The 72089-nt window shown below is 39.9% G+C and overlaps 1 protein-coding gene across 1 annotated transcript; it reads left to right on the top strand.

Moving 5' to 3' along the window:
* Positions 1–18908: 18908 nt before the first annotated feature.
* LOC134391766 (prostaglandin E synthase 3-like) lies at positions 18909–66820 on the top strand. The gene is made up of 2 exons (XM_063115713.1): positions 18909–19076; positions 65404–66820. The coding sequence occupies exons 1-2, from the start codon at positions 18909–18911 to the stop codon at positions 65938–65940; spliced, it is 705 nt and encodes a 234-aa protein (XP_062971783.1). The 3' UTR covers positions 65941–66820.
* Positions 66821–72089: the final 5269 nt, after the last annotated feature.

Raw genomic sequence — 72089 nt, 5'->3', positions numbered from 1 at the left:
CAGGGGCTATATCATATAGGGCCTTGTAGTGCATTATTTCAAAACTGCATTTTATTCTACTATATACAATAGGAAGGAGAGTGACACCTGATTTTTATTTTCAAGACCACTTTGATTGCAATGGAGAATTGCTTGTAAGTACAGAAGAACAGAACATTCAGGAGAAAACGTGGAAAGCTATTGACGTTGTCCAGGCAAAAAGATTATGCTGGATTTGACTGTTGCCCAGGTCAAAATAGGAAAGAAGGTTCGTTGGTGGTAGAAGTGACAAGACTTGCTGATGGTTAGGATATGAGAAGGTGCACACATGAGCATAGAGCTCAGGGAAGATGTCAGAGCTAAAGATATAAATGTGGGAGTCATCAGCATATTTTTAAAGCAATTAAACTAGATATGATTACATGGGGAGTGTAACTAGAGGAGAGTCAAGAGCCTAGAACCAAGCTTGTGGCCATTCCAGCTGTTACAGATAAATTTGAGGAACACTGAACTACTGTGGCAAAGGGAGGGCAAATAACTAAGGAAAGGAAAATCCAAGTCAAGGAGAAAAGCAGGATTGTTCAGGTTACCCAGCTGGGGCAATCTTCCTCATGTGGGTATTTGTTCATAAAGGTTATTTATAAGTCAAGTGGTGATGTCCACTATTAGATGCTCTTCTCAATGTTTTTTTCTTTTTAAATCAAAATAGGTCCTGCTCTTAAGCAACAATTTTTTTTTTTTCTAAAAATCAATGCCAGAAGCATTTACACCAGCAGTTATAGTTTTGTGAACTACCAATCCTATGGATGAAGGGGTTCTCCCTGCCTTGGGGAAAAAAGAAAGCACTGTTCCCTTCCTGAATGACCTGACTCTAAAAATGCATAAATATCAAAGGGCCTTACTGTTCCATCTTGGCGAGGGAAGGTGAAAGATAAGGTCCTGGGGAAGGGCAAGAAGACAGAAAAAGTGGAGTAATCAAAATGATGCTTCAAAGGAGTTACTGAAAGCACAAATATGAGAAAGGTCAAAAAAATGAGTGACTAGATTACAGGAAGGACCAGCCTGAAAAGGCTGCTTTAAGAGTAGAAGTCTGAAATAAAGTTTGGCACTGAAGAAGACTATTATTTTGACACACAGCATTTTGGGTTTATTCTCAAATGTTCTTTTTTATTTTTTTTTTTAATGAATAGTAAATCACTGATAATTTCTATTCTTAGTTAAGGAAGGATTTGCTGTTGCATTAAATTACAAGTTACATATCATTTTATCATTCGGGCTCCCTAAAAGTTCTGAGTGTGGTGAGCACAATCAGAGTTAGGGAAGAATTCCACCTGTCTTTGTTGGGTAAGAATATAGGCGCCACAGAAAGTAAAAACAAACAAACCAACAAAAAATGGAACAGGAGGTTGGCTATTTAGTCTATTCTGGGTATAAACGTAGTTCTTCTATAGTAGGTCATTCACTTAACCTCTCTTGATTTCAATTTTTTCTTCTATCAAAGGAATGTTGAGGACTTCTGCTTCTGAGAAAATGGAGAACACATTTTCCCCTATTCTTCCCACAAAGCACAACTGAAACCCCTCTACATCATATAAAAACACATATAATAACACACCAAAAGGAGAAGAAAAGAATGCAGATCAGCTAGAAACTTTAGGACCTAAAGAAAATCACAATGATGAGTTTCCTGGGCTTTCAACTTGCCTCATATATTCCAGACTTGGAGCTGGCAACCTTGAAACACCAATAGATGCAGACAAAATAAGTTCCAACAAAAGTCTGCTCTCTCTAGCCAAAGGGGCAGGATGGGGGCAGGCAAGCAAGATATGAAACTTTAAGACAATACTGCTCAGCTATAACCAGACACCACAGAAAAAGCTGTAGCTACCTCCCACCCATACCAGTTAAGGCCAAGAGGAAAGCCTAGCGTTCCACCATTACCAGGCTGTAATGAGGCACCCCAATATCCCCACCAGAATGGTGTCAGAGAAGGCCAAGTAGAGACCCAATACTTTCATCTATGCTAGGAAGTAGCAGATTACCCCCTTGTGTCGGTGGAAACTACATCAGGAGCCTGAACTTCTTTCCCACCTGGCAGTAGTAATAAAGTGGCAACTCTTCTCCTTCCCCTGCGAGAACAGTATCAAAGAAAGCCAGCTAAAACAGAATGTTAAAATAAGATTCAGAGTCTTATAACATAACAGATTTTCAATTGAAAATCACTTGTCATACCAAGAACCAAGAAGATCTCAAATGAACGAAAGAGGAAAATCAATAGTTGCCAATTGATTACAGAGATACTAAAATAATCTGACAAAGATTTTAAAGCAGCCATCATAAAAGTATTCCAATGGGCAACTACAAATATATTTGAAACAAATTTTAAAAATTGTAATCCTCCACAAAGAAATAGAAAGTCTCAGTAAAGAAATAGAAGGCATAAGGAAGAGCCAAATAGACATTTTACAAATAAAAAATACAATAACCAAAACTAAAATTTCAGTAGATGGACTCAAAAATAGAATGGAGGGTACAGAGAAAAGAATCAGTGAACTTGAAAATAAAACAGAAATTATCCAATATGAACAAAAGATAAAAAAAATAGACTAAAAAAATGAACAGAGTCTCAGGGACTGTGAGACAATAACAAAAGATCTAACATTTCTACCACTGGAGTCCTAGAAGGAAAGGGGAAAGAGGGTGGGACTAAAGAAGTATGTGAAGAAATTTGGCTGAAACCTTCTCAAATTGGACAAAAGATAAAAACCTAAATATTAAAGAAGTGGAATAAACCTCAAACAGGATATATTCAAAGAAATCCATATGAAGACACATTACAGTCAAGACTGTGAAAATTAAATACAGGGAAGAAATCTTGAAAATAGCTAAAGAAAAATAACACCTTAACTCTAGGGGAAATACAATTCAAAAGATGGTGAATTTCTCATCAAAATTATAGAGGCCAGAAACAAAATGGCACTTTTCTCAAATATTGAAAAAAAAAATTTGTAAATCTAGAATCCTATATCCAGCAAAAATTTCTTTCAGCAATGAAGGGAGAATCAAGACATTCTCAGGTAAAGGAAAACTAAGGGAATTTGCTGTACCCTAAAAGAATGACCAACTTGGATCCCTATATAGGGATGGCCAGTTGGCTCACTTCAGAGAGTGTGGTGCTGACGACACCAAGTCAAGGGTTAAGATCCCCTTACTGGTCATCTTTTTTTAAAAAAGAATGACCAAAAGAAGTTCTCTAAACAGAAATAAAATTATTAAAAATATAAACCTGGGAACATCAAGAAAAAAGAAAACTACAGAAAGAAAAAATGGGTAATTACAATAAACTTTTTCTTTTGCATTTTGAAAATTGTTTGATGGTTGAATCAAAAATTACAGTATTGCCTGAAGCAGTTCTGAATACATGTAGAGAAAATACTTAGAAATTTATATTATAAGTGAAGGAGGGAAGAAGAACATAAAGGGAAGTAGGTTTCTATACTCTACTCAAACTGATAATGTGATGATATCAGTAGACTGCGGTAAGTTATGCATGTACAAAGAAATACACTAAACAACGTTACAAATAAATCAAGCTGAAATCCTAAAAAATTTTAAGTAACTGACAGGAAGGCAGAAAAAACGAAACAGAAAAATAAACAGAGAGACAAATAGTAAACGAAAAAACGAAATGCCAGACATGCACTAATTTATCAATAAGTATATTAAGTATAAAAGAAGCAGAGAGAGATATTAAGCAATGGTAAGAGCAACAATCTACCAAAAAGACGTAGTAATCCTAAATGCGTATGCACCAAACAACAGAACAGGAAAATGTTTTGAGCAAAAACTGATAGAACTTAAAAGAGAAATAAACGAATCCACAATTATATTTGGAGACTTCAACAACCCTCTCTCAATAATTGATAGAACAATTACACAGAAACTCAGCAAATATATACAAGAACTCAACAACATCAAACAACAAAATCAACCAACTTTTATAGAACCCTCCACCCAACAACAGCAGAATGTATATTATTTTCTGGTGCCCATGGAACATATACTAAGATAAAACAAATCCTGGGCAATAAAACAAACTTCAACAGATCAGAGTGTATTCTCCAACCACAATGGAATAAAACTAGAAATCAATAACAGAAAGATAAAAGGGAAATTTCTAAACACTTAGAACCCAAAAAACAAACTTCTAAATAATACATCAGTCAAACAGAAAATCTCAAGAGAATTTTAAAAATATATTAAACTGAATGAAAATGAAAATTACCAAAATTTCTGAGACACAGCTAAAGCAGTACTGAGAAAGAAAATTATAGCACTAAATTTACATGTTGGAACAGAGGAAATTCTCAAATCAATAATCTAAGCTCCTACATCAAGAATCTAGAAAATGAAGAGCAAAATAAAGTTAAAGCAAGTAGAAAGAATGAAATAATAAAGGTAAGAACAGAAATCAGTGAAATTGAAAATAGAAAAACAATAGAGAAAATCAATGAAAAAAAGAGTTGTTTTTTGAAAAATCAGTAAAATAAAATTGGCAAACCTCTAGCAAGATTGACAAAGAAAAAAAGAGAGAAGACATAAATTATCAGCATCAGGAATGAAACAGAGAATATTACTCCAGACATCAAAAAGTTATAAGAGAATACTACACACAAATTTGACAACTTAGATGAAATGGACCAATTCCTGAGGTGGGGTGGGGCAAAAACTAACACAAGTCACACAAGATAAAATAAAAAATGTAAATAGACCTATAACAATTAAGAAAATTAAACTCACAATTTGAAAGACTCCCAAAAAAGAAATCTCTAGGCTCAGACAGGTTCACTCAAGAATTTTACCAATCATCTAAAGAAGAATTAAAATCAATTCTACACACTCTATTCCAAAAATAAAAAAGAAGGGAACACTTCCCAATTCATTTTATGAAGCTAGTATTAGCCTGATACCAGAACAATAAAAAGATAATTTTAAAAAAGACTGAAGACCAATACCCCTCATGAATATAGACAAAAATCCTTAACAAAAATATTACCAAATGGAGTGGAGCATTATATAAAAGGAATTATGCATCATTATCAAGGAGGGTTTATTCCAGGGATGCAAGACTGGTTCAATATTTGAAAATAAGTAAATGTAATTCACCAATTAGGCAAAAGAAGAAAAATCACATGACATATCAATCAATGCAGAAAAAGCATTTCACAAAATGTAACACCCATTCATAACAAAAACTCTCAAAAATATAGAATAGAGAGAATCTTCTTAAATTAATAATCTGCTTTTCATTTACAAAAAAGCTTCAACTAACATTACAGTTAATGGTGAAAGACTGAATTCTTTATGCCTAAGATCAAGAACAAGGCAAGGAGGCCTACTCTTGCTGCTCTTATGCAGCATGATGCTTGACGATTTAGCCAGTGCAGTAAGGCAAGAAAAAGAAATAAAAGGCATACAGAACACAGATCAAAAAGGAAGAAATAAAACTGTCCCTATTTTCAGATTACATAATTGTGTACATAGAAAATTCCAAGTAATTTACCAAAAAAAAATCTAAAATTAATAAGTGAATTCAGCAAGTAACAGGATATAAGATAAACATATGAAATTCTACTATATTTATGTATACTAACAATGAACACATGGACATCAAAATTAAAAATTCATTATCATTTACAATTTTTTTAAAAGAAAAGAAATACTTAGGTGGATATCTAACAAAACATGTGCAAGAATTGTGTGCTGAAATTCAAAAAACACTGATGAAATAAATCAAAGACCTCAATAAATGGAGAGTCATATCGTGTTTCCGAACTGAAAGACTTAATGTAGTAAAAATGTTAATTCTCTCCAAATTAATATACAAGTTTAACACAATTTCTATCAAAATTTCAGCAAGATTTTTTTGTAGGTATAAGCAAGATATTCTAAAATGTATATGGAAAGGCAGAGAAACTAGAATAGTATAAAAATTTTGGAAAGGAAGAATAAAGTAGGAGAAATCAGTTAATCTCATTTCAATATTTATTATATAGATACAATTATCAAAATGGAAACCCAGATGTCCTTCAACATATAAATGGTTAAACAAACTGTTCTAATCCATACAATGGAATACTACTCAGCAATAAAAAGGAACAGACTATTGATGTACATAATTCTCCAGAGAATTATGCTGAGTGAAAAACGCCAATCCCAAAAGTTACATACGGTATGATTCCATTTATGTAACATTCTTGAAATGACAAAATTATAGCAATGGAGAGCAGATGAGCGGTTCACAAGGATTAAGGAGGTGATGGGACAGGAGGAAAATAAGTGTGTTCATAAAAGGCGAACATGAAGGATCTAGTGATGATGCAAATGTTCAGTCTCTTGATCGTATTGATGTCATATTACCCCATCCTGGCTGTCATATTGCACTATTGCTTTGCAAGATGCTACCGTTATGGGAAATTAGGTGCACACAGGATTTCTCTGTATTATTTCCTGTGAATACAGAATTATCTTAAAATAAAAAGTTTAATTTCAGAAATAGAGAAGTCAGGCATTTGATCTCTTATGGGCCTTCTGAATCTGACATTTTAATTGTCACCATAATATATGTGGATGTCTCTATGGTAGTATTTTCCAGAACATGATCTATGAAATATGGATGTGCTTCAAGATGCTAGAAAGTGGTCTATTGTTAAAAGGGTTGGTTCTATGGTCAAATAAGTGTGGAATGAGTATTAACATAGTAAATGAAACAAAATAAATTTAAAACCTAATTAACTTTAATCCATCATTTCTAAAACATTGCACAGAGCCCTTTTCCTTCCCTTTTCTTTCCTTTCCCTATTTTTTTTTTCCTTTTCTTTTCTTTCCTTCCATTTCTTTTTCTTTTCTTGGGAACACCTATTAACATCTGTCCTAGTCTGTTTGGGCTTCTGTAACAAAATACTATAGACTGGGTAGCAGATAAACAACAAAAATTTATTGCTCACAGTTCCAGAGGCTGAAAAGACCAAAATCAAGGTGCTGGCAGATTCCATGTGTGACAAGGATCCATTTTGTGCTTCACTGATGGAGTCTTCTTGCTGTATCCTCGTGTAGCTGAAGGAGTGAGAGATCTCTGCTGGCCTCTCTGATAAGGGCACTAATCCCTTTCATGAAGCCTCCTCTCGGGCCGGCCTGTGGCTCACTTGGGAGAGTGTGGTGCTGGGAACACCAAGGCCCCGGGTTCGGATCCCATATAGGGATGGCCGGTTCGCTCACTGGCTGAGCGTGGTGCTCACAACACCAAGTCAAGGGTTAAGATCCCCTTACCGGTCATCTTTTTAAAAAAAAAAAAAAAAAAAAATGAAGCCTCCTCTCTCATGACCTAATCACCTCCCCAAGGCCCCATTTCCTAATACTTAGACCATCACCTAGGGGATTAGGATTTCAACCATACGAATTGTGGGGAAACAGAAAAAGTCAGCTCATAGCAGCATCTAATGGAACACTGGCACTTCACAGACTCAGTTTAAGATATGATGTTGTTATAAACAGTTGACTCCTTTAACATATGGTGCAATTTTAAGTTTTCATTTTCAGTCCTCTCTCAATTCCTCTCTTGCTGTATCCCTGTATCTCTGCAATTCCACATGTCTTTCCTTTGTATTCTTGGTCCTTTCTCCTACACTGAATTCAAAGCTCCCTGAGAGCAAGAACCTTGTCTTCTTCCTTCAAGTCAACCAAGCACTTGCTTTGTACCAACTTCTTTGTACAATCTCCATAGTGGCTCTTTGGAGTGTCCAGAAGGTCCTGTTCACAGTTATTTCTCTGAAGTGAACCCCTGTTGTTTCTGCCTTCCACCAGCATTCCTTCTTCCTTTGGGGAACTGATGCTCCCCCATTTGAATCATGTCATTCTGGTGGCTACCCATCACAGACTGTCACCTCTCTGACATGAGTCACAACGTGGTCAATGACAGTACCCCATTCTCCTGGCCAAAGTGATCGGTCCAGGGTCAGCATAAAACCCCAACCAGGCCAAAGCCTATTCTTGGAATTTTCCAATTTGGAGTTGGAAGAGGAGTCTTAACTCTTGAGTCATAGAAGTTGGAAAGATATAAATCTGAGGCCATATCGCTAATTTTGGGAAAGCCTGTCTATGGTAAGCAAGGATAAAGGCACCCAGAGACAAGCCAGTTAAGGAACAGAAAGAGTTCTGATGCTAGTTGTTGACTCTCTGGCATCCCTTGGATAGCTCCACTCCTGGACTCCCCACTTTAGCTAATGCATTTCCTTTTTTGCGTAGGTGAGTTCAGGTTGGATTTCCATCACTGCAACTAAAAACTGATTTCTAACTAATACACTTCCATTCAGCATCAGTCTAATAAGCAGTAAATATTGAAGCTTGTCGTGTAGTCATTTAACCCATTTAGGTGCATTGAATACATTTTTACATTTTGGTTTAAACCTGATTACCTGTCCAGGCCGCTACTGGGCTCCTCATGAATGGGATAAAGAATAGATGTGTTTTGATGAAAAGGAGCCAGGAAAGGTATGAAGTGTGAAGAGATGTCATGTAAGGACACAAGGCAGCCAGTGAGGAGAATGAAGACTGTAGAGAAAAAAAGAGATCAAAAGAGCTATAGGAGAGGGTGACCCCTAAAATAAATGTTAGCTCTTTCAAAATGCTGTCTAGGAATAAGCCTGCAACAGTCAACCAGAGGTCTACAATAGCAGGGAAGGGATAAGGAGGGGGGTGATGGGCACAGAAATTGAGGAAGAAATGGACGGGATTAACTTTCATTCAGTGTCTAATACGTGCCAGACTCTGTGCTGCCTACTTTGTGTATGTTATCTCTTACAAACACACTGCAGGCTCAAAAATATTAAATAATTATTAGCCCAAGGTGGCGGTGGGTTCCAAATTCAAACATAAGTCTGTTTGCCTCCAAAGCCAGTACTTTTTACAGTGTAATATGGGCCTGCCACCGGATTCCAGGATCTGGAGGGTAGGCGAGAAAGGCTGGAGCTTCAGGTGACAGCAGCAGAACCAGGTCAGCTTCAGAGTGACTTTGCTGCCTCGACCCGCACATAGGGCTGTCTCTCTCCTCTCTGGAACAGGGAAAGCCCCGGCAGTCTCCCCATGGGTTACTGGAGCCTGGGGCATTTGAGCACCTGATTGAAGGGGAAGAAAATATTTCTATGAAGCTAGGTTGTCAAAAACTGGGGAAGTGTTCAAGAAAGGTACTACTGTAAGTAGAGATGGATGTGATCTTCATCTTTTCTCTTTGTCTCCAGCTAAGACAACTGAACCTAGGCTGTTTGCAGTGAAGGGAAAAGTAAAAAGGACTAACAAATTTCATAAAGACTGGTTGACTCCGGAAGTAGGAATCTGGTTCCATATTACATAATCTAAAAATGCCCCCACCACCTACCCCCACCCCCACGCACAGAGAAGGAAAAGGAAAAAATCCTCCCAGAAATCACACAGTCAAGGCAAATGCAGCGAAATGGCTCATTGGTTACTGTGGCAACCGACTCTTCCCTGCTCGGGCTGCTTATCCCACGATCCCTCTGTCACCCTATTTTTAGATTGGAGACAACGAATGAAAACGGCTTTAAAATATTTTTTTTCTTTTCTGTGTGTTTAAGACATGTATAACCTTTTGAAAAAGACTCAGAAACCAGAGCTCTGGTGTAGGCACCAGTCCCCTCGTCTGGCTGGGAGGTGACCCTCATTTCTCGGAGACCTAGACCACCGAGTGAGGAAAGTGCTGGGTTTGCTCTGAGTTAAGTGGCCACAGGAACGGAGGAGAGATTGGACCTCGGTATAAGTAGCACAGCCACACATGCAAAGTATGGTGGAGAACCAAAGTCATTAAAAATAAATAAAGTAACAGTTTTTGAGGAATAAGAGAAGTTTTGAATTACCTGGTAAGAGTGACTATGTAACTCACCTCACCTTCTTCAGGTTTACATTGCCTCATCTATAAAATAAACAGGATGAGGGTCTTTCAGAATTTCGATGACTTGCAAGACTCTTTAAAGCTCTAAAATCTCTGATCATATCACTTTTTTGCTTTTACCAACCTTACAAAGGAGCCGAATGGTAAGAATCTGGTAGAGTTTTCCGAGAAACAGCCGCAAATACTGTTAGAATTTTTTTTCAGTTGTGATATTTGGGATATGTTATCATGGAGTCTCCTTGTCTTTTATTCTAAAGGAAAGGTACTGATTTTTCACAACTTTCTCTGCTGATGAAGATGAGAAACAAAAAAAAACCTATCTTCTCGTATAAAACATTGAATGAGTGTAACAAACACTTAAGATGTTTTCAAGAGAAAGGTGACCTTCTGCAATACAATGGCAAATAAATTTTCAACTGAAATGCAAAGCACACGGCTTGCTATGTGGCAGAAAATAGAACAGAGTTGGAGGCAGGGAAAAGTTGGAGAAAAATCTAAACCAGATATAAGCCACCTGTTTTTTTTAGCTGATTCAGCACAGTGGTGGAAAGGGGGCCCATGTGTCCAGATGGGTAGAAAGGCTCAGTCCTAAGGGGTCTCCCCAATCTGGCCCAGTTCACCAGACTGAGTGAGAGAGCAGAGGGGCAGCAGTCTTCCTCATGGGTGACAGATGGGGAGATTGAAGTACATTTTGGGTCAGCTGAGGTCCCAGAGGAGGGGTTCTCAAAGTCCAGCATGCAGAAGCATTGCCGAAGTGCTTGTTAAAATGCAGATTCTCATACAAATTCTCATGTAATAATCTGGTCTTTATGCTCTTCACCTAGCTAATATCTATTTGCTATTTAGCGTAGATGTCCCTTCTGCAAGGAGGCCTTTCCAACCACGACCCCCACCCCTACCTCACATGGTTTAGGTCTCTTCTCATGTGATACTGTCTCATCCAGTGTTTCCTCTTATGTAATTTTTATTATACTTGCAACCATTTGTTTAATATCTGTCTTCTATACTGGACTATAAGGACTATACGCTTCTTATAGGACATGTATCACATGCAACTGTCCTATTTGTCACTCTATCTCTAATTGCTAACACAGGGTCTAGCACTCAAAAAATATCTGTTGAGTGAATGAACACTATAAAACATAGCTGTACTAGGTTGAGTAACCTACTCCAGCTATGTTTTATAGTGTTCATTCACTCAACAGCGTATCCAAAAAATTTATGTCCACTCAGAACCTCAGATGTCACCTCATTTGGAAATAGGGTCTTTGAAGATATAATTAGTTAAGATGAAGTCATACCAGATCAGGAAATGTCCTACATCCAATGACTGGTGTCCTTATTAAATGAAAGCCACATGAAGACACACAAGGAAGAAGCCCGTGTAAATGACAGAGATATAGATTGGAGTGATACATATATGAGAGGTCTTCAAACAGTTCATGGAAAGATTTGCATTATCTTTTAATTCTATTTTTCCATGAACTTTTTGAAGTACCCTTGAACTGGCAAAGGAATTCCAAATATTGCTGACAACCACCAAAAGCTAGGAGAGAAGCAAGGAACAGATTCTACCTCGGAGTCTCCAGAAGGAACCAACCCTGCTAAAAAGAAATCTTGATTTCAGACTTGTGGGTTCCAGAACTGTGAGTGTAAAATTCTGTTATCTTTAGTCGCCCAGTTTGTGGTTGTTACAGCAACGCTTGGAAACTAATAAAATAGCCTACCTGTTCAGGATGACTTTTCCACTCACTTACTATTCCTTTTGTTCATTCTCATCTTCTCCCTGTAATCCATTTATACCACCCAAAATTCTCATATTTCCTGTCCCAATCAGGCAGTTAAAAGATTGGACTGTGAGATATTCTAATAGAAACCCAAATTGGCTTTAAGAATAAAAAAGATTCATTGCTCATGACCTAGAAAGTACAGAAGTGAAATGGGATTCATTGATGGCGAAGAGATATAAATTTCTTTCCAGTCCCTCCATTTTGCCTTTCAAAATGTAAGCTTTACCCCAGTTTGGCTCCCTCCCATGGTCACAAGATACCTACTCATAATTCTCTGGGTTGCAATTTTTTCATCTATTGTATTCATTATATATTTCTGTGCAACAAATTAAATTAAATCTAGTGCCCTATAACGACAATAATCATCTATTTTTTCTTACAGTTAATGTGGGTGTGGAATTCTGGACTGGTTTGGTTGTGGGATTCTGGTTAGGGAGATTTCTCATGAGATTGCAATCAGATGTCAGTTGAAGTTGCTGACACTGAAGACTTTTCTAGGGCTGGAGGGTCTACTTCCAAGGTGGTTCACTCACATAGCTGATAGGCTGATGCTGGCTAGTTGGTTCCTGTCCATGTGGGCTTCTCCAAAGGATTTTAAGTGTCTTCATGACATGGTGGCTGGCTTTCCCCAGAGGAGAAAATCCAGGGAAGCACAAAGGAGTGCAGTGCCTTTTAGCATCAAAAGTCACACACCATCACTTCCACAGTATTCTGTTGTTCACACAGGTCAGCCCTGACTCAATGTAGGAGGAGAAGACACAAGGCCATGGATACCAAGAGGCCATCTTAGGGGCCGGCTATCACATCTGTGTTTTAGAGAAGCAAGTTTGGAATGCTTCTGGAGTTTTCCCAGAAGCAAGGAAACTTCTTTTCCAGAAGTCTCCTGAAAACTCTCTTCCTGCCTAATTGGCCCATCTTCAAACTAGAAATTATAGTTTAGGCTTGGGATTGAGCTAACTTAAGTCTGAACTATATAATACACAGGATAGAGAGTAGGAATGCTCAAATGAAAATCTGGGTAGATATCAGGAGAAGGAAGAATGTGTTGGAGAGACAACCATAATATAATGCTCACTAAATCTAGTGACTTGACCGTAGGAACTTCTATTTCAGTAAACATTATAGTATGTTTGAAGAATTAAGGACCTTTTAAAAAACATAACACAATACCATTATCGTAGCTTTAAAAATTAACATTAATTCCTTATCATCATCAAATGTCCAATCAGCATTTAAATGTCCCTAAATACATGATTATTCTATAAAATGTTTATATTGCTGTTTGTTTTATATTTTGTTTTAGTCAGGATCCAAACAAGGTCCAAACACTGCACTTGGTTGGTGTTTCTTAAGTCTCATTTAACTTTTATGTTTCTCCTCCATATCTCTTTTTATTGCAAGTTATTTGTTGAAAAAATTAGGTCATTAATCCTATAGAATATCTCATAGTCTAGACTTTGCTGATTGCATTTCTCAGGTGTCATTTAACATGTTCCTCTGTCCCCTGTATTGCCTGTAAACTGGCAGTTAGAGCTAGAGGCTTCATACAACTCAGGCTATGGGTTTTTTTTGTTTGTTTGATTGTTTGTTTGTTTCTTTGTTTCCAAGAGTATTTCATAGATGTGTATGGAAATCTGCAATTTAACAAATTCATACGTAACAAATATGTCATTTTTATGTAAGTTATCTCTTATTATCAACATTTGTGGATTGACATTAGATATTTATATAGAGATAAGAAAGCTTTAGAGCTGAGCTGTGATTGCAAAACTCTAAACATACATCAGAATCAACTGAAAAGACTTATTTAAATAAATTGCTGGATGCCCACCCCCAGAGTCTTTGATTGAGTGGATGTGAGATCAGGCCCAAGAATTTGCACTAATAACAAGCTTCCAGTTGATGCTGGTGATGCTGCTGTTTTTGGAACCACACTTTGGAACCTCTGCTTTAGAACATAGTGCTTTAGAGAAAGGACTCCGATATCTGAATACCTAAGACAGGATTCTGGTTTTGCCACATGCCAGCTGAATAGTTTTGGGAAACCATGTAACCTCTCAAAGCCTCAACTTCCTCATCTGTAAAATGGCATCAATAATAGTACTACCCACCTTAGATACAATGGTGAAAGGATTGAATGAGATAATATATGTAAATCTTAGCATTGAGCCTTGTAAATAGTCAATATTCAATAAATGGTGATGGTTGTAGCAATAATTGGGGATTTTTTTGTTTTTGTTTTGAAGATGACTGGTAAGGGGATCTTAACCCTTGACTTGTTGTTGTCAGCACCACGCTCAGCCAGTGAGCCTAACCAGCCATCCCTATACAGGTTCCGAACTCGTGGCCTTGGTGTTATCAGAACCGCACTCTCCCGAGTGAGCCATGGGCCAGCCCCAATAATTGTAATTATTATTATAAATATTATTATTCCTTTGCTGATTTTATAATCTGCAATTAGGGCATAAGAATTTATTGCATTGTAACACTTCTGAGGAATCTGCCTGGGACAGGAAGCCCTAGAGATAGAAGTCTTTGGTCAAGTTGTGGCTGTGAACTATTTCAAAGCAGAAAATAGGAAGGACAATAAAGAAAAGTTCTGTTTCTATTTAGAGTCAGATGTAGCCTTCCAAATGGAGATGTTAGAAACCAGTTTTTCCTACCACAAACAAGAGAAATTAAAAATGAGAGGAGCAGCAATGAATATTTTGAAGTTAGGATTAAGAATATTTAAACTTCAGGATGGTGGGATTCTTTTCACAAGAAAGGAAAACCAGCTTTTTTTTTTTTTTTTTTTTATTGGGCTAATTGTTTTCACATTCGTTAACAAGACTACATAAAGCCTCTGTATGAATCTCCTCCCCTCTCCCCATTAGCCAAATATGAAAATAGCTTTACAGTTTTTTAATATATTACATGCTTTCTTATGCTAACAAGAGGAGCCAAAAGGCCTAGAGCCCAGAACTTTTTGATCAAGAAGCAAACATTGTAGCAAGCAGAAAATAAATTAGTCCAGCTCACCTTGGGGAGCAAGCAGTTACATGGTGGTCACACTGTGGTCATCTAAACTGTATAGTTGTCTGTGACCAGCAGCAAAACTGTTCAGTATCAGGAGACGGATAAGCCTCGCAATATGGCCCAATCAGCAAGAATGAGTAGGAATGCTCAGGGCTCATAGCAAACTACCTCCCTTGCAGAGCACTCGTACTTTCCAAGTACCTCCTAATTCCCAAGCAGTCTGCTAGGTGCTTTATTAATATTTGTACAGGCATTTCTTTATTTCTTCAGAGTGGTAATAGTCCATCATCAGGATAGAAAGTCAGTGTCTTTAAAATGGATCATAAAACATCAATTCACCACATCTCTAAAGTATATGAATATTATTTCAAACAACACAGGACACCTGATGTTCAGGTTCCCATGAGCAACCTCAATTCTGAAGTGTCTTTTATAAGTTCCTAACAAAAAATCCAGTTCTGACCAATGCTTAAGAAGGAGAGACCATAGGAATTTTTTCATTCTTCTTGTATTTCTTTTAGAATTTTAGGCTATGTCATGTCACTTCACTAGAAAGTTATATACCTGAATACTGCTTTAGTTCTTTATGAAAATGGCTTTAGAAACTATGATTTAATGCTATGCCCTCATTTTCATATTAAAAGCTTGTATAGATAATACTAAATAAAGAACATCTTATTTTGCTGAACATCTTATTTTGTTGTCCACTGTCTTGACCAACATCCCCAAAGACTCACAACATAATTTGTTTTTGGAGTTCAACTGCAAGAAGATGTTTGCCCAGCATGGTTACTCGCACACAGTAGGTATGAGAGCTATGTAACCCAACGTGCATTGCTTTTTGCCCTGGCTATGGGAAACCCAAGAACTAACTGAGTCTTGGACTTAAAAGTAGACATTTTCCTCAACTTGAGTTTTCTGTAATAATTAATGACCTTCATTACTTAGTCCTTATCCTTATATTTTTATTTCAGTGGTTTTAAAGAATTATGGTACATTGTTTCAAGTCATGTTTTGAAAATAGACAAAGGAAAAGTAATGAATGAGTGAAAAAAAACTACCCAAGCTTCTGTTTTTTATTTCATTTATTGTTAATAATATTTTGTCAAAGTACCCATAAAGCTTTTTAGTTTAAGACGTAATTCTCAAATTAGTTTTAGACTCAAAAATATAAATTAAGCTTCCAAGAGTCAGTTAGCATTTCTTATAGTATGAATTTTCCTGACTGTGCTTTTATTGGGGTTTAATCAGAGACCATTGTAAGAATTTCTAATTTGGGTTCTAAGCATTTGACATTATTAAACAGCTGAATGAAAGAGAACAGAAGGGTTGCAAAGTAGAAAAATACATTTATTTTTAAATTGAATAACATTATGAATGTAATGACACTGAATGCCGAGAAGCAGTTCCATCAGTTCCTGCTTCATAAGGTGCAAGTGAAACTGCAGAGCAACTTCTGAGAAGCCAAGGGGAAAGGATCTGGTGCTCACCCCCTGGTGATTCCAGTAATATCAGAGTAGAATTTCCAAGTGAGAGACTGTCTGAGGGTTGTGCTGTTTGGTTTGGCCAAGGGACATCAGTGCTAATAGGTCACACAGACACACTCCTTACACAGACACACTCATCCTCTTGGGAAGACCTAGGACGTGCCTGGAACTACTGTCATGGGTCATAAAGATCCCACGGAAGGACCACATCCAGCCCAGTTCTTCTCACCTGGACTCTACCTTGATCAAGGCTCATCCTGAAGACCAGAGAGATGAATTATCATAACTGTACTCAGTCAGAGAACACTCAACCTCTTCCTGGGACCCGGCGGCCAATCCATTCCTGCCTGCTCTGTGGGGGCCTAAATGAGGGTGAAGACTCAGCCTTCAGAATGAAGGGCAGCAGACACATCTCCCTGCTACAAAAGAATAGTTTACATCCGATCCTGTTTCCTGACATCACCTAAGTCTCGAACTCTGTCTGAAGATTCGGGGGGGGGGGGGGGATTAAATTCTCAAAAATAATTTTAATGATTTTAACCTTTAATTTTAAAAGTATACACTTGTCATCCAGTGTATGGGTTGCATTGTATAGCAAATCAGAAAAACAAAACAAAATTTAAAAACCAGCAGCTGACTTTAGAATGGCTGAGAAATAACCATCCTTTACAGTGGGGGAGGCTGCCCTCACAGCAACCTCTGCTGAGCAAAGGGGTCCCTACAACCCCTTTCCAGTGCTGCTAGTGCTGCACGCAGGAGAATGACCCTCCAGGCAAAGCAGAGTAGCTGGTAGCAGCCTCAGGGCTAATTTTCCAGTTTGGGATATGAACTTAAAAAAATGTACATGAGAAAAAGAGAAGACCAGAAAGCCAGAGCAAGTAGCAGAGAACAAAAGGCATTTTTCTGCTTCTCTTTCCACTTCACAGCAACTCACAGCACTGGATAAGTGAGGAGCTGGTTTATTTGCTCTTCTCGCTTCTCCTTTCATCACCCTCCTCACCTCCACTCCAGACATAGGGCTTCGTTCCTACAGGAGTGTGCTTGCTTCTCTAGCTCCTTCTGCTGAAATATAATCCTACTAGGTGTCAGCAGATGAGAGACACGTTACAGCCTTTCCTTGAAACATCCGGACTACGAAAGAAGCCTCTTGTAACCTAAAAAGTTTTCAAGCCCCAAATAAAAAAGGGTTTGAATTTATCTGAAAAAGGACCACACCCGCGGGAGAGAGGTTTTCCAGGCACACCTCAAATTACATTGTCTGGGGAGGGAAGGCTTTCAAACGGCTCTGCTCGGGTCAGACTCAAAGCTACAGAATACTCGAGAGAGAGTTTATGACAGCCTGAAGAGAAAAACAATCCCTATCTCTAACTGAGAAGAATACAAGAAGATCTATGGAAGAACTATCACTATCGGAAGAGGATGGTTTCATGGAATATTTGTCTGGTTTTGTGTGGCTGTTGGTTTTTTTGTTTTTTTTTTTTTTTGGCAACTGGCCAGTTCAGGGATCTGAACCCTTGACCATATCAGCACCACGTTCTACCAGCCAGCCGCATCGAATATTTAAAATGACATGAAGAGTTGGTTGATTCAACTTGACAAATATGTATGACAATCCTCTTAGGAGCTGTACTATGAAATATTAGAGTACACAAAAATAAGTGAGACACAGAGCCTTTCTGCAAGGTGCCCAGTCTAGTACGGGAGACAGACATGTAAACAATAAGACAGTGCAGTCCATACTATAATAGCTTTATGTGCAAAGTGTCATCATCAGAGAGGAAAAAGTAAAAGAGGCCTCTTCAAACATCTGTAAGTATCGAAGAGATATCTTCATTCTAGAAATGCTGAGATCGCATATAAATATTTTTAATGAGGCTAGTACTAGATAAGGGAAAAAGACGGAGAAATGAAGCAAAAATGAAGTCTGTAAATTAAGTAGGTCCTACTGCAAAAGGATTTTTGCTTTTGTCTTTTAAAGTAGAAGCCATTTCAGAAACACAATTAATAACTGTATCACAAGAATAAAAAATAAACAGAACATAGAAGATGATCATGCACAATAATATTTGAACTTGATATCCATGTAACCTTGGCCATTTAGTACATTTAGGGTTAGGGCCAGGGAACCAGAAGGTGAAAAGAAAGAAAAAATTGTGATATAGAAGGAAAATCAGATGAAAGCATTACTGAATATTTCAGTAGAAGCGGAACTAAAGCAATAGCACAAAAGGCAGATCTGCAGAGGTAGATGATTTATTAACAGAGCTGCTAAATTCTATGTCAAGGATAACTCCAAGTTGCAAAGACTGAAGTAGAAAGCACAGAAAATGGGGAGTTTAGAGACCAGATTCTAGACTTTGCTGCACTGCTAACAAATAAGGAGACCTCTATGGACCTTGTTTCCATATCTGTAAAGAGATGAGACATACTACAGGCTCTTTACTTTCCTTCCATCTCATTAAGAAAAAAAAAAATGGTAGGGCAGAAACATGGCTAAAATATAATATTTTTTCATTCATTTAATTTCAACAAATATCCAGCACATATGTAGCATGTGCCAGGCACATGGGGATGTAGTGGGGAATGAGGAATTTATACTCTGGCAGGGAAAACAGCGAAATTAGATGAGAAAGGGTAGGAAAAGTACTTGAGATTACTATTAATTCGGCAATGGAGCCTGGGAATGAGTGTGGAAGCTCAAGATTTTCCAGCCCCAATGAAGCCTTGAGACGACGGCGGTCCTGGCTCAACAGTTTGACTGCAACTTTGTGGGAGACGCTGAGCCAGAACCTCCCAACTAAGCCACTCCTATTCCTGACCCACAGAAACTGCGAGATGGTAAACAGTTGTTCTTTTAAGTTGCTAAATTTTGAGGTAATCTATTACACAGCAATAAATAACTAATCCAAGTACCCCCACTTATACACACTCACACATATACACACGCATGGTCTTTGCTTGAGTTATTTGAGTTAATATACATAGAATTTTAGAACTAAGGCTAAAGGTTAAGATGATACCCTGAATATAGAGCAGGGACTAGAACCAATGTCTTTTGACTTATACGTGATGCTCTTTTCTCTATACTGTGCTGACTCCCCATATCAGATTAATTTCATAGATAAAGAAATAAGGTCCAAGTGGATTAAGTAATTTGCCCAAGATTCTGCAACAATCAAGTAGCTGAGCCTCTGCACTAACCTATGGAACATGACTCCATTATTTATAATAATCTTTTTCCTACTCTCGAGCCTCACTGACCTTGAGATAATTAGCTGAGTGAAGATTAAAAGAAACCAGAGCTATCCTTAAAGGGTAAGCTGGAGTGCTTGCCTCAGGCCTTTCAATTCAAGGTGAGCTCTAAATTGGTGATTTGTACTTAGCAATATATTCATCCATTTTTTCAACAAGTATTTTTTTTTTGACACCTATTTAAACATAGCATAATCTGCGGGCTGTAGGGAATACAAAATGTTGAGGTTTCATAATTTAATTATGGATAAAAGACAAATATGATGAGAAAGTACAATAAAATCAGTATATGTCTGCTTGCTGAATGAACATAGGAACAATATGTGCAATAGAACTTGAAAAGAATTGTAGACTCTTAAATGAAAGAATAAAGGAAATCCACTGTTCCCTAGTAAAGTCATGTCTCACCCTCAGCAATAGAATCTAGACCTAGGAAACCCCCAACTTTTATTCCCTAGAAGCCACTTTCTCTCTTGGGGATATCCCATGAATTACCTTTGCAAATACCACTAGACCCCAGGAGACACTGCTTTCTGCTTTATTGTTTTGGGTGTCACTTGGTCTTCAGGCTAAGGAATTTGAATTCTATTTCTATAATTGTTGAAGATTCATTTATTTATTTTTTAATTGACAGACAATAATTGTACATAGTTATGGGGCACATGTGATATTTTGATATAAGTATACAATATGTAATGATTTAAATCAGGGTAATTGGGATAATCATCACCTCAAAGATTTGGAATATTCCCAACACAAAGAAATGTTGAAGGTTTATGAACTAAGGTCGCATCAGGGATTAGAACTGAGGTGTCAGAGGCAGAGTGGTTAACTTCAACACCCACGGGTTCACGCCGGGCCGTTGGGCAGGACTGCCACCTTGTGACAGGCAGGGGCAGCATTCCCTCCAGAGCAAGAGCCTGGAGACTGGAAGGGCCTCTAGGAGCTTAGCAGTGCTTGGCTGGCTGGCAGCTAATGGCTTTTTCAGGCCTGGATTACAGGCACCCTGTTTTAGTTTGGTGAAGAGAGAGCAAAGACAAATGTGGGCATTTTAAGAAGATCAATATGGCCCTAAATTACCAATATTTTTAGCTATCTGGCTCTCTTGTCATGAAGTCACAATAAAGACATCAGAAACTATATATTTTCCCACCAAAGCTTGTTTATTTTCAAGGAGGATTGTGGGAAATTTGCCAAAAGTAAATAGGGCAAATTTTGAGCAGCAATAGAAAAAATACTTGAGCTATGCAGGTTCTTCAAGTCAACAGGAGAGCAAGAGCCTCTTTCTCTCCCTAGAGGCCCCACCGTCACCTTGAGTTTACTCCATCCCAGAGTATATTTGTTTTCTCCTTAGTACGTGTCTTTCCTTCTGTATTCTGCGATTTGGCGAATGTCACCGCCGTCTACCTACTTAGGGCCAAAGCCAAGAAGTCATCCTAGACTCTCTCATCCTCTTCTCTCTTCCCACCCTCCAGTCAGTCACTGTACTGTCAATTCTACTTCCTGAATATCTCTCCAATCCGTGTCCTCACCTTCATATTTACTATGCCAGTCTTGGCTCAAACTCTCATTATCTCTGCCCCAGACTGAGCATATTCCTTGAAACCGACAGGTGTTTCTCAAGGAGAACATTCCACGATTGTATCAGTCAGGGTCCCTGCTGGAAACTGGACGTACACTCCAAGGTGGTAACTGAGGACACATTTATGAAGGGATTATTTACAAAGGTGTGGGCAAGCTAAGGAAACCAGCAAGGGGTGGGGATGCTCCCCTAGACTAGAAATAGCAGAAAGCCATTGCCACTACTAAGTCTGAAGAGACAGAGGAAGGAGAGAACTATAGCTGTAGAATCCAGAGTGAGAGGACCTCCCAATCTCACTAAAAAAAAAAGCTGGATTTAGCCATCCCCCAATTCATAAATATTTCAAAACAACAGGTTGTACATGATAAATACATACAATTTGTATTTGTCAATTAAATAAACAAGTAAAAAAGAAAAGAGACTCCCCCACACACAGCAAGAACTGTGACCTTAGATAGAGCCACTGGCAAACTGAAGCCCAGTTGGAGGGAGTTATAAATTTTCTGTCCTCCCTCTCTTCCCACCGTCTGATCTCCTGCTAGTGCCTCCATTGGCTGAATCCAAAAGAAGCCAGAGGGCAAGGGAGTCAAGCTGGGACATTTCCAGAAAGTCAGCCTCTTGAGGTCAGGGTAGACAAGGGTGGGGAATGGATCTGGAGGGGCAAAGGGAGAATACCCACAACAAAGGCATTTCACAGTATTTGTTTGCACATTAAAATACTTTTAAAAGAGCTCTGGCAAAGAAATCTCTTCAAATTTGTTTTCGTCAGTGTTTTCCTGATCTTTCTAAATTTAATCTTGCATAGCCGTATCTACTTCCTAATTGCCACCAGTTATGACTTCCTAAAGCACAAGTATTAGCAAGTTACATCTCTGCTGATAAATCTTTCAATGGTCCCCCATTACGCACAGAATGAACACCTCCCCCTGATCTTCACACCATAACCCTACCCCAACATACACACACGGCATGCCATCACTGACTCCTGCCTTCATCTCCCTCCCCTTCCTCTCAACAACTTATACTCCAGGCTCACTGAGCTTATTTATGATTCCCTGCTTCATGATCCCATGCTGTCCTTTTATCTGGAATGCCCCAATGATCCCAAGTCCTGCATTAACATGATCAAGTGAGTCCTCTTCATAAAAACCTTTTCTGATGAACCAAACTGGATGACACCTATTTGTGTGCCCCTGCTGTACTCTAAGCTTACACTCACTCATCTGTCATATAGTATTAATTCTTTGTTTAATATTTGTTTCCTAGACTAAAGAATCCCTTGAGGTTAGGGGTGATGGATAATACAGCTCTGAATTCCTGGTACTCAGCTCAATGCCCAGCATACGATAGATGCCCAGTGAATATTGGTTGATTCAATAAGAACTGTGTGGGTGGTGAGCAATCAGAGGTGGGATCTGTTCATGACACACCCCAAGTCATAAGCAGAGGGGACACCAAATATGTCTGCAACTTGGGCCCCTTGTGTTTAGTTCTGTTATTCCTAATTATAGACACTAAAGCAACTGCTTAAAAAAAGACAATAAAGATTAAAGTAAATGTCCCGATTCATAGAGAACTTATTTCTTAAATAACTCATAAGTATCTGTTTGCAAACACCAATACTAGAAATTGTGGTAGGCACTCCCCTCAAAAGAAATACCAGAAATTGTGGTAGGGACTCCCCACACAAACGCTTTGAAGAGCTATTGCGTTTTCATAGGTTCTGCCCTTTGCCATCATCCTCTGTGTTTCTTGCATGAGACTAATCATAAACTCATATTTTCCCAGGTAGATCTGTATCATGAAACAAACAGCCTATCGCATCAGACACAGGTCCCAATTCTCCCAGATGTTCTTCTGGAAGTATGACTAGCCCATTACAGACATAATCCCAGACCCCATCAGGAGAGCAAGAGTTGTTCCAGCCAGCTGCAGTTCCACAGACCCCACTGGAGTGTAGAGTGATGGGGAAAGCACTAGATTACAGTCAGACAAAAAAAAGGGGGCTGGGGGAATGTTCTAGATCCTAACTCCACCCCTTATTGGCTATGAGGATTTGCCAGGTTACTCAATGCTTCCAAGTTTGTTTCCTCATCTGCAAAATGGAATAAAACCTGCCTCATGTGTTTATTGCCAGGATTAAGTGAAATAACATGGGAAAGAGATTAGTAGGAACCCAATAAATTTTGGTTTCCCTTTCTACTACCTTAATTATTTCCTCCTTCGAGAGGCTGCCTTTCTAATTTTAGAAGACGGCAGGTGACTTGGATGGGTGCAGTGAGGTATGCTACCTTGTTTGTTTAAATAAATTAAAGAAAAAAATTTCAAAGCATCCTTATGGCAAACCTGTGACAGAAATAAAACTAGGCAGTTGTTGCTATGCAACATCAGTAGTTTGCTGAGGGACTGCATATATCTTTTCTGTTACTTATCTTTAGTAGAATTTTGAGCAACGTTTTTCTGACTGTTCGGTGTTATCCTGTTCTCATTACATAAAGAAACAGTTAAGATGGGAGATCGGGGAGAAGGTCCTGTCCTGATATTCACTGGATGGTGGCTGGCCCATAGGCACTTTGGTACTGAACTTTTTGCGTCTTCTTTTCATTTTTTGTTCTTTTTCCTTAATCTACTTTCCCACCCATTTTCTTCACTGTAATAAAAGAAGATCCTGTTTCTTTTAGCCCTTTGCTTGATAGCAGCAGTCTCAGTTTTGGTTAGGTGTTGGATTTTGCTCCTTTTGAAGCAACAAGTATTAGGATTTATTTAAAAATTTTATTCGTAGCTAGTTTGCACACTAAATGCCCCTACTTACCTAGCAGAAGACCAACGTTAACCCAATACCTTCTGTAAAATATGTTCTTGAATTACTCACGTGTGTGCTGGTATGAAATCCTCATTCTTCGTATTTTCTTTCAACACACTCTTTCCTTAAAAAAAAATCTGCAGTAAAACTCCTAAATGTATCTTGTCGCTACATCCTCCCCTTCATCACTGGCTCCTCCCCTTTGTCCCTGTCCCCTGTTCAGTCCAGAGCACTCACTGATTCTGCCCCCTTCTGCTCCTCTCTGCCCATTCTTCTGTGCTCATCTAAATACCTGCCTGAGTTCACCTGACCCTTCTGCAGTTTCCCATTCTGATCTCACTGGCAATAACTTGTTGAAATTCTGGGGAAGTGCAGAAAAAGAGTGCACAGGAATTCAAAGGAGGAATATTTTAAAGGATATGTAACCGGGTTTGAGGAAAAATGTCCAAGGTTAGGGAGCATCCAGGCAGAGGTGGGGGCATTCTGAAGTAGGCATGTTTGGAGCTAAGAGGATGTACACTGTGCTGGGAAAAATGATTAGACAATAACAAAGCGACACTCTCATTTTGAAGGGAGCAGCAGGGCTTTTGAGCTGACACCTGTCCTCCCAGCCCTCCACCCCATGTCCTGCCGGTATTTCTACCATCCGCCTTTCTATCCCAGCTGAAATGTATTTGCTTTGTATCTGCCTCACACACCTTTCCAAGATCAACTATGTTGAAGAGAAATGGTCAGGACCGAGAGGGATCCCTGAGAATATCTACTCTAAGTCCCACATATTCCAAAACCTGAAGCCCAGAGACTTGCAGAGATAGCTAATGTCACATAGCTTCTTAGTGTTATAAGAACAGAGGAACCCAGCATTGCAGACCCTGGTTCTCCAGCTCATGGGCTGACTGGCTAACAGAGAGGCCTGGAAGGTGGAACTTTAAAGCAAGGCCTTATTTTATTGTCTAATTCATTTCTAATTAATGACTAGAGGATAGGTAAAATATTTTTAAGCTTGGAGAGAGGGAATAGAAAACCCAAAGCAATAATGGGCATACCTCCAGGTTATAGGGATTGTTGGTGAGTTTTAAACGAGGTAGTACAAACAAGTTCCTGTTTCCCTTATCAGTGTTTCTTACCCTATGATCTTCAAGAAACGTTTTCATGTAGTAAACATGTTTTGAGCACCTGCCGTTTCCACATATGGCATTCAGCACTGGGATGCAGAGATATGGAGAAAGTGATTCTGGTCTAGCCCTCAAAATGCTTGTTTTTTGACTAATGGCTAGACAAAATTTCAAATGAAACAGAACAGAAGATAGAATCATGTGGAAAAATGCTTTTTTTTCCCACATAGAGAAGGAATGATTAATCCTCCCCACGAGGAAGAAGAGGTCAGAGATGGCCTCAAGACTAGGTGGCTTTTGAGCGGGGTCTTAATAAATATGAAAGCAGCAAGCAGACGGAGAGGACAGAGAAGGGCACTGCAAGCAGCAGGGTGTCATCACAGGCAGGGCTTTTTGTTTGTGGCTGGGCTGAGAGGTGGTGTGGCACACAGGGTGTGTGGGAAAGGGACATGAGAGATTAGGATGAAAGGACGGACTGGGGCTGGGTCCATGGGACAGAGCCTGGTGCACCAGTGAAAGGGGGTTGATTAATACATTCATTTACATATTTACAGTCCACTTGGATAGGAAGAAGATTTGCAGCCATGACATTTGGGTTTTATCCTGTGAGCCAGAGGGAGAAAAAGTCTTTAATGATAGGAGCATTGTGACTGGATTTGTGTGTTGGAAAGATTTTCCGATTTTCGTGACTGACCCTTCAAATGCTAGGTGAAATGAGCAAATGTTGCATCTTTCTGCGGGTGAAAGAACTGTAAAAGCTAAGCTATATTTACAAAGAGGGGAATATTTCAAGAAGACTAAGTTTGTTATGTCTGTTGAATTCTAAATAACAATGGTTATGGGTTAGGATAAGACCTGAGGATGAAGAGCACATCATCTTTTACTCTGCAGGAGCCCTTTGAAGCTCTACGTAAGCTTCTAAACCCATTAAACCTTACAAAGTCTTATTTATAATACACAGAGTGACCTCCTACCTAGACAGCCAGATAACAGCAATCACTAACATTTGTGTAACTCTCTATGTTCACAAAGGATTTCTATTCCATTTTCTGTCTTCAGTCCTACAACAACTGGATAGATCAATGCTATTTTTGTCTTCATTTTACAGATGAGAAAACTGAGAATCAGAAGGGTACAATGACTGTAACCTAGGGTCCGAGGTCTTCTAAATGCCTAGGTGCTTACCACTGCTAAAAGGTCTAAAACAGGAAGCAAACTGGTCATAATACTTTGGTCTGAGTTTCTGTTCTTGCAAGAGGTGGCAGGAAGTCATGAACCCTGAGATACTAGACTGCCCTCAAAATTTATCAGCTGAAAACTGAAATATGGGTCACAGAGATAAACTTTGATGAATCTCCACCCAAGGAGGAACTGGGATCTCCATACCTACCTGTCCTTGTTTTATATCATGAGTCAGCCACAGCAGGAAATCTCAATTTGCCACCTATGGACTGTAACCTGTATTAGCTGAGGGCTCAAGGTTTGGCCGATGCGACAACTTCCTGAGGTTTTGTTGTTGCCCAGAGGTCACATTCCTACCGAGTTCCAAATGCAAATTTGGCTTCAGAACTGACCAATGAACTATGTCCCATAGTCAACCAATCCAAATCTAACAAGCTTGTTTTCTTCACTTACATGAAAAGACCTAAATGAGAACTTGGGCGAGAAATCAGGCAGGAATTTTGGCTATATGAGACAATCCCTTTCCCTTGTTTGTGGAGACATTGCTTTGTGAGCTATCCCCAGGGTTCTCCTTACTTGCAAGTAATAAAGTCTTTTCCTCCCACCCTGGTCTTGATTGTAATCTCGGAGGGACAGACCCCACAGCGCAGTAACATAACTTGCCTAAGGTAACCGCCAGTCAGGGGTGGAGCTGGGAAGTAGAGCTGGGTTCTCTGACTCCACATTCTGATGCTCTTTCCGCTGGTACTCAGTAGGGTGACAGGGATCACAGCCAGATCATCTGCACAGAGATGAGGGACGGTGTTCTGCAGTGAAAGCTGCCACCAGTTTATTGATGATCTTGGATATGTCCTTGCCCATTCTCCGAGGAATTATAACACCTGCTCGCTGATGATCAGGATGTTGTAAGAATATGACACCACCCTGCAAAGTGCAGAGCACTGGACAAGTGTAAGGCCCATCTATAAGCATTTAGTATAACAGCCTGATTTCAAAAAGCCTGGAAACCATCCATATATTAGAGATGATGACAAAATATTTTTACCTGGAATCTGCCACTATCAAATGGAGAAGGAAAAACAGAAATATGTCATATCTAATGTGTTCCTCTTTCATATTACAAAAAATGAAGGGAGTCAGTCAAAGTGACAGACAAACCAGTCATTTTAAAAATCAGTAATTTAAGCTGGCAAATTAATGGGCAAAGTTACTTCACCTCCCAGGACCTAAGAGGCCTTATCTGTAAAATGATGGAGTTGGACCTGATGAACTACAAGGTCCCTTCGTGTTTTAAGACTGAATTATTCTATGCATAAATGAAATAGGTTCATGTAAGATCTGATTAAGATTTCTTTGAGCCTCCAGGGGAGATTACTGGGAACACAGTTTTTAAAGCCTATTTCTTGCTGTGAGCCTCACATCACTTCCCCCACCACCACCCCCAGGGACAAGAGAGCCTGAACTGATTCACCAACAAACAGCCATAAGAGAAAAACCAGAGGCATGAGAGGTGATCTCGTGGATAATGCAGCAGCCTGGAGAAAACCCCTCCTCTTTCTTCTCTCTCTGGGGTAGCTGAAAAAAAGGGAATAAAGGAGAAAAACAATAAAAAAGACAACCCAATTAAAAAATGGGTAAGACTTGAAAAGACATTTCTCCAGAGAAGATATACAAATGACCAATAAGCACATGAAAAGGTGCTCAACACCACAGTCATTTGGGAAAGGCAAATCAAAACCACAATAAGTTATGACTTCATTTCTACGAGGATGGCTATAGTCAAAAAAGTGGAAAATAGCAAATGTTGGTAAGGATATAGAGAAATTGGAACCCTCGTGCATTGATGGTGGGAATGTAAAGTGGTGCAGATGCAGTTTGGTAGTTCTTCAAAAAATAAACACAAAATTGCCATATGACTCAGCAATTCCACTCCTAGGCATATAGCCCAAAGAACTGAAAACAGAGACTCAAGCATTACTTGTATGCCGATGTTCTTTGCAGATACAATAGCCAAAAGGTGTGCATAAACAAAATGTGGTATATACATATAATGGAATATTATTCAGCCATAAAAAAGAATGGACTTCTGATACCTTAATGAACTTCTGATACCTTCATACCTTATGGATGAAACTTAAAACATTATACTAAGTGAAATAAGCCAGACAAAAAGGGCAAATATGGTGTGAGTCCACCCATATGAAATATCTATAATAGACAAATTTATAAAGACACACAAAGTAGATATGAGGTTACCAAGAGCTGGAGGGAGAGGAAATGGGGAGTTAGCACTTAATGAGTAAAGAGTTTCTATTTGGGTGATAAACAAGTTTTGAAAATAGATAGAGGTGATAGTTGCATAACATCGTAAATGTAATTAAGGCCACTGAATTGCATACCCAAAAAGAGTTTTAAAAGGCAAATATTGTTTATATATATATAGTCATATGCCACATAACAAAGTTTCGGTCAGTGACGGACCACATATACAACAGTGATCCCATAAGATTATAATGGCTATACCATATATCCTGTGTAGTAGGCTGCACCATCTAGGTTTGTGTATGTATGCTCTGTGACATCTGCACAACAACAAAATCACTAGTGATACATGACTGTATTTTATCACCATAAAGACAAAAAGAAGGGAAGAAGAGCAGAGCTTGCCCCAGTTTGCTATTTAAGGAGTCTAAGGCCCCTGGGTTTATTGACCTGTCCCCAGAACAAGAGAAAGAGCACCAAGGGAGGTGAATCAAGATAGTACAATAGACAGTCCCCAGCATCACTCTCCCCAACAAGCAATCAATTTACATTTATGAAAAAGCAAAGATTGCCAAAATGAGACCACTGGAGCTTGAGGAAAGAGGAGAACAGGCCTGCAGAGTTCATGAAGGTGGGAGAAGCTGCATTGAGAGAAGAGACTGCTCTGACTTTTTCAAGCCCTGACCACTTCAGGACTGGCCCTGGTGAAGGGTAGGAAGAAACTGCAGCACACAAAGCAGGAGCCAACAAAAGCCATAGCAATGTCCTTTGTGTGAAGTTTCTTGGAGTCTGCAAGGGAGAAGAGAGCCTCAGAGTGCAGCATACCAACCCCCAAACCAGTGAGACTACTAACATGGGTCTCATGAACCCACATAGGAGCAAGGGGCCACAACCAATCAAAGATAGGAGCCATCCAAAGCTCAGTGAGTCATCACAAGGGACCAGCACATAGCCCACCCCACATTTGAGAACAGCATGGGCAGCTCAGGCCACACAGTGGAAATGGGTCAGGGAGATAGAACTGTAGGAGACGCAGTTTGCTGGAAAGACTCAGACCCAGGTCAGAATTTCCACACAAGCCAGGTGAACTTATAAGACCTGGATGTGATTTAAATGCCTACAATTAAAATATAAAACCCATGAAAAGCCTTCCCCAGACAATCAACAGCAAAACAGCAATTTAGCTTAGCCACAGGAATCAAGCTGCTGGTCCCTACAGGAAATTCCCCCAATTTTGGAATTAACCAAAGGACAATAAATTAGTTCCAGTGTAGAGTTTAAGTGGTAGCTAATAATCCAACACAGAACTGGAAAAAAAAAAAAAAACCACCAACAAAAACAACAGATCAGAGACAAAGCTCTGATATTCACCAGTAAAAGTCTAACACCACCAAAGAACACCTATAAAACCTAGAAGAGGTAGCAATCTCCTCAAATGCCCAGGTGTCAGTATAAAGACAAAAGATCAAGAAAGAAAAGAGAAATAAGACACCATCAAAGGAAACAAACCAAGCACCAGCGATGGACCCAGAGGAATAGTGGATTTATGAAATATCCGAATTCAGAATAACCCTTATCAGGGAGTCACAAGAAAATACAAACAGAAAATTAAATGGTATCTGACTTCCAGTCAAGATGGCAGAATAGACAGTCCCCAGTGTCACTCTCTCCCACAAATCAACCAATTTACAACTATAAAAATGTAACATCAGCCAAGCTGGGGCTGCTGGAGCTCAGGGGAAGAGGGGGAGAGAACTACAGAGTTCATGAAGACAGGAGAAACCACGATGAGAGGGAGAAAAAACTGCTCTGAGAATTTCAGGCTGCAGCCACTTTAAAGCTCAAGCTGATGAGCACGTGCAGCAGGAGCCAGCAGAAGCTGCAGCTGTACCCTTCAGATGGAGTTGCTTGGAGGCAGCAGGGGATAAGAGGGCCTTGGTGGTCCCCAGGACAGCAAGACGACTAATAGGGTTCCCATGGACCCATGCAGGAGTGAGGAGCCAGAACAGCTGTAAAGGGGGAGCCACTCAGAGGCTGGTGAGTCATCACAAGGGACAAGCACACAGCCCGCCCCATGGGAAGTATTTGGAGCATGGGTGGTGGGGGAGACGGGCCCACCAGGAGAACAGTGGGTCACACCAAGGACAGCCAATCCACCCCACAATCAGTGCAGGACCACTCAGAGGAGACTGGTCGGGAATGCAGAACTACATGGGGTGCAGTTTGATGATAAAACTCAGGCCCAGATCAGAGTTTCTATACAAGCCAGGTGCACCCAGTCTCTGGAGAGCCAGAAGTACCTATAAGGTCAACCATTAAACCTTGAGCTGCACAAACAGCCTTCCCTAGGGAAACAGCAGCAGAGCAGCGATTTAGCTCAACTACACAGCTCAAGTGCTGGTCCCCACAGGAAGTTCCCCCATTTTAGACATAAGCAAAAGACAAAAAATTAGTTCTGGCCCAGGCACACCACCAGTGTCTTGGGGCCCACCAGGGGACATGAGGCTGGAGCTGGGGATTGGACACCACTCTCACATCCAGGCATATTGCCACTGCCTTGGGGCCTGCCAGGGGGCCCGGGGCATGCAGCTGGAGACCAGACCACTGCCCACAACCACTCACATCACCAGTGCCTCAGGGCCCACCCGGGAACACAAGGCTTGGAGCCAGGGACCAGACCACACTCCCACATCCAGGCATACAGTGCCAGCACCTCAGGAACTGCCCAGGGATCTGAGGCATGGAGAAGTAGACCGGGCCCCCCTCCCACAACCAGGCACACCATGCCAGTGCCTCAGGGCCCACCCAGGGAGCTGAGGAATGGAGAAGGGGACCAGACCTCCCTGCCCACAGCCAGGCACACTGCCAGCATTTTGGGGCCTGGGGCATGGAGTCAGGAACCTGACCCCCCTCCCACAAACAGGCACACTGCGCCAGTGCCTCAGGGCCCACCCAGGGACCTGAGGTATGGAGTCAGGGACCAGAACCCCCTCCCACAAACAGGCATCATGCCAGCACCTTTGGGCCTGCCCAGGGACCCAAGGCATAGAGCCAAAGACCAGACCCCCCTCCCATAGCCAGGTACACCAGACCAGTGCCTTGGGGCCTGACCAGGGACCCAGGGTATGGAGAAGAGGACTGTACCCCCCATCCAGAAACCGGCACACCATGGCAGCACCTCAAGGGCTGCCCAGGGACCCAAAGCATGGAGAAGGGGACCAGACCCCCTCCACAACCAGACACACCATGCCTGAACCTTGGCACCTTCCCAGGGACCAGAGGAATGGAGAAGAGGACTGTACCCCCCACCCAGAACCAGGCACACCATGCCAGCACCTCAAGGGCTGCCCAGGTACCTGAGGTATGGAGAAGGGGACTGGACCCCCCTTCCCACAACCAGGCACAGTGCCAGCATCTCAGGGCCCGACTTGAGGGCCTGTGGCATGAAGTCAGGGACTAGACCCTCCCACAACCAGGCACACCACACCAGTGCCTCAGGGCCTGCCTGGGGAACCAAGGTATGGAGCCGGGAACCAGACCCTTCTTCCACAACCAGGCACTGCACTAGCACCTCAGGGCCTGCCCATGGATCCAAGACATGAAGCCAGGGACTGGACACTCCCCACAACCGGGCACATGGCCAGCACAAAGGAGCATGCCAAAAACATCACCTCCATGTGGGTGGCCAACCACAGCTACCACAATAACCATAGCTGCCACAAAAGCGGCTAGGTGCCACAACCACCACGCAGATGGTCCACCAGCCACTAGAGTGCATTGACACAAAAGTCACCAGCAGAGATAAAGAAAAGAAGAGAACATCTCTCTCCACAAAGCCCATTTCAGAGTGACAGAAAAAATATCTGCTCTATGATAGTATTGGGGGACCTGATCACACCTCTCAGCATTGGACAGATCATCTAGGCAACAAATCAACAGAGTAACCGTTATTCTTTCAGAAGGAGAGAAAAAATCTTGGGTAATTTGACGGGGGAGGGGGGAGGGAGATGGGGATGGGAAGAGATTGGACAAGGGGCATAAAGAATAATTATGATTTGTAACAATATATAAGCTAGTAATATTGATTTGATCAAAATATCTCAATGTTGAACCCCAAAACTATGTATAATCAATTTTGATTCAATAAAAATTTTTAAAAAATTAAATGGTATCTGGAAAACAATCCAGAAGCATAGTGAGGAACTTGACAAAGGAATTGAATCGATTTTTAAAAACCAAATAGAAATTCTGGAAATAAAGAATACATTATCTAAACTGAAAAACTCAATAAAAAGTTCCAACAGCAGACTTAATCAAACTGAGGAAACAATCAGTGAGCTCCAAGGTAAAACATATAAAATTACCAAATCAGAGCAGCAAAAATAAAAAAGAATAAGAGAAAATGAAACAGAAATACAGCAAATATTAGACCCCTCAAGTGAAATAAGCTCTACATAATTGGCATAACTGAAGGAGAGGAAAAAAGGAGAAATGTAGAAAGCATATTCCCACATGTGGAGAAAGATGACGGTATCCAGGTATAGGAAGCTCAGAGGTCACCTATCAAATTCAGTCCAAGGAAGAACACTCTAAGGTGTATCATAATCAAATTATCAAAAACTAAAACAAAGAAAGGATACTGAAAGCAGCAAGAGAAAAAAAACACATAACATCCAACTGAGCCCAAATACGTCTCTCAGCAGATTTCTCAGTAGAAACCCTACAGGCCAGAAGAGAATGGGATGATACATTCAGAGCACTAAAGACTGTGAGCCAAGAATTCTCTATCGGCAAAATTAACCTTCAAATATGAAGGAAGAAATAAAAAGTCTTTCCCAGGCAAACAAAAGCTAAGGGAATTCACCAACACTAGGCCTGCCTTACAAGCCTTGCTAAAGGGAGTTCTTCAGTCCGAAAGAAGATGACACTAAAGAGCAGCAAAAAAATTTTGAAGGTAAATAATTCATTATCAGTAAAGAAAGTTCACAGGCAACCTCAGAATACTCCAGTGTCATAAGGGGAGTGACTAAATCTCTTACATTCTTAGTATGAAGACTAAAACTCAAACCTAACAAGACAATAACTAATACAACCACCATATAAGAGGTAATATTAAAAGATGTAAGTTGAAACAACAAAGAGTCCAAGAGTGGGGGGAGTGGGGGGAATGGTACATGGCACTGGTATAAAAATATACAAATAGACCAGAATAGAATAGAATGAAACAGAATAGAGAGCTCAGGCACAAACCTATGCAGTTATAGTGAAGTGATTTTCAACAAAAGTGCCAAGCATAAGGGCCAGCCCATGGCTCACTTGGGAGAGCATGGTGCTGACAACGCCAAGTCAAGGGTTAAGATCTCCTCACCAGTCATCTTTTATTTAAAAAAAAAAAAAAAAGTGCCAAGAATATACAGTGGAGAAAGGACAGCCTTTTCAACAAATGGTGCTGGGAAAACTGGATATCCACGTGCAGAAGATTGAAACTAGACCCCTCTATCTCACCATACACAAAAATCAACTCAAAATGGATTAAATACCTAAATTTACGACCTGAAACTATGAAACTACTATAAGAAAACTTAGGAAATATGTTACACAAAATAAGAGTGGGCAACACTTTTTTGAACGAGACCATGAAGGTGCAAGCAACTAAAGCAAAAATATACAAATGGGACTACATCAAACTAAAAAGTTTTTGTACAGCAAGGGGCAACTCTCAAGAAAGTGAGGGGACAACCTACAGAATGCGAGAAAGTGCTTACAAACTATACACCAGTCAAGAAGCTAGTAATATTCAGAATATATAAGAATTCAAGCAACAGCAAAAAACACAAATAACCCAATTTAAAAATGGACAAAGGACCTGAACTGACATTTCCCAAAAGAAGACATAAGAATGGCCAACAAGCACATGAAAAAATGCTCAGTCACTAATCATCAGCGAAATGCAAATTAAAACCACAAAATGATATCATCTCACCCTAGATAAAATGGTTATTATCAACAAGACAGAAAATAACAAATGCTGGTGAGGATGTGGAGAAAAGGGAACTGTCCTTTATCATTGGTGGGAATGTAAATTGGTACAGCCATTGTGGAAAGTAGTATGGAAGTTCCTCAAAGAACTAACGATAGATCTACCTTACAACCAACCCAGCTATCTCACTACTGGGTATGTTCCCAAAGGAAATGAAATCAATATATCAAAAAGACTCCCATGTTCATTCCAACAATATTCACAATAGCTAAGAGATGGACTCAACATAAATGCTCATCAATGGATAAATGGATTTTTAAAAACCTGTATTATATACACATAATGGAATACTATTCAGCTGTAAAAAAAAACAATATCCTATCATTTGCAGCAACATAGATGGAACTGGAAATCATCATGTTAAGTGAAGTAAGTCAGGCACAGAAAGACAAATACCACATGGTCTCACTCATGTGAAACCTAAAACAAAAGTGGTTCTCATATAAGTAGAGAGTAGAATAGTGGTTACCAGAGGCTGGCAGGGGAAGGGAGTAGGGGGGAGGAAACGTGGTGGACTAATAGGTACAAAACTGTGCTATCTACCCTAAGTGAACCATTGTGCAGTATAGCGTGTATTGAAACAACACATTGTACCCCACAAAAATAAACATAAATAAAATTGAAAAATAAAAGAGCACCAAAGAGCAGGGAACAGGGGCACAGCCAGATGGGGGAGGGGCACAGATGGTCCCCCTGGGTTACTGTTTCCTGAGGCATACAAAAGAAGGATTCCGCAATTGGCTGCAGACCCTGAGTAGTGGCCCATGGAGGGCAGATGGCCTCGAAACTTATGAAGGACCACCAATGCCAGCAGATACCTGAGGTATAGCCTCATCAGCAGGGCCTAGAGAAATTCCCACTGTGTCCCCACTGGCCCTTCGAGCAACTAGCTTGAGCAGTGACAATGACCAGAAAAAGGGCAAGAAGAGGCCACTATCTGTATCCCTCGGTCTTGTTCCTGACTCAGTCTTGGGGAGGTAAGCAGGAGGAGGGAGGGGAGGTGGGACAGAGTTGGCGATGCCAGTCTCCCCCTCCCTCCAGACTCCTGGAACCACTAGTCTAACCTGAACTGTGGAGAGGGAAAAAAGAGCTCTGAATTAAATATTAGACAGATGTTTGCTATGGTTTGATATTATGCTGGAACCTAATATCCAAAGTAATGGTATTAGGAGGTGGGGTCTTTGGGAGGCGATTAGGTCATCAGGGTCCACCCTCATGAATGTAATTAATACTCTTATAGAAGGGCCTGAGGGAGTGAGTTAGTCCCTTCTGTTTCTTCCTCCATGTGAGGACACCGTTCATTCCCTCCACAGGATGCAGCAACAAAGCACCATCTTGGAAGCAGAGAGTAAGCCCTTACCAGACACTGAATCTGCCAGCACCTTGATCTTGGACTTCCCAGCCTCCAGAACTGTGAGTGATAATTTCTATCTTTATAAATTACCCAGTCTCATTTTGTTATAGCAGCAAAAACAGACTAAGATAATGTTTTAAAATGGAGAGGACTAAGGCTCACAAATTGGAACAAGACTGTTCTGAATAGTCCAAAGTGAGCAAAGTATAAGGAATCAGATTGAAATATCATGAGGGGAGCTGTTTCCCAAGACCTAATGGTGGTTAGGAAGAGAAACATTGGTGGAAGTTATTGGACAAATCAATCATGCATATGTATACTACAATGAGTTGAGTCAGTTTCATAACCACGTTACATACTATGGGAGAAGAGCGCCAGTGCCCCCCAGTATGCATTCTCCCAATTATTTCATAGTAATAAGACTTGCAATTCTTGGCTAAGCAAATGTCCTCTCAGAATGAAGAATACATTTTCTATCTTCCATTGCAGCTATGTCGAACATGTGCCAAAATTCTACACAATGGGATATACATGGAGATATCACACAGCAGCTTTGGAAGACCTCCCTTAAAGGCCACTATCTGATCCTTTTTGCCTTCCCTGCTCACTTTCCTTTTCAAGCATCCCTCCACTCTACTTCTTAAGATGAAAACTTGGTGACTGGGGCTATAGCTATTGTTCTAGATCATGAGGATAATGGTCAGAGCCTCAAGATTGACAGAAGGACAAACTGTAAGGATTCTGGGTTCCTGAGAACTTTTCAGAGTAGAAAACCAGCCCTCCATATCCCACCTCCTAACTTTCACATAAAAAAAGGAAAACATTTGTAAGCCACTGTTATTTTGGGCCTCTGTAACTCATAGATGAACCTAATTTTATATGAAATATATACAAATCATATTATCACAAATAATCTGTAAGTTCAAACATAGAAAAAAAGAATTATGTGGTACCTGATTACCTCAAGTTAGTCAAAATAACATGAATACTAAAAATCAACATTTATGAAGACTTTATGCAGGAATTTTAGCAAGGGCTTCATATGCATTATTTCTTTCATTTTTCTCAATAGCAGCCCTTTATATAAGTATCATTGTATACATCTTAAAGATGGAGAAGCTGAGACTTAAAGAAGTTAAGTAACTTGTCCAAAATCATACAGCTAGTATTTGTAGAGCAATGATACAAACTCAGTCTGCCTTACTCCAGAGCCATCCTCTTAACCACGTACACATCACACCTGCCTAGAAGTTCTCTGGCTAAGATCTATTTGTGTGAAGATCTGAGATAGACTGAACTGCAATAAAATTAGAATTTTATTAATGTAATAATCTTAGAATTCTTATAATATACGAAGAAGAGATTTGTTTGGTGTTGGGTATAGGTGATATTGGGTAATTAATAAGACAACAGAATGTTGTAGGATTTGCTATATTGGCTACTATAATTCATTCTGCAGGTCTTCAATACTGTTGTTTAAATAAAATGTAAATAATTCATTCTCAATTTTCTTATAATTGGGTAATTTGTACAGTAATGTGAACCCAAGAATATGTTGGAAAACATCCACTGAAAATACATAACATTGAGAAAATGCTATGATAACAAACCCACAATTCTGGCCAAATAAGAGCAGTTAAATTGCTATTTGTGATATATCTAATAAAGCAAGTTTTTTTAGCTTATTTGTATTGCTATTGTAGAAAGTAGAATTGTTCTGAGAATATATTCAAGAAAGAGTTTTTTAATTTGATAAAGAAGCTATAGAAAACATAAAATTTGAATATTTAAAACAAGACAGTTACTTTTGGTGACCAATTACTTTGTATATACCAGGAAAACATTTTTGAGAGAGTGGAAATTCTAATTTACTGGCATTACTTCAAAAAGTGGTATTTAGGGATACTCACCAAAGAATCAATAATTGCTTATATTGGGTCCATCCCATAGTAGAGGGCTTGACATATTGCAGATGTTTAATAAATATTTGATAAATGAAAGAACGGGTAGATGGAGGTGGATTGATAGTGGCTAGGTAGGTGAATGCATAGATGGTTGAGTAAATGACCGTGAATGCTGCTTTACCAGTTTCAAATAATTCTGACAGGTATCATCTCACTTTACCCTCAAAATCATCCTTAGAGTAGGTAAAGTATGATTATACTTGCTTAAAAAACAAAACATTGATGGGCCGAGCCAGTGGCACACTCAGGAGAGTGCGGCGCTGGGAGTGCAGCAACGCTCCCCCCGCAGGTTCGGATCCTATATAGGACTGGCCGGTGCACTCACTGGCTGAGTGCCGGTCACGAAAAAGACAAAAAAAAAAAAAAAATTGAGGTTTGAAGATTTTGAAATATTTTTCTAGATGCTCTTGTTATGGGAATCCTTATCCCCATACACAAAAGAAAATCTTTATTGCTTACTGTCTGGTGGGGGGAAAGAAGAAATACCTGTGTTATAAAGCATTCCTTGAATAAGCCCATGATGTTTACTCCTCCATGTCCACAGCAGATTTTATTTTCCAAAGGTAGTCACAGTAATATCTTCCTACAATGTGACTTCACACTCTTCCCATTGAAATGTGGAGTCTATGTTCTCAATGCTTGAATCTGGATTAATTTAAGACTACAGTAGAAGTGAACTATATGACTTCTTAGGCTACTTCATAAAAGGTGATATAGCTTCTCCTTGAAGTGCTTGCTTGAAACCAGCCACCATGATGTTGTCCTGTGAAGAATTCCAAAAAGCCCACGTAGAGACTCACAACCCCCAGCCAGCCTGGCTGAGCTACCAGCCTACAGCCAGGACCAACTTGTGAGCAAACCATTATGAAACCATTACTCCAGCCTCACTAAAGTAAGCCATCCCTGCCTAGCTCAAATTACAGATTTACAAGCAAAGCAGATAGTTGCCATTGTCTTGGGCTATTAAATTTGGGGTGCTTTGTTACATAACAACGCCTAGCTGTAAAAATGTATCTTTGCTGTTTCCAGAGTTTCAAATGTTTTTCTTTTCCTCGTCCACTTGGAAAACTCTTATGCATTCTTCAAAACCCAGATCAGTAATACCTCTTCTGTACTGTCTTCTCTTATACTCCCTCACTCTCCAATATACTTAATCTCCTTTCTCTGTGTAGCTCCTATGTATCTTAAATGTCTTTCTAGGACTGCTTTGAAAACATTGCATTCTACACCTGGCATATATCAGGAGCTCAGGAAATATTTTCCAACTAACTTGAATTGAATTTCATTGGTGAACAAAAATCTGCAGGTGGTGCTGTACTTACCAGCCCTGCTGATGTTGGATGGCCCCACCATTACCACTGCATTAATCCTGTTGCTCCACTCCAGAGCTGTTACACTGACCTCATGGTTCTACTCACTAGCCTGAACACTACTCCCTTCCACCCAACCAAAGATGTTTGATTTAGTATGGGGAATTGCTCTTTCCCCACAACTATTGCAACTCTGTTAGAGGTGTCTCTTTTCTCTCAGTCGCCTTTAGGTTTCTCACTTATAGCATTTCTTAATAAGTTCCCTTAGGGCTAAACTGTAGGATATTTGAATGGCACCACATTTTCTCCAAGAGCCCAAATATTAGTTCCAAAGTCATCTATATTATTTCCTCCAACTGACACAATGGGCCAAATAGGGCTCCTGGTGGCCATCTGGAGTGCCAAAATTCCCTAGCTGAATAAGCTGATCAGGCCCCCATCACCTCCAGTCTCTGTCCCTTACTTATATTTATTCAAAGAATTAATTATAGAAATTGTTTGATTATTATTATATAGATATATGATTTTAGGAGTGGTATATACCTGGGATATCTCAGTTTTTCAGAGGTCACAAAGCCACTTGCTAGGACATGACAGGACTATACTCTGATAGTACAGTGATGTTAATAAACCTAAAACTCATGGGAACCTAGGCCTTGATAATTTTTCTCACACCCTTTGCCACATTGTCTAGCAGAGATTTATTCAAGTTAGCATCTCTACTTCATTGGGAAGGGCTGGGCTTCAACATTTACGTATTCTTCTCCCTCATTAACCATTGCCCCCACTAGAACTGACATTTCCTATTTTTGTTGGGCCTGTTGCATAGCACAATTGGTTGGGTGATTAACATTGCACTTTTATATGGTGGCAGCATGGTGCAGTAGGAAGGATGTGAAACTGCAGGCAGAAGACCCAGATTCTGGTCCTGGTTTTCTCCTTAAATATCTATATGACCTTGAACAACTTATTTCAGTCTTCTATGTCTCCATTTATCTATAAAATTAGGAAATCCAAACATATCTCTAGGGACCCTTTCAGAAATGAGATTTGATGCTGCTATACTTTACTCTAAAGGCAATTTATTTGTTATATGCCTTTTCTAGGTACTTCTATAAAAAGAAACCTCAGAACCACCTTATAAACCTAACATGGAATTATATGGTTGGAAGCCATGCTTTATATGAGAATTCTTTAAGTGTAGAGTTCCTGATTTTTTATATATTTATATAAAAACATCTTGTATAACTATTCAGAATAGCATTATCAACTCATCAAGATTTCTGAGGCAGGAGTGACAGTGAGTAGATTGCTTCTGCAAAAGTCAAAGTTAAACACTCTGAATCCCAGCAAAGGCAACAAAAGGAACTCCATTTTCCCCTCAGACTCAGCAGAGAATTTGTTACATACCTGTGATTAATTTCATGTGTCACTTGCTAGGCCACAGTACCCAGATATTTGGCCAAACACATCTGGATGTTGCAGTGAAGGTATGTTTAGGTGACATAAAAATTTAAATAAGTAGACTTTGAGTAAAGTAGATTACTCTCCATAATGTGAGTGGGCCTCATCTAATCCGTTGAAGGACTTAAGAAAAAGACTGAGATCCCCCAAGGAAGAGGAAATTCTCCAGCAAGCTATCCTCAGGCTCCAGCTGCAACAGCTACTCTTCCCTGGGTCTCCGGCCAGCTGGCCCTGCAGATGTCGAACTTGCCAGCCTCCATAATCACGTGAGCCAATTTTATATATACAAGGGTACTTCCAAAAAGTTCATGGAAAGATTTGTGTTATCTTTTAATTCTATTTTTCCACAAGGTTTTGAAGTGCCCTCGTGTGCGTGTGTGTGTGTGTGTGTGTGTGAGAGAGAGAGAGCATGTTTGTGTGTCTGTGGAGCCTGCGTACATTGCTCGTTTTAGGAGTACACAGACGGACATCCTTTTGGTTCTGTTTCTCTGGAGAACCCTGACTGCTATATAATCTTCCTAGACATGGAGCAAAAGGGTCACCCCTACCCCATCCTGCCCTTATCTCCTACCTTTATATCATGTGCTCTGATTCAGGAAGGCCTATTCACCTCAATAATGAATGCAAGTGAAAGGAATCAATAAACAGGCTGGCCCGTGGCTCACTCGGGAGAGTGTGGTGCTGATAACACCAAGCCACGGGTTTGGATCCCGTATAGGGATGGCCAGTTCACTCACTGGCTGAGCGTGGTGCTGACAACACCAAGTCAAGGGTTAAGATCCCCTTACCGGTCATCGTTTAAAAAAAAAAAAAAAAGGAATCAATAAACTATTAAGTGTATGCACATGTATGCTAACTTAATAATCATTGTTATTATTACGTTAGTCATTTAATTTGAGACTCTAGATGTTGGACCAACTAGGTAAGCTCAGTATTATATAATGTGAAAAGCTAGAGTCTCTAAGGGAAGGTAGACCACACAGGGCAGAGTAATACTGTGCTCTACTTCCACAACCCACAGCCCAGCCACACATCAGATTATTAAAACTACTCCTGGGAAAGAAAAGAATTCGTTGATTATGCATTCATCCCACATAGCTCTTGGCTCTAGCAATTCTCTACACCTCCAGAGACCTCTCATCTTCCTCTTCATCTACATTTTCCAGAAAAGAAAAAAGCCAGCTGTCAGAGGGAGTGATCCTTTTAGCACTCTTCCAATCAAAACCAGCGTTTGCTGACTTCCCCGGGCTTCCTAGAATAAATCCTGCCCTGTCTCCAAAAAGCCCAATGGCTTGTTGGTGCACTGGCTCCACCTAGTGATTGCTGGAGAGAATGTGTTCAAACTTCGGTTGGAGTTTACAGAACTGACAGCTAAAAATCAGAGAAGGTATTCACAATAGCCAGACCTGAATTTGAGTTCCAGAAATGTTCAGAGAATATTATACATTACTAATTGTAGGAGTACTTAGCGTAAGATTAAGAGTACGGACTTTGCGTTCAGACATCTCCAAGTTCAAATTCCTGTTCTACTTTCTACCACATTTCTCTTGTGTGACTTTGGACAAGTCATTTACTTTATTTAAGCCTTAAGGCACTTAGTTGTAAAAAATTAGGTTAACTGTGAATATTTAATGTGAATTTTCTAATAATTAATATACATAGAGTAGATAGAGTGCTTAATAGACTACTTAGCCCATAATAATCAATAAATCATAGTTATTTCTATTATTAGCTAGTTGGAGGACTTCCATGGAATATTCATTTCTCCATGGTTTGATGCTCCCTACTCTTCTAACTGAGCTAAACAGGAGATGATGGTCAATTTTTAAATGCATACATGAACACAATTTGGGTCTGATAGATGCAGATTTCCCTGCAGGGTTTATGCATTCTTTACTATGCTACTGCCTAGAATAAATATTCCAATGATTTAAGAAAAGCACTGAATATTTTTATTAAGTGTGTGTCACATCTGCTCAAGTACCTTCTTTGGTACTTGAATAGAAGTTTGAAGATTATTGGGAAGGAATGTAACCTTTTCAATTATCTCCTGCATTCATTCTCAAAATAAATCTTTAACAACATAATTTGGGGTCTGTCTTGAATAAAAAAAAAAAGAGAAAAAGCACTTGTTAATGAATGGAGAGGATTTGCTAAATGTTAAAGCACAACTGTGTATACTTGGTTATAATGCACCTTTGTTCGATTTTATAACCAAGTCTTACTTCTTGAATCCCTTTGTTTGCAATACTATTCTTAAGCAAAAAATCCTAGCCTTTCTCCCAGCCCTGTTTTTTTCTTTTCTCTGGTTCCTAAGAAGCGTGTACTTTATATCTGGTCCCATACTTCTCTGTGGGTTTTTTCCACAGAGATCTCTTCGTGTAGAGAAAAGAGTACTGGACTAAGAACCATAAAATTTGCAATCTCATTTCAACTTAATCAATTCAATTCACAAGACCATATATAAGTCACAGCTAAGTCTCAGTTTTCACACCTGAAAAATGAGAATACCTATGCATCTTATCCTACAAAGTTATGGTGAATATAATAAATTAATGCAAGAAAAAGATCTTTGTGCTTTACAAGGTACTGTACAAATATATACTTAGAGCTTCCAGACCAAGATGAGCACGATTCTCAATCGTTTAAGTATGGAAACCCTCATATGCCAGTAATTGTGTTTTTACTATCTACTGATTGAGAAAATACAAATTTTCATTTGAATTTCAATTCCTTTACAATAATTCCAAGGTCTCCCAGGCTGTCATGGTCAGACATTTACAGCCACTGCTGAACGCAATCAGGAGATTAACCAAAGGCAACCTCAACATATTGGACAGCTTCCTTTTTGTTTTCAGATTCCTCTAAACCAACTACTTTTCTTTCCTAAATGTCCATAGCTTTCTCGGACTCCTGGTTCCTTTCTTTGCTGGCCTCTGGGATACTAACCCATCTTTCATTTCTTCTATAATTAGTACCTATAATTTCTTAACAAGTACTCATAGTTAAACCTATATAGGTACACATAGATTTCAAGACAAGAAAATAAAATTGATGTCACACATAGGGATGGAAAAATTTAAGTCCAAAGTACTGGTAAAAAGTACAAAATACTCCCCACCCCAATCTTTGAGCTATTAATAATCTTGAGGCTGCAATACTCAGACATCTGTTGGATAAAAGAACAGATTAGAGGGAGGAAAGGAAATCTGCCAAGACCTGAGGCAGATGCTTCCTCTTCGATTTGTACCTATTAGCAGTGCTGCATGTTCTCACTCTTTTCCTCAGATCTAAATTTTAAGAACACATTTCTCTAATTTATTAAAACAACTCCAGTAGAGGTGGAAATTGAGTACAGTGAGTCCCAGGCATCACTGGGCTACTTCTCTCATTCACTCAGAAGCAGTCACAGAAAGTCTGTCTACTCAATTAGCCCTAAGTTATCCTACAGCTGGAGATTTAGAGATAAAAGACATAGCTCCTGCCTTCAAAGTGCTCCTGGTCTACTCAGGGATTCAGTTTACAGTATGGTGGCCTAAATTCAACAGTACAAGGAGCCCAAGTATCCTGGAACTCATGTGTCAGCACCTAAACCAGGAATGACAGGGAACCCAAAGTGACTTCTCAGGGAAGGTGGTGTCTGAAGCAACATTTGGAAAAACAAACAAACAAACAAGCATAAGTATAAGTTCATCAGGTGAGGAAGGGGTAACTTACTCCTGGTTAACCAGCAAGGTTCAGAGACTTGAATAAAGCTTGAGCATAAGTTGCAAATTGGAGGAGCCGGGAGATAGGAGAAAGTGTAGCTGAAGGAAAGGAAGGACTTGGTATGCCCAGCTGATGCGTGTATAGTGTGTCCTGAAGACAGTGGGAGCTACTAAAGGATTTTAAGTGGGATAGCAGCATGACAGGATTTGTCAGTCATTCTGGGATCCATATTCCCCTTAAATCTCTTAAGTTCCATTAGAATGTTACCGTAGTCTCCTGCCTCTTATCCTGGTCTCCTGCCAATCCTCAGCCCCCTGCTCATCCAATCCATCCACTTTCGAGTAGTCTTTCCAAAACTCCATCATTCATATTCCCCTGATCTATATTCTAAGATGGAACAGTGCCTAAGTTTTCACACTCGTTTTACCACCAGTCACCCTCTTCATATCTTAATCTCTGGCCAACCTCACTGTCTCTGCTTCTCCAACATACCATGCTGTTTCATGACTCTATTACAATTATGCTTCTATCATTAATGCCTGGGATACCCTTCCTCCACTGTCTTGCTGTTGGGTCTTACTTATATTTCAAAACCCAGTTCTAGTGTCTTCCCTTGTGTGAAACCTGCCCCCATCTACCCAGGCTACCCTCCATTGCACCAACTTCACATCTTGCATAAGCTCCTATTAATGCCTTTGTACTGTGTGGGACTAGCTACCGCTTGCTCATTCACCCCCCTCCCCCCACCATTTTGCACCATGAGCTCCTTGAGGGAGAGATGCCACCTTATTAACTTTGCATCCCTAGTACTTGGGGCTTAGATAAATGCTCAGTACAGAATTGGTAAGTAAACGAATGGTTCTTCTTAGAAACAAAAGAAAGATGGCCCCAGCCTGTTATAGCAGAATAATTTCCTGAATTCTAAGCAAGTAGCCATATACTTGAAAAAGTCTGAAGTTATGTTTATTACTACAGCAGAATACTACAATCGATTTCTTTATATTCTGCTTTCTAATTTCTCTTTTGTGAAGACTTTACAGTCTTGGAAATGCATGGATAGACATATACTATGTAACAATATTCTTCTTATACACTGAGAAACACACAGTGTATAGATATGTGTACACCCAGAGCAAACTTATAAGACCTTACCTTCTTTTTCTATAATCCTATCTGAATATTTTTGCAGCAATAGAACTACCTAACATGCTCTGTTGCAAAAATTTTAAAAAGGAGCCCAAATATATGACTGTATTTCCTTTTCTGCAAAATACATGCCCCAAAGGATTCCAATCTTACTAAACCACATTTAAGTAATATCAAGGTATTTGTGTAAAGCGTGACTGTTATTGGAGATTAAATTTGAAGCACAGGGTCCAAGCTTTGACAAAGAGTCCTGTGACAGAAATAGTTGCGTTGCAGGTCCTAAGAAAATCATGTCCCCTGGCTGCTGCCTCTATGGTAACCAGTAGGGAGCAATAACAGAGAATCAAAGAGGCTTCTCTGATATTTGACCTGCATATGATCCTCTTGTCAGGGTACCACACTGAGGCTAGGGTGAATCTTAATGATAAAAGTGAATTCTCATCATCTTGGTGGAATGGGAGTTCAGAATTAGGATTAATTTTAAGTATATAAAGAAGCAAAAGAAAAAAATTAAATGTCTATCAACAGAGAGCTGGTAAAATAAAATAGAATTTATGGCAGATTGAACTACTGGTCCCAATTGTGTCACCTGTAGTAATATTATACATCCATGACCTTGCCATGGCCTCAAGGTGGATGAGGTAAACTTTCCCACTAACTGCCTATGGGTTTGGCCATGTGAATTGCTTCCCCAATGGGCTGTTAGCAGATGTGCTGTGCACAGAGGCTTCAAAAATGAGCTGAAAGGATTAACCTCATTGACTTGTGCATCTGTCGATGCCATGAGAACAACATAACCTGGTATCTACTGCCCCTCCATACAGAGCAAAACTGCCTTAACAGATTTATAGACCTGCAATCTGAAGCAGAGTGACCCCTGTTCACCCATATATGTATGAGAGAGAAATAAACACTTGTTTTTATATGCTGCTGCTGTTTTGTGATTATTTGTTACCCAGCAAAACTGACCGACACAGGGTTCATCCGTACAATGGAATATTCTCTAGCTATTGAATGAGGCAGATCTTGATGAACTGATTACAGAAGAATTTCTAAGATATATTGTTAAGTAAAAATAGCAAGATCCAGAGCAATATGTATAAGATGCTCTCATCTGTGGGGAAGAAAAAGAACAGGTATTTCTACATTTGTTTGAATAATTATCGACTGTCTTTAGAAGGACACATAAAAAGTTGTTAAATGAGATTATCCCCAGAGAAGAGCAATGGCTGGCTGAGGGACAGAGATGAACGGGACCAAGCAGTACAGCTGCACTGGTACACAGCAGCTAAGTGTTCATTATGTGTGGATACATTCTAGCTTAGATCCCCCCTCACAGTTTTCAGTGTGGTCTATACAGAAATTGAAGTGATTTCAAGTTTTTTTTTGTTTTTTTTTTTTTAAAAGATGACCGGTAAGGGGATCTTAACCCTTGACTTGGTGTTGTGAGCACCACACTCAGCCAGTGAGCGAACCGGCCATCCGTATATGGGATCCGAGCCTGGGGTCTCCCGAGTGAGCCACGGGCCGGCCCGATTTCAAGTTTTAAAAGGAGTTGTATTTAGTCAAGTTGATGAGGTCAGAGTGGGGAAATGAAAAAAAAAAGAAAATGTGTGCTAAAAATGGGCTTGCCATCCATATTTTCTTTTGCCATCCATATATTTTTAGCAACACATCTTCCTTATTCCCTGCTTCTCTCCCTCTCTAACACCTTTCCTAAACTTGACATCATTATAGTCCACAGCACATAGATAACTGACCCAAGTACTTGGAGCAAACATATTTAGGAAAAAGATGAGGTGAACAGAAATATATAATACAAAAGATTTTCTCACAGTGTGGGAAGAAGTGTATATTTTTTCCAAATTTCACATAGTCTAAGAAACACTGTAAGGATAAGTGCATGCTGCCATGGAAACTAGATGTCATCATTAATATTATCAACAGTTGCTAAATGCCTCTTAGTACTGTTCTGAGTTACTTCCTACTTAAACTAGAAAGAAAAGATACGATGTTTGCTATGAAGGAATTTCTAATTCAAAGGACTTCTGGAATAGCACATGCTTGGTAAGGAAAGAATGAACCTTAACCATTCATCATTGGCAGGTGCTAAGGATACAGAGATGAAAAAGACTCAGTTCCTATCCACTAAGAGTTCAGTCTGGTATGGGGGACAGATGCATAAATGGATGATTATTAGATAATGTGGAAATGCAGTGATGGTAATGTACACGAAGTATTATGCACAACACCCAAAGCAATCAAATGCCGACACAAGAAGAAGTAAACTCTTACTCAAGAAAAATCAATCTGTTTATATATCTATTTCTTGCCTCATTTTTTATATCTGAACATAATTCTTTAAGTTTTATAATGTATAAGGGAGAAAATTCCCTATGTCTTCTCCCTATATTTCCCTCACACTATTCCCAGTTTTAGCCTTACCCAGTGAGATCCCCCATTCAAATGCAAACAGAGCTCCTGTAAAAAGTGTAAAGAATGGAATTGTGGTTTCTACAAACTGTTAAGTTCAAGAATGCATGAATAATTTAGCCTCCACCAACTGCCAATGATCCCATGTTCCAAAACTCTGGATCTAAGGAGCCTATAATAGGCAGGACACCTGGAATAGATAACGTGATGCTCAGGGGAGTGATTAATCTTTATTTCCTCTGCGTTGTCAGCAATGAGAGCTGCTGACTGCCTGCCTGGATCTGCAATAACTCTCAGATTGCCCTCTGGGGCCCCACTTATTGCCAACATTCTACTTGTTCCTTCTTGTTGGACCTCCATGGCACCGGCAACTGCCTAATCTCCTACATCCCATCTGCACTATCCACCAAAGACTATGCTTTGCCTATCAGGTTAGCCTTTTTCCTCTCCCCTGCAATAGAATCTGCCTTGGACTACCCGCTCTACTAGGAGAAAGTAGAGTGATAATATTCTAGTATAAAAGCAGGATTCTCAGACCGGCCTGTGGCTCACTCGGGAGAGTGCGGTGCTGACAACACCAAGCCAAGGGTTAAGATCCCCTTACCGGTCATCTTTAAAAAAAAAAAAAAAAAAAAAAAAAAAAGCAGGATTCTCTAGAGAAGTTAAAGTAAAAAGGAGTCACGCTAGTCACATACAGCGATCAAGGAAGTGGAATGTGGCATCCTTAGCAATGCCAGAGGGTCCTGGAGTTCTTAAAGAAGCTTCAGCCCTAAGTGGCTCAGGGCCCTCTGCAGCCTAAACACGTCTCCCTCCTAGGCAATAGTATAGTGACGTTTAAGGGGACTGTAGCAGTCACTCAGAAAGAATCGTTGAGGAAAGACACTTAGGGACAAAACCTGCTCTATTGGCCTGGCTGAAAGACTGCTTGTGTGTCAGCCTGTGTAGCCATCATCATGCTAAATAAATGTTCATTTCCTTTCCTTAATCCAACTTTTCATTATTTACCTCCTTCCCTATGGTTTATACACATAATTCAATCTCCCTTTCCCAAATAACTATCACTTGACCTCTTAAGCACTGTCCTACCTTTCTTGGATGCCCATCCTCATAGCCTCTGCCAGACAACTCTCCCAACTTTGAGTGTGAATATTGCCACCTGTACAGCAAGAACCATCAGTTTCCAGGTGACAGCGTGGGGAGGGGAAACTCAAACAGAGCCTGGTCCTGTCCCCAAATTGAGGAGGTTGTGCTAGGTGTCCAAGAAGACCAAGGTTGCTAGAGTTTGCAGGGCAGAATCCTGAAGAGGAGTGAGCTAAAGCAAAAAAGAACTCCAAATATCCATACAAGGTCCTATCAAGTATTCAGCTGAGTACTGATAGGCACGTGCATGTGAGAAAACTACCCAAGACCAGGGAAAGAATCACAAGAAAAGACTAGAGGATTAAAGGTGTAATTCACTATATTAATATTAATGATATGATCACTTCAACAAGGGTGAACAGGGGAGGAGGAACAGTTTACAAAGGGACATAGGAAACTTTCAGGGGTGATAAATATGTTCCTTATCCTGATTGTGGTGTTGGTGGCACAGGTGTATACTAATGTCAAAACTTGGTAAATTATATGCTTTAAATATGGGTAATTTGTTTCATGTCAATTATATTTCAATAAAGTTGTTAAAAAATTGACTATTTATACTAAGAATAACAATTAGTGTGGGTTTTATAGCATATGCAGAAGTAAATGTAAAATACATGATAAAAAATATACACCAGTAGCATAAAGGAAAAGAAGGGAGTAAATATACTATTATTAACATTTTCGTACTATAGGTGAAATGGTATAATATTTGAAAATAGACTGAAAAAAGTTAAATATATATATATAATGTCCTAGAACAATCACTAAAATAAAAAAAAATAATAAGTTCTATGAGCCTAGTGGAGATAAAATGAAAGCAGGAAAAAATACTCAATTCAAAAAAAGGAAAAGGAAAAAAGAGTAGTTGAGACAAATAGATGATAAATAGCAAAATGGTACATTTAAACCTAACCATATAGATAATTTCATTAAATATAAAAGGTTTAAACAATTAGAAAGTGGTGATTATCAGACTGAATTAATGAAAAGATGCAACCATCTACTGTCTACAAGAAGAAACTCACTTTAAATATAAAGACACAGAGGGTTAAAATAAAAAGGAGAAGGCTGTCTGGTTAGCTCAGTTGGCTCGAGCATGGTGCTATAACACCATGGTTGAGAGTTTGGATCTGCATACCGGCCAGCCACCAAAATAAAAATTATTACAGAAGAAAACAGTGGGAGGCGAGGAAGATAACATGCAAATACTAATCAAACAAAAGCATGGGCTGGCCACTTAGCTCAGTTGGTTAGAGCGTGGTGCTATAACAGCATGGTCCAGGGTTTGATCCCTGTACATGCCAGCCACCAAAAAGAAAAAGCAGAGGTGTCTGTACTAATATCAAATTAAGTAGATTTTAGAACAAGAAGTATTACCAGGAATAAAGAGGCACATTTCTTAAAGATAAAGAAGCAAATTCATTAAGAAAATATAACAGTTCTAAATGTATGTGCACCTAATTAAAGAGCCTGAAAACACATAAAGCAAAAACTGATACAATTGAGAGAAGAAATAGAAAAACCTACAAACATGTTGGAGATTTAAATGCTCCTCTTTTAGTAAGTGGTAGCACAAGTAGACAGAAATATAGAAGACTTAAACAACACTATAAACCAATTTGACCTAATTACCTTCTATAAAACACAACATGCAACAACAGCAGAAAACACATTCCTTTCAAGTACACATGAAATATTGTACCAGATGGACTATATTTTTGGCTATAAATCAAAGTTTGATAAATTTAGGGAAATTTAAATCATGTACAATGTGTTCTTTGGCCACAACTGAATTAAACTAAAAATCAATATCAGAATGGTATCTGGAAAGTCTCCAAATATTTGGAAATTAAACAGCATAATTAGAAATAATCCAATGATCAAAGAAATAAATCATTAAAAAATTTAGGAAATATTTTAAAGTAAATAAAAATGAAAACACAACATTTCAAAATTGTAGGATACAGCTAAAACAGTTCTTAGAGAGAAATGTATATAATATTAAAAGCTATTATTTAAAAAGAAGGGTCTGAACTACTATTGTAAGAAACTAGAAAGATAAGAGCAAATTAAACCCAAAGCAAATAGAAGAAAGGAACTAATAAATAAAAGTGTAGAAGTCAATGAAATAGAAAACAGGAAAACAATACAGAAAACCAATAAAACCAAAAGCTGTTTCTTTCAAGTTCAATAAAGTCAATAGGCCTCTAGCCAGACTTAAGAGAGGAAAAAAAAACTACACAACTTACAAATATCAGGAATGAAAGAGGAGGACATCACTATAGATCCTAGAGATATAATAAGGAAATATTATGAATAACTTCACCCCAATAAATTTAATAACTTATATGAAATGGGAAAATTCCTTTAAAAACTAAAACTGCCAAAGCTCATTCAAGAAGAAATTGGTAACCTGAATATCCCTATATCCAATAAAGATATTAAATTTGTAGCTGCAAACCTTCCCACAGAAAAATGTCTAGGCCCAGATGGCTTCAGTGGTGAAGGCTATGAAACATTTAAACAAGAAATAATACCAACGCTACACAAACTCTTACAGAAAGTAGAAGATGAAGAAACACTTCTCAATTGGTTTTATCAAGCCATCATTAACCTGATAGCAAAACAAGACAAAAATATTACAAGGAAAGTATATATCATTATTCTTCATGAACATCGGTGCATAGGTGCAAAAATCCTTAATAGTGTATTAACAAGTCAAATATGGCAAAATATAAAAACAATAACTAAGTAGAGCATATACTGTTATCAAGGTTAGTTCGACATTTGAAAAATCAGTCCATGTAAAGAGTAAAACCATATGATTATTTAGTAGTAGCAAAAAAAAAAATTTCACAAAATTCAATACCCATTCATGATATAAATTTTCAATAACAAGAATAGATCAAAATTTTCTCAACCTGATAAAGGGCATCTATGAAAAACATACAGCTAATGTCACTTAAATGTGAAAGACTGAATCCTTTCCCCCTAAGATCAGGAAGAATGTCCACTCTCCCCACCTTTGATACTGTACTAGAGATTCTAGCTAGAACAATAAGGCAAGAAAAAGAAGTAAAATGCATACACTTTAGAAAGGGAGAAGTAAAACAGTCTTCATTTGCAGACAACATGATTATCAATATGGAAAACACTATGAAACCTTTTTTCAAAAAGCTAATAGAGGCTGATTGGTTAGCTCAGTTGGTGGGACGTGGTGCTGACAACCGCGAGGTCATGAGTTTGGATCTCCATACCTGCCAGCCACCAATAAATAACTAAATAAATGAAAAGATAATAGAGATAAAAGTGAGCTCAACAAGCTCTCAGAATAGAAGGCAATATACATAAATTAACTGTGTTCTAAACAAGGTGAAACTGCAGTGCAAAAGCATTAAAATTTTTTAAAAATGCATTGTAAGTTCTTAGAACTGGAAAAAATAGGAAAAAGTCTTAATAATTGAGAGGAAGAGAGAAAGTATAAGATGAGGCCAAGGAGAAAGACAGGGAACTTTGAACAGTGGAAAAATGGAAGATGCACTGAAGAATTTAATCTGGGGAGGGACTTGATTGCGATCATGCTGACTGAAATATGAAAAGTACAATAGAAGCAATCAAATTTGATTTGAAATAAACTCTCATGAGGCTCTTGCAATCATTTAGGCAAAAAAGATGGTAGCTTGGTCTCAAGCAAAGTAGAAGAAAAGCAAGACATAATCAAGAGATAATTGGAAAATAGAATCAATATAATTGGCTATTGACAATTGTGGAAGAGAAGGAAGAAGGGGGAGGCCAGGGCTGCTCCCAGGTATCTGGCTGCAGCAGTGAATGGTAGTGCCCTGAAGAGTAGCAGCTGTGCTGGCTTGAGTCTCTGACTCACAAAATACCCCAGGGAAAGAGCAGGTGTCACTGTTAGCTGTGACCATAAAATAGCATGCTGTCCAGAGAGTGGCAACCTGCCAGCGCCAGTTTACCCTGGAATGTGGCACTTACTTCCCTGGGCACTGGTATGTTGTTCATTTGCAACAGTTGTTTCCCTTAATCATTTGCCCAGACACCTGGGCCACAAAAATAATTCTCAAGTTAGACCACTGACAGTGGAGAGAGTAAGGACCTCTGAGTCATACCCATTTTCCCTCCCCTTATTTTCTGTCAGGGTCCCATTAGCTCTCTGAATTGTCCTGGGGAACTCTCCCCGACACCCATCAGCTTCTCCTGTTCATGAAACTTGAACATCTTAAGCTGAAACTAGCACTCTTCCTCAATAGTAAAATGAAATCACCTCTACAGGACTCTGGGCAGGAGTAGTGTTGCAATTCCATCCATGCCTGATCAGGGCTTTACCATCCACGCATCCACAAAGAGCTCTCTAGCGCCTTCTCACTTACTCAACAAAGATTTTAAATTGCCTGCTATGTGCCAGCATCTCTGCCAGGTATTGGGGAAACGATAAATGTAAAAGATCAGCCTCATGGATCTTACATTTCTATAGGGAGGACAATTAGTAAGTAAACAAATACACTGCAATAAAGTTAGGAGTAAAATAAACAGAACGATGAAAAAGAAACTAAATAGGGGAGGACCCACATCAAGAAAGGCATTTCTGAAAAGGTGACATTTAGGCTGAGACTTGAAGGTTGAAAATGAGCCTTGTTGCTTGCAGTCACTACAAGCGATCCAATAGAAACAATCATGCTGCCTATTCAGAGCTCTACATGTTATTAAGGTGCTGTGTGGCGTCAGTGGCAGTTCTGAGAGGGCAGAAGTGATGCTATGGCCAGAACTTTGCATATAGCTGTGCATGAGGATAATATTTTGAAAAACTACAAATTTTTCAAATTGTAGTTTGACGTGATTTTCTCTTTTGCCATTTTGGAAACATAACTTTCTCCCTTGTTAACTGTTAAAGAAAAATTATTCAATGATACTTGTTAAAGCACGGTAAGGAAAACTTTATCCAGCATCAACACAACAGGTATAGGCACCACTTGCAATGGGGCCTTGCAGTGGGGGTGAAAGACTGAGCTCAAATCCAAGTACAGCATGGGCAAGTGGGAATTTATAGCCAAGGAGCAGGATGGGGATCAGTGGATGGAAAATTACTGAGAGGGAACATCAGGGTAAAGGGGATTCTGGCTTAGCTGACCTAACAAGGTGATCAGACATCACCTGGGGGGTGGTGGAGGATGAGGAACCTGATCAGCTTTGGAGAGCTCTGGCTCAACGGACTTAGCAGGGTTCTTTGCTAAAACGATTTTACAGGGAAGGGCACAGGTGGGCCCGGTAGAAGGTTTAGAAGCCTGACTAAAGTTTAGCCAAGCAAAGAATCTTTTTCAAACCCAAAGTATTTGGGGGGGAGAAGGAGTTGCAAATTGGATGAGAACTGCCAAAAAAGGAATGAAAAGAGCACGAGTTATTATTCAACTTGTAACGGTCAGGAGAATGGCGCCACATAACAATAGGCTAGCAAATAGGCATGTTGAGAAAGAACGGATTCTTTACATTTTTAACTTGCATTAACTATATCAAGGGCTAGACCTGATGGACTACAGCTATTTTGATGGATTGGAAGTTAAAGAAACATCCTCCCTTTCCAGACCCAAGAGATCGTGGGACAGGAAGAAAGAGAGAAATAGAGGCCAAGGTGGCGTGGTACTCCCCTCAACTTGTTCCCAGTTTCCCCGAAGTGAGTTAGAGAGGCTGAGGAGAAACACCTGGGACTGAGGTGGCCTTTCTCCATTCCTTCTTTGGGACTGTAGGAGGAGACCTCTGTGGGTGGCATGCCTGTACCAACTTGGTGAGGAGGGCCTGGGCCCAGCATGACTTAGAGCATTGCTTCTTAAAATGCCTGTTGACCAGTTATTTTTTACTGTCCTTGTTTCTTTTTTCCAGTCAGCCCTGGTACTTTAATAAAATACACTAAAAATAGGTCAATAAGAAAAGGAAATGAAAAACAACTAAGTTAAGACAGGGAATACAAGCCCGAGTTTTTTATTAGATTCAACAGACATAAAATTACCGTCAAATTGCTTTAAAAGTTTCTACGCACTTCAACCAGACCCTGTTGGAGGAAGATGGAACAGAGACTTTGAGCTCAGCTTTTAAAAGGCATGGGAATCCCACAGAATGCTTGCCCCTTGCCTAGTGATTTTTTGGTACCCATATATTTTGATTGGCCAAGCAGGTAATCTCTGTGTGTCAATCATCTAAAAGCGTTTCTTTATGAAAACACTGGGTGGGACCTCAGAACAGATGCAGGTGAGAGGAAGAAGGGACAAGAAGAGCAGATAGCTTCCAAAGAGCGTAGAATCGCTTTTCACACCAGGAAGAGCCTTGCACTCCTGCAGTCTTCCTAAATCACCCTGTGAGATGATGTTGTTAGCAAACACCTTCAGGATTCCCCACTAGTATCCCAGCAGCAGTCTTGCGAATAATCACTTGGCCACATGCACAGAGCCAGCAGCGAAGACTGGCTTTTATTATTTTATTCCTGGTAGAATATAGGATTTCTGGCCTGAAGTAAGGGGGGTAAGAAAAACATGTGTAGTGGAATGGGGGAAGGTTCCTACTCTCCTGGGCTTACCACTAGACCTGGTTCAATGCAACAGTATTTCATATTGAGGACTGTTACTTTTTGGGAAAGAAGAAAAGTGAGAATAAATGAAGAGGGTAGACAGGGATCAGGAAAACCTGCATAAAGCTAACCATTGCTTACCCTCTTTCAGGCTGGCTAGTTCCCCTTGCTTCCTTTCTTTCTTTGCCTCAGACACCAGGGTTCTAGATTTTCCACCTCTTCACAACTTTCACCACGTGGATTTTTATACCCACTGAACTTATCTATAGAAGAGGACACAGCTGCCCCAGATACCCACTTTTTATCTACTCGCAAACACACACAGCAGATCCTTTGTGAATGGGTGAAACAACAAAGATAAGACAGTCATAAAGATAACAGATTTCATGGAGCTTGGTCTTATTGAGTTCTTGCCCTCAATTAAATATGGCTCACCTGAGATTTGCTCTCCCTCCAACTTTCCTCTGATAGAGCCTCCTTCCACCTTATAAAGGGTAATCATATCCAAAGAGCTAATCAGGATAAAGCAATAGTGTCCCTTTTGTTCTAAATATATGTTTTACATACTCGAGGACTTGTAGACAAGATTACCAATCAAATAGGCCACTAACAAGTCAACAATTTAGTCTCTGGACTTATCATCACTGCCTGAGCTGGCAGCTGTTTCTCAGGCATTCCGGTCAAGGATGACCCAAATTCTGGAGCAACCTCCCCTACTTCAACTGCCCTCCAGAGGCCTCTGCAAAAATAAATTGGGGATTTGGGGTACAAATAAAGAGTTTTAGAAAGGGACATCATACCAAGCAAGCATTTCACCCTCAAAAAACTGTCTTTTGTGATTACTGCTACTAAATCATTCTGCCTTGTTCATTTAGATAGAACAGGCTGGCTGAATCAAAAGTCATCAGAGTTTGAGGCAGGAGAGAAAGAAAAAGAAAAGTCAGGAACTTAAGAAGTACATTTGCTATCGTACAGAGAAAAACACTATGGAATATCTTCTAGCTCAACCACAATATTTGTGTAACATTGGACAGTTTACTTTGTTTCTCTAATCTGTTTCCTCATCAGCAAAATAAAGAAAATAGGGTTTTTTCTAACATCACAGATGAATTCAACCGAGTTTATGTACTCTATCAAATTTGCTTGACCCATCCTGCCCCCACCCCCATGGCTGCTTGCCAAAGTGAGAGCCCCCCAGCCACTGTCCTTGTTCCCTTCCTCACACTGCCAGCTTTCTCAACCTCCCGTGGGAGGGGTGGGGGGGAGTCTTCCACACAGCTTCTATCATATCTGCCCAGCAGACATAGCAGCTCCAATGCCCAAATTCTATGACCAGACCCAGCTGTTGGCTTCCCCAGCAGCTGCCCAGAGGGGCCAGATAACACCCTGGAAGTCAGAAAAAATTAAAAATAATTGGATGAATTTTAGCCAGTGAGAAACAGGAAAAAAGAAGTCACTGACAAACAAATTCCTTACTCTCCTTTCTTCCCAGATCTAACAATCTGTTCTGAGGCCTGGATCTGTGCTGCCTCTCAGACATCCCATGAGATGAGCAGTGGCTATGTGTCCTTGTGAAGCAGTGGCCAGCTGGATAATCCGTCACCTTATATTTGCTCACCTCACCTCCCTGCTTTACTTGCTCTCTTCCCTCACTCTTGCCACCCTGGAATTCCACTCCAAATAAACCATTAACATATAAACTGTGTCTCAGTCTCTTTTTTTGGGAATAATTCAAAGTCAAAAGGTGTGTTATAAAGACCAAATGAAACAGAGTACGGGAAAGCCATTTGTAAATGTTAAAGTAAACATTACACTCATAAAAAGTTCACTGAATCTCAAACAAGGCAGTAGAGAAGTGTAAAATGGTGTAACTAGCACCATTGTTGCCGAGATATTTATAAGGGATTATGGTATAGAAAGAAAGAAACACTTAACTGGGGTGAAGGGTGGAGTAGAAGAGGAGAAGCCTCAAATAAAAGAGGTTCTTTTTGGCTGGCCGGTTAGGTCAGTTGGTTAGAGTGCAGCCTTATAAACCCCAAGGTCATGGGTTCAGATCCCCTTACCAGCCAGTCACAGAGAAAAAAAAACAATTGAATTTTTAAAAGAAAAGTAAATAAATACAACAAACAACAAAAAAAAAAGTAAGAAAGAAAAGAAAAGAGGTTCTTTTGAATAAAGAAAGTGCTTAGGCAAATGTATTAGTCTGTTTCTGTTGATTATAACAGAATACCTGAAACTGGGTAATGTATAAAAAAATGAAATTTTTTCCTTACAGTTCATAGGCTGGGAAGTCCACAGTCTAAGGGGTGCTCTGGTGAGGGCCTTGTTGGTGGTGGCTTCATAGCAACACAGGATATCACACAGTGAATGGCTTGAGCAAGAGAGAGAGCTAACCTGCTCACTCACTCTCTTTATAAAGCCATCAGAGCCACGCCCATTTCTCCATGACTGGATGAGTCCATTCACAAGGGTATAGTCTTCACAATCTAATCACCTCCTAAAGGCCCCACCTTTCAGTTGCCATAATAGGCTTTCGCATCCTCTTAACACTGTGACAGTGGGAATTAAGTTTCTAATACATGAACCTTTGGGGGACACATTCAACCCATATGAGCAGACAAGAGAAAGGTATTTCAGGCAAAGGCAGAGATGTGACATTTCAGGGAAGCCTGAAAAAGCAGGGACAGTCTCGGGAACTTCAGTAAGGAAGGAGGTCTGAAAAACAGGCCGTCGGACCATGAAGGACCTTGCACCCAACACTCAAGAGCTCAGGCTTTTTTCTCAAGGCCATGAGAATTGCAGAAGAAGAATGTAGTCAAGGGTTACTTTACAAAAAGACCACCAAGACACTGGTGTGGAGGATGGGAGGGAAGAGAGAGAGACAGGAAGTAGGGAAAACCATGAGGAGGCTATTCCACCGGCATGGGAAGAGGGACGAGGGGCTGTTCTATGGCAGGGGCTGTGGCCATGTGCAGACAGGGCAGACTGGAAAGATGTCTAAGAAGAAAAGTCCGTTCTCTCGAATGTGGAGATCTAAGCAAGAACAAGGCATCTAAGAAGGTGACAGATTTCAGACGTGAGCAGTTAGATAGACAGCAGTGCCATTAACCAGGACTGAAAATAAAGAAATAGAAAGAGAGATCTGCTTATATTTGGTGGCCAAGAATGGAATAATATGCTGAATCTTAGCAGTCTAACAGACATCCAGGCAGAGATTACCAATAAGCAGATGGAAATGCATATTGGAAGTGAGATTCAGTTAGGAATCCCTGGATAGCTGTTAGAGATTTTGGAAATCACCTTAGAAGAATGTGCAGTTAAAAAAGAAGCAAGTGAAGGAGGAAATTCTGAAATACCAACAATGGAGGGATAAACTAAGACAAAAAGAGAAGGAGCCATCTAAAAGGTAAAAGGGAGACCAAGTAAGACTAGTACTGGAGGCCAAGGGATGAGAGAGTTAGTGGCTGTGAGTGGTCAACAGACAGGTTCAGTAAAATATGTGCACACTGATAGCAACTAGAAAGCCATTTATGATCTTATCAAAAGAAGTTTTGGTGAGGTGGTGAAGGTGAGAAAGGGTTAACAGGTTGTTGAAAAGTAGATGGGAAGCTCTCATTCATTGCTGGTGGGACAGCACAACGGTACAGCCACTTTAGAAGACAGTTTGCCGGTTTCTTGCAACCATAAACGTACTTTTACCACGTGCTGCAGCAATCGCGCTTCTTGGTGTTTACTCAAATGAGTTAAAAACATGTTTACACAAAAACCTGCATATGAATGTGTACAACAGCTTTCTTAATAACTGCCGAAACTTGGAAGCAACCAAGATGTCCTTCAGCAGGTGAATGGATAAACAAACCGTGATACATACACACAACGGAATATTATTCAGCACTAAAAAGAAATAAGCTATCAAGCATGAAAAACTTGGAGGAACCTTAGAAGCATAATACTAAACAAAGAAGCCAAACTCAAAAGGCTACAAAACTGTATGATTCTGACTATCTGACACTCTGGAAAAGACAGAACTACAGAGACAGCAAAAGAATCAGTGGCAACAATAATCAGCCACAATGTATATCGACATAATAAAATTAAAAAATAAAAAATAAAAAATAAAATAAATAAATAAAAATAAAATGTAGATAAAAACTCCTGAGTCTAACAGCAAAAAAAAAAAAAAAAAAAAAGAATCAGTGGTTGCCAGGGGTTAGGGAGTAGGTAAGGATGAAATGGCAGAGCACAAAGGATTTTTAGGGCAGTGAAACTATTCCATATGATACTAGAATGGTGGATATATGTCATCATACATTTGTCAAAATCCACAGAACATTCAACACCAAGAATGAACCCTAATGTAAACTATGGACTTTAGCTGATAATGACATGTCAGTGTAGGTCCATTGAGCGTAACAAATGTACCACTCTAGTGGATTTTGATAGTGGGAGAGACTGTACATATGTTGGGGCAGGAGGTATTGGAAAACCTCTGTGCCTTCTGCTCAATTTTGCTGTGAACCTAAAATGCTCTAAAAATAAAGTTTATTTTTTAAAAAAGTAAATGAGAGATGATAAGTTGTAGATAGTAAACATATATAAAATTATAAGAAATCTGAGTGTTAGAAACATATGAATTTGGGGGGGTTGATGACATTAAAATAAAAAAAGAAAAAGAATGAAAAATAAATAAATAAATCAATAAATAAAAGAAATTTGAGTGTTAAAAGTTGGAAACCTCTCAGTTGATCTGTATGGCACTTGAATATACATAAAAAAAACTCTAGAAGGAAATAAAAACTAATAACTGGGATTATCTGTGGAGAAAGGAAGAGAGGCAGATGAGGATACTGTAAGAAGGGAATGGGAAGGAAACTTTTCACTATAAATCCTTTTATACCTTTTGGTTTCTAAACCTTGTGAATTTACTATTACTTAAAAAATTAAATAAAATATTATGTGCCAGATACATTTCTTGATGTCTTGAGGAAGGCTGGAAACCACCCAAGGAACCAAGACAGAGATAGAGCCTTGTAGGATCTAAGATTATGACTTGAAAATCCCAGATGGCTTTTTTTCTTTTTTTTTTAAAGATAACTGGTAAGGGGATCTTAACCCTTGACTTGGTGTTGTCAGCACCACGCTCACCCAGTGAGCAAACCGGCCATCCCTACATAGGATCAGAACCTGTGGCCTTGGTGTTATCAGCACCACACTCTCTGGAGTGAGCCACGGGCGGGCCCCCCAGATGGCTTTGAGAGCTATGAGATTGTCCTCAGAAATGTCAAAGGTATTGTGGGGAAAAAAAGGACAGAAAGGAGAATTACCATAACTTCTGGAATCCCAGGGAGCTGAAGGGAGAATGAGTGAGAAATAAGGGAGCTCAAAAACACTCTCCCTCAGTTAAGACTCAACTAATAAAGGAGAAGGTAAGAAACCATTGTTTGTTATTAACTCAAGCACCCAAACGTAGTTGACTCTCTTTAAAAATGAAAATCAGGGGCCGGCCTGTGGCTCACTCGGGAGAGTGCAGTGCTGATAATACCAAGGCCATGGGTTCGGATCCCATATAGGGATGGCCGGTTTGCTCACTGGGTGAACGTGGTGCTGACAACACCAAGTCAAGGGTTAAGATCCCCTTATCGGTCATCTTTAAAAAAAAAAAATGAAAATCAATTTCACTATAAAAAAACCTGAAATTATTTAATTGGCCAATCCATATTGACAAGAATTCAAATCAACCACTAGAAGGAACTTGATTATAGAGATTATTAAGTCAATTAAGTTCCATTTCCCTCAAGTCACTGGATTTTAATACATATCTATGACTGGCAGTCCTAAGGGTACATAGCTAACTTTCAGCATATACCTGAAAAGTAAAGAGAAGTAGCCCAAAGAGTGCCCCCCACTGGACTCAGAAAGGTTTCCATAGTGAAAAATCTTCTCATTAAAATTTTTATTTTAACAAAACAAAGACATTACAAAATCCAGCACAATCAAATTCACCAAGTAAAGAAACAAATAAGAAAAATTCCAGCTCTCCCCCAAAATAGTTTATAACAAAGAAATGAGCCAGTACAATACCCTTAAGAACACACAAATAGATACTCTGTTTGAAAGTCATTTCTAAGGAAAATTAAAATTAAATATTAACCTCACACAAAGCAATTTGCGATCCTTGTTGCCAAATACTGATAATTATTGGAGTTCTTTATCAAAAAAGGAGTCTGGGTAAGTAATTTTAGATGTGGATCTGTATTAAGTCTATTTTAGGCTGACCGTATTTACTCACATATTTTCCCTTCTCCTTATTTCTTCCCTCAATCCTGAGAGAAAGAAAAGAATTTTTTTCTGCCTAATTTTCCTCTGATGAATTACAGTGGCATTGAAACTTGGGGGGGAAAAAAAGAATTAGAATTGCAGCCAAAATGTGGGATTACTACAATACTATATTTTGGATAATCAATTTTTATTTTATTTAGATTTTTACTGGGTTTTTTTGTTGTTTGGAAGGGAAAAAAATCAGACCTTTACATGACAGGATTCACATTAATAATGTTTGTCCATTTTTTAAGAGACAGCATGCAACAAAAATTCTGTTAGTGTTTCTGACATGATTTCCATATAAGACAGAGGAATGTTTTCTGTGTATTTGTCTGGTTAACTGGTTGAGTGTGGCAATAGGAAGGGCAGATTGACACAAAGAATCTTTTTATTCCTACTTGGAGGAATTCTATTTTCTCTCTTCAAGAAATGAACATTGAGGGCCGGCCCGTGGCTCACTTGGGAGAGTGTGGTGCTAATAACACCAAGGCCACAGGTTCGGATCCCTATATAGGGATGGCCGGTTCACTCACTTGGGAGAGCGTGGTGCTGACAACACCAAGTCAAAGGTTAAGATCCCCTCACCGGTCATCTTTAAAAAAAAAGAAAAAAAGAAATGAAAATTGAATTTTAATCACCTAACTAACTCTGAGAGTTACTGGGGGAGATTATATCCAGGTATAATCCTATTGTATTTAAATGTTTATGCTTGCTTTGAAATCCTGATTAGCTAAAGACTGCTTGTGCTAATAGCTGTGTAACCAGCCTGCCTTAGAGAAAATACTGTTCTAATATTATTTGTACCCAGTTCTAGGCAGAGATTTTGTTTACTATGGTATATACAGGTCCTAGTTCAGTGCCTGACACAAAATACTCACTCAGGATATTTTCAATAAATGAATGAGTGAACATATTTATAACAGGTAGGAATCTTAGTCAATATTATGGTTTAAATGTGTTCTCCAAAATTCATGTGTTGAAAACTTCATCTCCAATGCAACCATGTTGAAAGGTGGAACTTTGAATAAATGATAAGGTCATGAGACTTCTGCCCCCATAAAATGGAATAATATTTTTGTCACAGGAGTGGGTTTGTTATCTGGAGTGGATTTGTTATAAAAGTGAGTTTGGCCCTCTTTTCTTCTCTCTTGTGTGCCCTCTTACCCTTCCACCTTCTGCCATGGGATGACTTAGCAAGAAGACCCTCACAAGATGCAAGCACCTCTCAGCCTTGAACTTCCCAGCCTCCAGAACTGCAAGAAATGTATTTCTTTTCTTTTTAAATTACCCGTCTGTGGTATATTGTTATAGCAACACAAAACAGACTAAGACAATCAACAAACCCTAGTATACAGGAAATACCTCACTTCTTTATATTCTATTCATCATTTTAATTTTAACTCTCAAGCTCAATCCTGATGGACTAAAAATTCAGCCTCAATCATAGTTGTTGCTTTCACTCATCGCAGAGTTCTGGAGCCCTACATAATGACAATCTGCAGGAGAGGGTGTGTGGGGCCACAGTACCTAAAGTCTGGGTCAGCACTCAATAATCATTTTTCAACACAGGATACAGATCAGATGTACAATGCTACTGTCAACATGGTCCAGAGGGAATTAATGACCAGTCCAGGCCCTGTGGTCTTCCTCCGTGGAAGCACCACGCATGAATTCCCTCTGGGATCTTGCTGCCTCTCAGGAGGCTTCCAGGAAGGCTGGAATACCCCACTATTCCCAACAAGGACTTCTCTCTCCCCGGTCACACTAGTGGTTTCAGGAAAACCCTCAATTAATCCTCAAACTCTATTTCCCCCGGTTCACTTTTCTCTGCGTGTCCTGACACTTTCCAGGAGAGCTTTCCTTTTCCATTATCCTTCTTGGACGTAACTGAAAAGGGCAATGGAGAATATGCTGTCATTGCAGATGGGCACCTTTCTCAGCCTCCTTCTGCTTATGGAAATCTGGTGGCCCAAATATCCTTAGTATACTAAACAGTTGCAGTCACTTTTAATGCAAGCTCATGGCACTTTTGGCAATGAATCTCTCTGCAAAATATGTGTTCACGTTTTTATGACTCCGGTTGACTCTGCCAAAAGTCACAACAACAATTCTTTTTAAGACATGATTTTCTTTCTAGACTTAATCATAAGTCTTTTGAGATTATCAGGCTTTCATAAGAACTAGAAGGCATTTTGTTCAGCTGAATAGATTACTATGGTTTACCTTAATCTAATCCGAGGTCTAAACAAAATGATGTATGATAGCTACCTCACTGATTTGGTCTTTGTCTTGAGGCTGAATTGGCTTTTCAAGAATGAAATAATTTCTCCTTTTATCTTTTACTAATTGAAGTGGGAGAAAGAGTAGTATCTTTCAACACAGTCGGTCTTGAAATTTCTGGATTCTCTCTTCCTTTTTATCTCTACTTACAAACAAGCTAATGTTTTTTTCTAAGCTAATGTTTTTCTAGTAGTACCTTACCAAATGCAGCTAATATCAGCCAACCCACACTGTTAACATGCTGCTTGGAACCTCTTTCCCAAAAGCGTTACATTTATTATATAAAAGATCAATGCAGAACAGCGGGTTGTGAATGAATGATATATTTAAGACCTGTTCCATAAAGAAAATTTTTGAAGATAAGTTAAAAAACTAAAAGTAAAAAGCAATCTATAGAACAATGCCTAGCGTATGCTACAGTACATATGGGGGGAAAGTGTGTGAGTGTGAGTGTGTGTGTGTGTGTATAATTTAATACACTGAATTTTTCTAGAAAAATACCCAAGAAACTGAGAGCCATAGTTGCCTCTGGAGGGGGGGAACTGGAGGACTAGAAGATGGGAGTGGGAAGAAATTTTTCTTTTTACTATATGATGGAGTTTGGATGTGTTGTCCCCTCCAAAACTCGTGGAAATTTGATCCCCAATGTGGCAGTGCTGGAAACTGACTGAGTCATGGGGCAGATCCCTCATGAATGGATTAATGCTCTTCCTGGGGGAGGGGGGATTAATGAGTGAGTTCTCGCTCTATTAGTTCCCACAAGAGCTCATTGCTTAAAAAGACCCTGGCACCTTCTCTCTCTCTCTTGCTTCCTCTCTTGCTTCCCTTCTCGCCATGTGATCTGCTTGTACCCGCTGGCTGCCTGCCACTTTTCCACCATGACTAGAAGCAGCCTGAGGCCCATGCCAGATGCAGCTGTCCCAGAATCCTAAGCCAAATAAACCTCTCTTCTTTATAAATTACCCAGTCTCCGCCTCTGCAGGGCCCAGGCATTTTGCGGCGTCACCAGCCGCTGCCCGGTCTCACCACCCCTGGCTAGCACGCACGCACGTTCATTCTCCGTCCTCGCGCCCCTTTTCCTATACTTTCCTCTTCTCTGCGGCAGGAGGAGCAGCTCTCTTCGCGCGGTGCATTCTGGGGATTCAGGTCGAGCCCGCAGCTGCCGCCGTCGCCTGAGGGGAGCGAGGAGAGGCCGCGACTGGGGAGAAAACGCCGGAGTCGCCACTCCCTAACAGCCGCCGCCAAAGAGGCCCGCCCACCCGTCCGCCCGTCCCCCTGCCCCGTTCACAGTGCAGCCTGCTTCTGCAAAGTGGTATGATCGAAGGGACTATGTCTTCATTGAATTTTGTGTTGAAGACAGTAGAGATGTTAATGTAAATTTTGAAAAATCCAAACTTACATTCAGTTGTCTTGGAGGAAGTGATAATTTTAAACATTTAAATGAAATTGATCTCTTTCACTGTATTGATCCAAATGATTCCAAGCATAAAAGAACGGACAGATCAATTTTATGTTGTTTACGAAAAGGAGAGTCTGGCCAGTCATGGCCAAGGTTAACAAAAGAAAGGGCAAATCTTAATTGGCTTAGTGTGGACTTCAATAATTGGAAAGATTGGGAAGATGATTCAGACGAAGACATGTCTAATTTTGATCGTTTCTCTGAGATGATGAACAACATGGGTGGTGATGAGGATGTAGATTTACCAGAAGTAGATGGAGCAGATGATGATTCACAAGACAGTGATGATGAAAAAATGACAGATCTGGAGTAAGGAACAAGTCATCACCTGGATTTTGAGAAAGAAAAATAACTTCTCTGCAAGATTTCATAATTGAGAGAATTCCTGAGTTGATAGGTCCAAAGGCAGATGCTGTATTTGCCTTCTTTAACCCATTTTTCAACCTGTTTGTTTTTTAAAAGGCTTCACTAAGGGTTGACATCTACCATTGTATGGGCAATTTTAAGTCAGCTAAGGCAATAACCTTATGCATGAATATTTCCCAGACTTTCATGAAGCTGTTGAGGTCCTAGGCAATTGATAAAGCAGTTGCAATAAATAAAAACATTTCACTTAAGTCTCCTTTAGTTCGTAATATAGATACTGACATGATAGGAAGCACTCAGCTTAGGGAAAGATAATTAAATTTTAGATTTTAGGACATGGACTCAAGGGGCTGAAACAAATTGGCTGATAACCTTAATCTGGTAACTTGCTCTTCCTCTGGTGTATCCTTCAGGATTGTTCCACTAAAGTTTATTTTTCAAAAAGTTTACTTCACATTATTTTTAAGTGATCACGTGTCAGTGTTTCAGATGTATCTTAGCTAAAACTAGTGAATGCCCTAACTTAGATGGTTTTTGAAGCCTATACATTTGGTATTGTTTGACCCTTAAGCTTTACATCTCTTAGCATGGAGGACAAAGAAAGCTGTACATTGTTGCTTGAGAGTCTGTACGTTTAGACCAGATTTGTATTTGCACTGTCAGTATGGCAAATGAGTGAAAAAATGTTAATACACTATTGGATTTTTTATTTCTTTTTTTGATTCAGCTTATACCAGGGCTGAAAACCTCAACTTATGTTCATGACAGTGGGGATTTTTTTAAATGTCTACATTCTTTCTAATAAACTGTTGGAAGACTTCAAAAAAATAAATAAATAAATAAATAAATTACCCAGTCTCAGGTATTCTGTTATAGCAACACAACACGGACTAAAACACTATATATCCACGCCCTTGTACCTTCTGAATTCTGTGCCATGTGCATATGTTATATGTTCAAAAATAATTCTTTTAAAGTTGGACTATATGCACAATGACGAAAAGCAAAACTTTCTTCCAGTGTCTGCACAAAAATGATATGAGTTGGTACCACTCATTCAAGATACTGTTAAAGATGTGTCAACTTTAGGATATGACACACTTACATTTCTGTGTTCATGTTTTTTTAGTAGTTTGTATTGTTGGTTTTAGTGCTTTTAAATTGTTAAAATTATCTTTTAAGAATGAAATTCAAATTAAATATTTGCAATGAAGCACCTTCACAGAAATGTTCCTTGGAACACAGCTTAAAAACCATTGCATATGCTGGCCAGTTAGCAGCCTTATAACCCCAAGGTCACAGATTTGGATCCCTGTACCAACCAGCTGCCAACCATTACACCTTCACGACAAGGGTAAGAGGGCAATTATAGGCTTCTTGGAAACTGGACTAGAGTTTGGAAATATATATTTAGATGGATACAGATGGGGTTCCCTGAAAAGCATAAAAGAGATTGAGTGCAGAATGTTTACTGGGGAGTACTCAGAGGGGACATGAACGAAATAAAATTGGACGGAGATGTTGAACTGTGATACAGTGATAACAAAGGCCTCAGCTGATCTTAAAGGGGGTTCTGGAGACACTTCAGAGTTGCTCCAAATTGGGGCAAGAGGACCACAACCAGGCAGTGGCTGTTAGCTGTTCCTGGGAAGGGGCAAGACCTTGGGCAAGGTGTCTCTCTTCAACCAAGACCAAGGACTGGAGAAGAACTCAGCTGAGAGTTATTGACTAACAACACTCCCAACAACTGGGGTAGTGAGAGTGGGGGGATCGGGGTGGTGCAGTACAGCATCCATTACAGTCCATCCCTGAGCCTCTTGGATCCACTTGCTTCACTTAAGTTACGAGAGCAGCTCCTGTAGGATTTTATAGGGCCTCTGTGGGGGGTGGAGGTGGGGAGGACGGAGAGAGACTTTTAAGAGAGTGATTAGTGAGATTACCTTCAACACCCCTGTGAAGCTGATCTCAAGACCATAAGTGATACTCATCATTCTCTTCCGCAAGCCAGAGAGGGAAACTCTCATCCTCATTTCTGAGGGGTCTAAGACCTTGGCCCTCATCTGCTTCTCAGGATATATCTGTTATACACTTACCACAAAAATGGGGCAAGGGAGTAGAATCAGGTGGATCACATGGGTACTGAACATGTTCTTTTCTGATGATCAGGATTAATTACTTCTCCTAGGATGGTGAGTCTCCTCCTTGACTGGTGATGTTTGGGCACAAAGAGTCCAAAGTAACTGGATAGCAGCTACGAGTCTTCTCCCATAATCCTTTCTAAGTGTTCCATGGCTACATGTCTCCTGTCCTTTTGGTCTCAGCTGTACCAATCTGATTTTCTCTTCTGGGATTTTGGAACCAGCACATATGACCCTAAATCAATCTTTTTAAAATTTTTTAATAGAAACCCCACATAAATCCAACACTGTAGCAGACGTAACTGGCTCCTGTGCCCTGAGCAACAGAAAAAAAACAAGTGAAAGAGCAGCAAAAAGTAGATTTGCAGAAAGGAGCAAGGAAAGGAGACCATGAATATCCTGTGTCAAGATGATTCTGGCTGCAGGAAATGGAAAATTCCAACCCCACTTTTCTTAAACAGTAAGAAAATGCATTACTTTAAATAAGAGGAAGTCCTGTTAATGTAGGCTCCAGGTACTGTTCAATGATGTGGTCAAGGTCCTGGGTGCTGTCTGTGCTCTAATACTCTTGGAATCAGGTTCAACCTAAGGCTGGTTCCCCTTGTAATTGAGAGACGGCTGCCAATGGCAGTTGGGATCGTAGGCTTCCTTTTATGTCTAGCAATAGAGAAAAATAACTTCTCCACCAAGTATGAAATATAAATCCCTCCCTTCGACCTGATTGGGCAAACTTAGGTCACCACTTGGACCAACAGTAGCCAGAGGAATGTCATAGGTTGATTGGCTTAAACTAATGACAATCTACCCCCAGAAATGAGCATGTGATTTCCTAGTCCTGGAGTTAAAAGGGAAAAGAATGATTACCTAAATATAATCAAGAATCTGTTAGGAAGAGGGGGAATGGATTCTGGGTAGCTCCGCTATCAAAGTTGTGGCCATGAGAAAGGACCCCAGTGGAGACAGGAAAGGCAAGAGAATCTTGTGTTACAACCATTACTTGCCAGCACTGCCTTTCTTCCCCTTCATCTCTGTCCATCTGCACATCTCAGAATAAATCGACATGGAGAGGGAAAATCAAATTACACTTTCTTTCCATATGCTTTTCCCTCCCAACTTGCCAATGGTCCATAAAGCACCACCAAGGAAATACAAAGTAACCCCTTCTTCCTGCCTTCAGTAGAATTCAGTTTCAGCCTGTATTGTTGAAAACATTGCAAAACAAACTTGATGTTTCCAAACATGTGTTCTTCAGGGCTTTTCAAAGCTCTTGCCCAAATTCATAATAAATTTTTTTTTTTTTTTTAACAAAAGATGACCGGTAAGGGGATCTTAACCCTTGACTTGGTGTTGTCAGCACCACGCTCACCCAATGAGCCAACTGGTCATCCCTATATGGGATCCGAACCCGTGGCCTTGGTGTTATCAGCACCGCACTCTCCCAAGTGAGCCACAGGCCGGCCCCCAAATTCATAATAAATTAACAGGGGAAGCCAGGCTTTGGATGGTGACCCTCAGTTCCCCTGGTGGTTGGTTCAGTTCTTTCTTTCCTCTTAACCATATTCGTCATCACTGGTTGTGTGTAGACCAGACGGTTGATTCCAGGAAAGAGGGAGTCAGTATAAACCCAGTTTTTCCTCTGTTCCTTAAACAGGCAACTGTTCAACAATTGGCAGTTATGTTTACAATGAAAATGTTAACATATAAAATTAGGTTTCCCACCTTAGATCATCTATCATTAGGTTCAAGAACTTTTGCTTTTCCTTTCTGGATGAAAATTTCAATAGTCCCTGAATTCGTATATATGTAAGAACTTTTCCACATTGTCAGGTATTGGCTAAAAGGTCAATTGTTCAGATTACTTTGGAATCAAGGCAGACTAAAGGGCTTTGTTCTTTTTTGAGAACTCATGGCAATAAAATGTGTACTTTGTATATTTAATAGGGTGTGAGCTGAAGGGGAAATCTACTGCAGGTGTGAATTTGCAAATATCTGAGATCACCTTGCTTTGTTCTAAGAGCATGGGTGTGGGTTTGAGGAATTTACATGGATATGAGTCTGTATGTGAATGGATAAATCAGGGTAAGTGGCTTTAAACTGGGTCAGTACTTGTGTCCATTCTTAAGAAGAAGGCACATTGCTCCGCAGTTTCCCAGTGACCTCAATGCAGTCTGTTGAAAAGCTTTTTGGCTTCTCATACCGCAGCCTGTCATTCCTATCCCAGAAACTCCTTTCTTTCAGCTTCCATTGCCTAAGAATTCCCTGACTATTCCTTTTATTTCCGCCTCAGTGAGACCAAAGCCCTGCTGTGCTTCTTACATGGCCCCAGAGCAGGTTTTGTGTTTAGAAACCGGCAGGAAGAATAGGAAAGGGAGGGATGAGGGATGTGCGACCAGTGCTTCCCTCCCCATTTCTGACCCTCATCTGCCACTAACCAAGTCCACGTCACATTTCCTAACTGTCATACACTCCGTGGTACCTGGTGCCTGGCTCTAGGATGCCCTGGAGAATCCCTAGGTTTGGCTCTTCCTTAAATGCAAATAAATGTTATTGTAATCCCTTCTTTTTAGACCTCCCCTACCCAATGGAAGTAAAAAGAAGGAAGTGAGAATATAGAAGAAAATGTGTATGTGTTAATTTATTTGTTTTTCATTGCCATTAGTCATCAAATAAAATAAAAGTTTTTTTAAGAATTGTAAGGTACTCTGGACCTATAAACTGTATGACTTTGGCCTTAAATGTACTTCAGTTTCCTCATTTATTAAAAAATAATAATGGATCTGGCCCGTTACCTCACTCAGGGGGGTGCTGATAATACCAGAGTCAAGGGTTCAGATCCCCATACCGGCGAGCCACCAAAAGCAGAAACAACAACAAAACAATAATAATAATGTTATTAAAAGTATACACACAGATTCACATATCTCGCTGGGATTTTTACTAATTAAATCATGAAATATTTACTGACCACCTGCTATGGTCTAGTCACTGAATTAGGCTATGAGAACTTCAGTACACAAGCTGTCTGCTCTCAAGGTACTTAGTCTTATGGGAAAGACATAAAATAATTCTTTGCAGACAGTGATGATTAATTACAAATTTGGATAAGTGCCCCAAACTGCAGGAACATTACATGGTCATGTGAAAGTATATACCACTGACATGAATTGTGGAAAGGGGAGGGTAGCAGGTCAGAGGTGGCTTTCCCGGGCTGAGATCTAAAGGATGAGAAGGAGCTAACTAACCAAGGAGAAGGGAATGAGGAGGAGAGCAGCATTCCAGCAGTAGGAAGTGCAGCGGTACACAAGCGTGGAAGCTGGAAGAAGGTTAACGAGGCTATAGTAGACAGAATGAAGGACCGTGGCCTTATAAGAGATGAGTCTGGAGAGGGAGACAGGGCCAGATCACTCAGGTTGTTACATACCAAGGTAAACATTTTGGTCTTTATCTTATGAGCAACAAGAAATCTTAGGACTTTAAGCAGAGTAGTGACTAATCTGATTTTCATTTTTAAAATATCATTTGGGGGCCGACCCTGTGGCGCACTCAGGAGAGTCCGGCGCTGGGAGCGCAGCAGCACTCCGCCGCGGGTCCAGATCCTATATAAGGATGGCCGGTGCGCTCACTGGCTGAGCGCGGTGCAGCCGGTCACAAAAAGACAAAAAAAAAAAAAAAGAAAAATCATTTGGACCATCCCTATAGTTTAGGGGCTCAGGCCCAAAATGGATACTTCTATTGGAGGAAAAAATTTCCGATGTTTAATTGATACTGGGGCCGACAGGACTATTTTGAGGCAAGAAGAAATTCCCCCTAGCTGGAAGACGATACCAGGACCCACTATTTTGGGGGTAGGGGGCAATACCCCATCCCTAGAGACTGAAAGTTGGGTGATATGGAAAGATGCAGATGGCTCCCAAGGAGAAGTGAAACCCCTCATAGCACCAGGGTTAAATGCCAACCT

The sequence above is a fragment of the Cynocephalus volans genome, chromosome 12 (genome assembly GCF_027409185.1).
Source record: "Cynocephalus volans isolate mCynVol1 chromosome 12, mCynVol1.pri, whole genome shotgun sequence".
Taxonomy (NCBI): Eukaryota; Metazoa; Chordata; class Mammalia; order Dermoptera; family Cynocephalidae; genus Cynocephalus; species Cynocephalus volans.
The sequence above is the reverse complement of the archived record's forward strand: the minus strand, read 5'-3'. Positions and strand labels throughout refer to the sequence as shown.

Bases quoted from the DNA above. Each gene is read 5' to 3' on its own strand.
- LOC134391766 (XM_063115713.1), top strand. From the start codon at position 18,909: ATGGAGCCTGGGAATGAGTGTGGAAGCTCAAGATTTTCCAGCCCCAAT. The intron at 19,077-65,403 runs GTAAACAGTTGT...ACTCCCTAACAG, and splicing joins CCCACAGAAACTGCGAGATG to CCGCCGCCAAAGAGGCCCGC.